Source organism: Physella acuta, unplaced genomic scaffold (assembly GCF_028476545.2).
Source record: "Physella acuta isolate Inbredline_101_S28 unplaced genomic scaffold, ASM2847654v3 ptg000303l, whole genome shotgun sequence".
Taxonomy (NCBI): Eukaryota; Metazoa; Mollusca; class Gastropoda; family Physidae; genus Physella; species Physella acuta.
The window spans coordinates 115,280-187,368 of NW_026731822.1; the positions used below are offsets into that span (position 1 = coordinate 115,280).

The 72,089-nt window shown below is 34.3% G+C and overlaps 1 protein-coding gene across 1 annotated transcript; it reads right to left on the reverse strand.

Moving 5' to 3' along the window:
* Positions 1-34,399: 34,399 nt before the first annotated feature.
* Positions 34,400-50,648, reverse strand: LOC131939938 (uncharacterized). Its single transcript, XM_059298468.1, has 8 exons — positions 50,404-50,648; positions 45,823-45,884; positions 37,468-37,569; positions 37,052-37,372; positions 35,780-35,898; positions 35,187-35,409; positions 34,905-35,093; positions 34,400-34,440 (listed from the first exon to the last, which is right to left on the reverse strand). The coding sequence occupies exons 3-8, from the start codon at positions 37,517-37,519 to the stop codon at positions 34,400-34,402; spliced, it is 945 nt and encodes a 314-aa protein (XP_059154451.1). The 5' UTR covers positions 37,520-37,569; positions 45,823-45,884; positions 50,404-50,648.
* Positions 50,649-72,089: the final 21,441 nt, after the last annotated feature.

A 72,089-nucleotide genomic window follows, 5' to 3' on the forward strand; every position in this document is an offset into this window, starting at 1 on the left:
CTCCCCCTCATCACACACCGTCACAATATTACGGACCCCCATCCCCCCTACGAGTGTGACGTCATTTATGGACGAACCCTATTCAAATCAACGGTGAAACCATGCGTGTTTTCGTCACATCGACAGTTGTGCTTTGCAGAAATGGCGTTTCCTCTTTTAAAAAACTTAAAATCTGCTTAACTTAGTAACTTAGGGTTTAACGCGTACGTACTGCGCTTTGTTCGTCACCATGTTAAGATTAGTCCCGACGTTCTAAATAGAACACATGGCTAAATATTGATCGTTAATATAAGTAAAATAAACAGCTGTAGACGCCGTAGGATAAAACTATTTAGTGGAAATTAGGTACTCATTAAATAAAACCCTAGTTGATTTAAAAACAGAAGAATTCCTTCTCTAGTTCGTATTGGAGGAGGGAGTTGCAGTTCCTGTTTCCCGCTCCACATATTGCACTAACACTGACCGTGTCGTTAGCCAAAATCTAAAAGATAAAACAAAGGAAAAATATTACTACCCATTTTCCCCGCAGAGTTACTCCCCATCAATAATACTGTGGTAAAATACTGAATCAATAATTAAGAAAGTAGCCTGGAATATACTAATAACACAGCAAATACGACAATAAAATTTTGACATAGTGACACAGTCCTAAAGGGGTCGGCGTGGTCAAGTCGGTAAAGCGCTTATCGTTGCTAAACCGAAAAGTCTCGAGTTCGAACCCTCGGACAGATGAGGATCGTTAGCTGGGGACAGCAACTCTAAGTTATCTAAGAGGGATAACTCCAAAAGCAAACCACTGCTTTACCATTTCGTAAAATAATCGAATATTGTCTGTTAAGAAGCGATATCTGCAGGATGTGTGAACTAATGACTATATTTTATGGGAAACTCTAACCCCAGATGAAACTCGTAACGCTAATGAAAGAAAAACTTTTGGTTTAAGGTTTTAATTCATAATCTCGAGCATCAAAAAAGAACTTCGTGGTTTTAAACAATTTTAAGTGGTAGTTGTTTGTTTTTCTCCGTGTGAAGTAAGAAGCAATGTATTTCATGTATTAGTTTAATCTTTTACTAATAATACTCATAAGATCACTCCAGGCAGAAAGTGAGTAGCGAGAATATCGTGCACAACAATTAAAAACAGACCTGTAGTCAGAAAAAGTGTTTAGGTGTGTGTGTGTGTGTGTGAGTCTCTCTCTCTCTCTCTCTCTCTCTCTCTCTCTCTCTCTCTCTCTCTATATATATATATATATATATATATATATATATATATATATATATATATATATATATATATATATATATATATATATATATGTATAAACATTAAATTTAACATTCTTTAGCAGCAATTCTGGGAGGTGTATTACCCAGGTGAAAATGAGTGTAATTGCTCAAGATGGAATTATAAAGTTGTAAATGTCCGTTTATAATTGAGGGGGCTACTCTCGTAGAGCCGTATTCTCAATGTGTATGTCGAGTCTAAGTAGCAAACCGTATTTATAGAAAACTTTTGTACGAGCAAGCCCAAAATACACTGATGTATGTAAAACATGCAATATTTAAGAAATCTCAACTGACATAGTAAAAAGAGATAAGGATAATTTTAAACACAAACAAAACTACAAGTCATATCACTACTTGTCTATATATATATATATAATTCTCTTCTGGGAGACGCTAGAAAACAAGCTGTAAGCGCGCTCCCTACCATCCCCACCCCCACATGGTCTTGTGAGCTCTGGTTCACGCTATGTTTACCTTCGTGGAGTCGGATTTAGTGACGGCTATTCGGGGCAGATAATTTAGTTTGAAACGATTTTAAACTTAGGGGAGGTAACTAAGAGGAGTTTACTTTCACGGGGGGTAGGGGAAAGGAGGGGGGTTATCGTCCTTAACGAGCTACTGATAGTGTTTTAAAGCTAATATTTTCAGTGGCAGCGTTGGTACTGTCGAATTCACAAATTATGAATTACTGAAAAGTAGAAAATAAAACAACTAAATAGCGGCGTATGATTCGCCGCGGGTCGGCTCGTATGTTATATTAATAGTAAAAACTGCGAATTCAGTGACTGCTTTGGTTTAATTTAGTCCATATGTGACTTATATATCTTTATAATAGAAAGAATAAAAATTTTTATGAAAACAGTAGAGTAACTGCCCACATTAATGCGAAAATAACCAAAAGACATAAGTGATGGTTTTAGTTGAAAGTAATTTGTCTGTCTACCAAGTTGTTTAAAATTCACGATGGAATTCTATAGCTTTACCGGCTAATACTAAGTCTTTAGGTATAGGGTAGACAACATAGAATGACTTATTTTAACCAGTGTGCATTAGGAGTTATTCACTTGCCTGATTCGAACAAGAATGGCACCACAATTCCAGTTTCGAAGAGTTTAAATTTTTTTTACGACTTTTAACGAAAAAGATGTAACAGGACAACTATGATTTGGTGTTAGCTTTTTATATTTCTACTAGGTTTTATTGAACTTGCTTCCTCTTTATTTTCACTTTGTGCTTTGTTCGTTGTAGTTTGAAGCTGTAGAGAAAAATCTTTGACCATTTGAACGGGAACGATATGTTTTAAGACAATATGGCAATAACATATGACATATGACTTAAGTGGATATTTAGTTAATTAATTATTTATTTAATGTAAAGTAGCATTTTACACGCTCTTATAAGCACATTGTGTTCATTTGTTGTGTAATTGTTTTAATTTTTTTTCTTTTTTTTCTGCATAGTTATTTACAAGCTTTAAATTATTATTTTCAAAATACATTTTAAACGGTATGTTTTTTTCAGTTGTTTCTGCTAGATCTGTAAGGGTCTTTAGCTCTATGATAGTATCGGCTCTGTTTTTTTTTGCCCATATGCCATAAAGTCTGGAACAGGTTTAAGAATTGAGCATTTCTCCCACCTTAACTACCGTTAGACAATAGCTTCCTTGTTGGGACACGACGTGGTCTCGTGACTTTCTTGTTCGCTAGTTCGCGGTCTCATGCTACACCCGCTAAACCTTGCCATCCGCGACAAACGGGCCTCGACTGCTAGATGAACGAACTCTGGACTTTTCCAGTTATTAGTTCTGTGATCTAACTCACTAGTGTCACGATTTGTACAACGTTATTGTTAATGGACATGGAAGTAAATTGTACACTTAAAATATAATAAAAATGAATAGAACTAAGGCTACAACTGTTATTCTCAGAAAATATCCAGCAACTACATTGAACTTGTTTAAAAAACCACACTGGTTGAGGCAGTGCTCGGTTGTCACCCGATGAGGCACTTAATTGTGTCATCCCCCCCCCCCCCCAGAGGCGTAATGACCCTTCCCGGGGACAAACTTTCATTTCTCGATTTGCAATCCCCCCCCCCCCCCCCCCCACGAACTTTCGATTTGCATCATCCCCCCCCTCCCCCTAAAATTTGTTACTATATATTTTGCTTTTTTTAACCTTGGTGTCACCCCCCCTCCTAAATTGTGTCACCAGGTGCGGTCCGCACCCCACCCCCCTCGCTACGCCTCTGAGTTGAGGTGGTAGTTTAGTGTTTGTTGAATTGAGATAAGTGGTGATCAAGCAATAGTTTATTTAGAATCTTGTTGCATTTCAAACTACTTGTACCTTGCTCCTATTTTGCTTTACTATAGTATTTAAGAAAATATATTTGACTCTTTTTTAAAACCAAACACAAGCCTTTATAAACTGTGACATTCAACTTGTTTCTGAATAGAGTCCAAAGAAAAATGTAAGTAAATTGGTGCCCTGCCAATCATGAATTAACGATTTAGTGAAGGGTGATTGATTGTAGTACTTAACGTTAATTTTAAGTTGTGGTATATATATATATATATATATATATATATATATATATATATATATATATATATATATGTGTATATATACATATATATATATATATATATATATATGTTATATAAATGTATGTATGTATGTATGTTTGTATGAGGTGGGGTGGTTAAAAAAATAGGCATTGGTATGATAAACAATTAGTTATTAATTATCTTTACTTAAGATAGTAAGATCATTAGACAATGTGTAATAGCTTTTGTTTCCTCTCCTTAGTACTTTTTGCATTGATTTATTCGCTTCTAATTAAATAATCATTGACAGTCTAAAGTGTTGTGTATGTAAAGAAAGCATAAAACGTATATTCAGATTATGTTCCTGTTCATGCCCAGGACCTATTGAACTGATAAAGTAGAGTTCGCCTGTTTCAATGACTCGGTATACGAGGGGATAGTGTGGTTACCAACACACTCAGCCACGTGTATTTCCGTTACGTGAGTCAGGTACCAGTCAGATATTTGGTAGAATCAGGGATTCCCTACAGACTAGAGTCTAGGATCCGAACTCCAGACCTATGAGTCTGCATTACATCACCCTATCATTCGACCCCCACCGTCCCATACCACGTATAACTTTATACTATGTTACGTTAATGCTAAGCAACTCCGACTTCATGTGACTTTGTTAAACAACACGTTCTGTTTGTACTGTCATGGTTTAAAGGTGATCAGCTTTAAGTGTGGAGTGTTCCACGTACTTGACTTGCTTAACCTTTGCACAGACAAGGTTATATGTGTATTAAATAGGCCATAGTATGTCAGCTTTTGTTTCTCCGAAATGAAGATTATTGTCCTTTTATAGTTCGTTTGAGAAATATGTTACAACATGTTAAATAACTCAATCTGCACTGTGTTTAATGTTATACAAAACTGGTGTGGCCAATTGTACACGATCAGTCTTTCTTCCAGACTTTTTTCTCCGAGAGGGGGGGGGGTGCACTGGAATTTTCGGGTAGGGGGGGGGGCGGACACTAGTAAAAGTGTATGTTTACTATATAAAATCCATCTCGTTCGGGGGGGGGGGGGGGGTAGACTAAATCGGGACCTGCTATAAATAGATATCTGTAATAAGTAAGAAAAAAGTAAAGCCATCCTTTCGTTATTATTTTGGTAAATAGGTTAGGTGAAGTAGATATTGTCGAAAAAAGAAAGGTAAACGCTATTTTTTTCATTTAGCCATGTGTAATAAATTATTGAATTATTCTTTGCTAGATTGATAACTTAGCATCAATTGATAGGATTTAAAACTACATATTTAGTATTATAAATAATCTGATACCATATAATTATAGGTTGTTAATTGATTCATATTACAGTAGCTCATTTAGACTTTATGTTAGACATTTGTGTTTGTTTACTTTGCCATGGTTCCAAAGACTAGTTACCGACGGTTAGAATAAATTCTGACTAGCTATAAATATATACCTGAAATAAGTAAGAAAATGTACCATTTAGGATTTGATGTAGATTTCATCGGGAAAATATATTCAGTTCTATACACGACCGGCTTCATTTTCAGGTACCCGTAAGAGCTGAGTGGACTCATCTCACAATGCTAACTCGTGCCTTTCAGGCTAATAGTTTATCCCCCAGCCTTGATGTTCAATCATGCCCGAAAAACGTTTTATTAAATATCTAAAATATTTCTTTCAGATTAGTCACAATAGTGATGGGGGGGGGGGTATCGATATTGTGACTAATCTTAATGAAGAGATTGAATGTGTTATGAATCATAATCTTGTGACAATATGTGTCCCTCTTTAACACTTATGTTAAAAAAGCCATCTTAACTAAATCAAGAGGGAGACACTTGTCATCTCCATTTTCATTAATTGGTGTCAGATAGCAAAGTATATTATTACACATTTAATTAAAAAAAAACAATGCATTTTGTTAAACTGAGTAGGGCCTAATCATGCTATTAACGTAGTAAATCGTAGACAATGTTTATTTCAAGTTAACACTGGCCCTACATAAAATATAAAGAATTATTGCGTTTTCTCGGAAAATTATTGGAATGAAGAAACATGCAAAAATTGTGTTTACATTGGCAACCACTTGGTATAATGAATCAGCACATTAAACAGCTCAATACATGAAACAAAAAACATTTAAAAACTACTCATTGGGGCACTAAACATTTCGAGATTCCTAAACATATGTGTGTGTTGTATTAGTGACAAAGCTGTAACCTAATACAAGCCTTTTATAATCTAGGACATTTAACTTGTTTCTGAATACAGTCCAAAGAATAATTTTAGTGAGGTTCTGCCCTGCCAAACACGAATTGTCGATTTTTGCGGTCGGCTCAGTGTGAATTGAATTACACTACCTGCATTTATATAATGTCAATATTATGACAGTCGTAATTTAAATTATAAATTCTGTCAAAGGGACTATTTAAAGAATATTCCACCTCATGTTTTAAATGAAAGGTTTGTGATTATAAAATTGTAATGTATGTCTGTATTAAACAAAATAACAGTTATATGGTGCTGTTTTTATTTTTACAAACCTTGTAACTGTTCTATCAACAAACACAACTGTTGTTTCAGCCATCTTGTTTGGATAAGTGGAGTCAACACAAAATATTAAATATGAATTAAAATGTTTAAACTCTACTTTTTATGCCATTTTTTACTGGACTAGTAGCCAAGTAACTCTTTCAATAGCAGATTTAGATTTATTTTTGTTTTATATACTTTAAAATGTAAAGGTTTGGCACAATATTTTCTCTTAGTTCATTTTTTATTTTTTCTGTTATAATGTCCATTACCTTCATTTTAAACTCTATTTTATAGTATTTTGCCAAATGAGTAATTCCTTTCGTTTGGGACTCAACATCATGTTAGAGACGGGGTAAACACTCTGCTTACTTTAAAGTTCTTATTAACAAAACTAACGTAGTGACATTTGAATTTTAAAGCGTTGATTTGGAACAGTGCCAAAAAACATATCTTTTTATATTAAGTGTCATTTTAAAATCGATATGTCTGACATATCTAAGACTTGAATGTCTGCAAGTTTTTTATTCAATGCCGTAAGTAATCCGTAACGTGTGGGGACTTTTGACGGTGTCAATAAAAATCGATATTACAGCCATTTCTGTCAATGTGGGTATAGATTTTATACTGCGCATTAAATAGCAATTAAAACATCAATATCATAAGCTAAATAAAGTATTTCTCCTTTAAGATTCAAACACACGTTTAGCACAACATAAAAATCAATCGCTTTATAAGTTAATAATATAATAAACGTTTGAAAAATGACGTAATATTTAAAACTTATGTTCAAACTAACCACACAAGAAAACGAAAATAGAAAGTTTTTACTGGCCTACTTTACTGGCAATTATAGAGTGAACCCTAACACATAATTTACATTGAATGGAATGTATGTTCTGAAACAAAATCAATTGTTTAGGCCCCTACTAGACAATACAATTAGGAACATTTCACAGAAATAGCAACATCAAACGACATACAGCATATTTTTTTTTTAAAATTATCTGCTTTAAAGTAACGGTTGTGTATATAGGCCTATTTTAAATTAAATTATTTTTTTCAATCTGATTTCTTAGTCTTTCTTTCAATGAATATAAATTTAATAAGCTTTTGTAAACCTTTTGGTTGGTCGCCAATTATATGTCTGGTATGTGAAAGGGGGGGGGCATCTGTATTACAGTTTGCTTGTAGTCCAATTATAAGAATTTGACAGCCCGCCAGTACTAATATAAAATCTTAAGGCTAAAATTATTGCTTACCAAACTGCGACTATTCATTTGATACATAAAAACGTACCCACCCGAAGTAACTGTGCACACAGAGCCTATAGAGGACCCTGTCAATTGATGTGTAGGCCAATATATTGCTCTATTGAACCGATTGGTGTAGAATTCTTACAACTTTTGAATTCTAAACCTTGGTTTAATTACGCTCTATATTTTATGAAACAAGGCCAGGACCTATGGTGGAGATCACCTGTCTGTCAACGAATTAAAATATGCCTGCACTATTTTAGCGAAGTTACTTTAGCTTCAGCTTTGCTACTCTAAGTACATTATTGCACCTAGTTCAAAAAGAATTTAATATTTTTTTAGCTCATTTTATTTTAAGAATCATATAGTTTATGTGTTTTATTCGCTGAATAATGCTAGTTTCGTGCTTTCTATTACTAAGATGTATACGATTCAACGTAAATTGTTGGTAAAAACTATTTTTATTTAGTTTTACAATATTTTATGTATTACATACCTAAAAATTGTACTAAAAAAATGTTTAGAGCTGACATCATAAACATCTTCTTCCTCAAACTACGTATGTGTGATACAGAGACCCAACACACAAGTAAAACGGTTGCTATTCACCACAGTTACATCCCTTACTAAAACACAGAGAATAAACCTCTTGCTTCAACCCTAATGTAAAAAAACACCGTAATGTGTTATATTCTCTCGATATTATACACTGTCTTTAATATGTGACAAATAGCATGACAAGAGGTAATGCTGTATTTTATATGTTGGAACTACATAATATCGTAACGTCATTTACACTACAGTTATTGGCTGTGTTAAGAAAGCGGGTTAATATTTCAGGTTATCTTGTAGCTATTCTGGCTTCTTCCTAATAAATGGCAAAGAACCTTTTTAAACTGTATAGAGTAAGTAAGGTAGAGTTTATCTTTTTATCTATGCCCAACCATCTTTACTTTTCCTAATATGAGTCAAGTACAGGCTGAGTGGATTCGGGTCAGTTCTACTGACTCGTGCCTGCGATTCGATCTGGAGACATTCGCGTTAGCAGTCATATGCTTTACCATCCGACCACAACAAAAATTGCAATACATAAGTCGTTCTAAAATGTTACAGACACCATAACAAATTAAAACATGTCTAATTGTTACAATAAACTCAATCTACATATTTATATGAATGTCTTTCTATGTGTAATTTCTTAAAAGGCAAAGCAAGTTTTGCCTTCAATTTTATTTTCTTATCCTTTCAAAATATAGAAGATATTCAAGCAGTCATCATATTGAATACATTTTCTTTCTAAATGAAAGGGCTATCATTTATAATAGCCATATCTTAACGTTATTACATTTTACGTTACTACATTTTATAATAACTTTATTTCCATTCTTAAAGGTTTAAGAATTGTTATTACAAACAAATATTCAAATATAATCTTTCAATTAGTTGACTAAAGATGTTATCTTTTTCCAGAATTTAAAATAAATAAGATAGCAGAACTCTAACTCAACAAAATATCTCTCGGTCGTAGGCCCTACAATTAATATCATTTTTACACAAACGGATTGGATACAAAAAATATTAGTTTTTCATCTAAATATTCCAGTCATGATCTAAAACAATATAATTATGTTTTTATTTTCGATAAATAGTAACCATATATATGAAAATGTTTTATACCAATAAAAGAGCAGAAAATAAGCATTTTTTGAAACAACGTTTTTACATAAATGTCCAGAGTACAAAATTTGATTAGATCATTGTGTGAAAACAGACGTGCAGGCTTATCTAACGTGAAACAGATGACTTTGATTAAAAGATTTCACAGCTTCATGTCCCCATAGTTCTGTAACTTGTCTTCTTTATTACAGATTGCACATTTCTCTTAGAGAGCAGGACTCAATTTTTTAGTGTACATGTTAGTCTACTTACGTTTTGTGTGTGGTTGTGTGTATGTGTATGTGTCTGTATCTGTATGTGTTTGTGTGCTAATTAAATATCAGTGTATTTCTTTACCCTAAATGTGTAGTAATTTTTTATGCTTTACCTGACAATCCTAAAAGATACAATATATATAATAAAAGTAAACAAGCCCTAAAGTGATCTTCTGCTCTATTGTGTTATATATATATATATATATATATATATATATATATATATATATATATATATATATATATATATATATATATAAATATATATATATATATATATATATATATATATATATATATATATATATATATATATATATATATATATATATATATATATATATATATATATATATATCTTAACGTAACCTAAACTATTCTAAAAGTTAAAAATAAAATTATAACAAGACTAATATGTTTAATTACAGTACAATACTAAACTATTGCAAAAATGTAGCCAATTTAAAAATTGTAAATTTCTTTATATTTTAGATGTTGGCCGACATAAGACAATTCATATCAGCAAGTACATTGTGTCTAGTAAATAATACGAATAAAAAAATTGATAGCAGAAGCAAATGCATTAACTATGAATAACATTGTAATATTCGGTATTGTGAGCAAGTATAATTTGACATTGTTTTAAATACGAGCTTTATGCTTCATGTATAAATATTATAATGTGTAATTACATAAACTATTACTGAATAATTAAAAAATTACGTGACACCAAATATACATGAAATCTTCAAAAGTTACCTTACAATGGTTTTCCAAAAAATCAAATAAGATCTGAAAAGGTACATTTTAGCAGTCTTTTAAACATTTGGATAAAACATGTTTTCGTCTAGTTTTAACTGGCATTATTAGGGTCAAATTAACAGCTAATAGCAGTTTCCTCTTTTGTTTCAATTATGTTTCTAATAGAAAAATAAAAATAGCTACAAAACACAATCTAGCTTGAATAATTAAATAAATACAATAAAAATATACACATATTTCTAAAGATGATTAACTGATATTAAACTCAATTATAATATAGATAAGTCAAGTAAAAGATCGTATAAACATGGCGAATAATTGAGTTGAAAAACTGCGTACGGTTAACCAGCTATGATGGGTGTGTCAATCACGATACATTCGGTACATTAGGCTTGGCTCGCCTATAACTACACTTATCTTTCATGCGCGAGAAAATGAAAATAGTTGAGCTCTACTTATTCTTCCAAGTGCCTGGCATGCTAGAGAGGTTAACTTTACTTAATTTTGTATGGAAATATTACAACTGTTGAAACTTTTGAAAATTGACGTTCTGAGATCTAAATTAAAAAAAAAAAAAGTTTTAATTAATCTCTAAATTGCATTTTCAAGTAAAATAATATTGCGACCGCTAGCAATTTAATATATTGATCAACATCAACTAATATTAGGCTACAACTGCTACTACTGCATACAAAAAATGCATGAGCATAAAATATTAAATATAATATTATTATCTAAATGTTTTTGATGCAATTCCAAAATTTCTAATGTACGACTTTAAAGGATTAATTCGGTGTAATATATTACATCCTATCAATCAACGCCGATGAATAAAGATCATCCCAATTTTTTTCCAATAATAATAATAACCATTTAGATAATAGCTATTACATGTAGCAAGTCATTGGTAAAACTTTATATTTGAATGAATCCCTAGAGATTTTATAGAAGTCCGAAAAAAGAGCTCGACATAGTTTAAATAAATAGTGTCTAGTGTTTTGACTCCATATTCTATACACGGCAAAAATATGAATAGCCAAAGCATAGACTGCACTTATTAACCAGAGAAACAATAATTCTGACTCTAGCAATATCTCCATCATCAATAATAACTATAAAAAATTTAATATATGTGAAACCAGAATGATAACATTATCTATCGAGTAAACAAAAGTATCATGTCAGGAAAATTTTAGAAACCGGTAAATTGATAAACAAAGCGTTGTATTTTACCTCCACTTCTTAGTTTTTAACTGCAATATTTGATGGATTTTTTTCGTATTTAATCGTGCATCATTTTCTCAAAATGTTATGCGCCATCTATTAGTCCGTTAACTCATATTTCAGCCTGCTTATCTTTTAGTATTTTCTTCCACTTCCACAGCCTTCGACCACACAAGCACAATCAGAAACGCAGCACATGTTTGACTTTGTAACTGTCTCTCATAAATAGGTTGCTGCTTGCAGTTTGAACAAGCCATAATTTTGTTAGACATCAGAAAAACTCACACCCGTCAACGACAGTCTTGTTTGATTATTTTATTGTTTGCAATATAATCAAACTTTTTTTGTTTTGTTTTTTTCGGCATTTAAATGTTAGATGAAATTTAATATATTATAACAACATGCGGCACACATTTTTTTTATGTAACTGAAAATTAGATTGTTAGTAAAATCAAGACACGGAAAGTATATTGAATTTTTTATTTATAAACTAAATCTACTTTTGCTATATAAATCAAACGACTATTAATTTTTAAAATAATTTTCAATTAGTAAAGCAAACTAATCCAGAATAAAACGGTAAACTCTTGCATGTGTTCTGAGTCAAAGAATGGTCTTCACAAATGGACTTTCTTTAAGGGTCGTAACAAAGGGACTTTCTCTGGCGGACCAGTAGGTCTAAAACCATTACCTTTTCCATGTACCTCAACATGAACTGACCTACTTTCACTGTGCACCATTAGTACAGAAGCACCATAATATCCAGGGCAGGTCACGTCGCTACCATCTTTAACTTGTGAGCGCCGACCAAAACAAATGTGTTTAGATTTTCCATGGGTGTGGGAAACGAATGAGTTTTTACTTAGTTCTCTCTGTTCTGTTAACGCTGATGCTAGCTTCTCGCATAAATCCTCATCACATGTTTCACACTGAACAACACATTCACCATGTTGATCCGTTTCATTGAACCTTTCATCTTGTAGTGACTTATTTTTTGCGCCACTCTTATCTTCATCATCAAATAATTCAGCCGTGGTACACTTTGCTTCTTCTTCATAAAAAACAACATGAGTAGTGGTTGCTATGTCAACTGTCCCCTTAGAACACCCACCTTGACTCATATGTTTAGGGAAGTTACATTGTTTGTCCGACTTGTTAACTTTGACTGAGCTTTGCTCGTAAGAAACAGTTTCTTCTGGTTGTTTATTACAAGTTACAGCAACATCTTAAACAAGAGAAATGTTTGCGATTTAACATTTAGACGCATATGCGTTTAATGAATTGCAAATTTCTTTTTATACTAAAACTTTGTTTATTTACTAGTCTCCTATTTTGTTTATTCTTTCTACATAACTGTTGACGCATTATATTATGAATTGGTGGCCAACCGTAAAGTCTGAAAAAAAGTAATATGTTTTAACACTGCTACAAGTTTAATCATGTTAAATATAGTGCATTCTGGGAAAGGAATTATGTTTTGTATCGCTATACTCCTTAATACCTAATTTTAATACAATAAATTTTGGAAGCAATGAACTCTTAACCTATAAAACCATCCCTGTCGAGGAAATGTATTTGAAGAGTACAGCTCATCAGTAAGGGAAGTTATAATTTTTTTTAACGTTTTCAGAATTGTGTTAAAAATATGTATCGATCTAAAAAAAAGATTTTGATAGATATATTTACATTTAAGAAAATCCCAAGGACAATAATTTATAGAACTTAAATCGAATTTAATATACCTAGAATAAACTAACAGCGATTTATTGCACATTATCAACAGACAAAAGAGGGGTCGGCGTATTCGAGTCGGTAAAGCTCATGGTTGCTAAACCGAAAGTCTCGAGTTCGAACCCTTTGGGTAGATGAGGCTCGATAGCATGGGAAAGGTTATGAAAGCAAATCCAAAAAGAAAAGTAGGCTAAAATCGGAGTCAATGGCCGAAATGGCGCAAAACCAGTTGATATATATATTTAATTGTGCTGGAAGGGATATCTTGCACCACTAAATTTAAGAACAAAGAAGAAGAGCAGAAAAGACTTAAAAATATACATAATTGTGCTTAAAATCAAAGGACATTTGAAAATACTGATTTAATTAAATAGTAGCAGACGAGCTTACCCGCGCCGTAGGCATACACCGCTATTTGGTTGTTTTATTTTTAACTTTTCAGTAATTTATTAATTGTGAATTCGACATTAAGCTCCCTCCCCCCCCCCCCCCCTCACACCCCACGTCCCCGTGAAAGCAGCTGTCCGCGACGACAGTTTGCAAACGACAATGACAAGATCAAGCAGAGCTTCTTACCCTCCCCCCTCCCTTTAGTTTCAAATCGTTTAAAAGCTATATCGTCTGCCCCTAATAACCGTCAATAATTGGACCCGGTTCTACGATTGTAAACATTCGTGGTAAACCACAGCTCACCAGGGTGGTGAGGTCGGGGTGGTAACGAAATGGTCTTTTGTGCATGCCTGGATATCGAGAGAGGGGGCGGGAGGAGGGTTAGATAGTCGGCTTGCATCGTCTTGCCCATGAAGAGAATTATATATATATATATATATATATATATATATATATATATATATATATATATATATATATATATATTGACCTTCCTACCATGCGGTTCCGAAATAAAACGTTTGTTTTATTTTAGTTTTGAGTACTATTTACCTTTTAAATTCTTTTGCACGTGGTTGTGATTATATTTAGTATCATTTTTTAGATGGCTAATCGACGTCACTCTAAAATGAATGTAGAAAAAAAATATTAGTAATACAGAAAAGTATTTTTAGAAGTAATTATTGGTTTAAATGCAAAAAGCGTTGATGTTAAGATACATACAATAAACCAATTAAAATACTTTAGGGCATTTTACGTTCTCCTTACATAAAAACGTAAATTCGTTTTGGTATATCATAAATTTAATAAATACCAAATTTGTCAGCCATAACCTAATACTAGATGTATTAATATTTTTACTTTATATTTTATTCAAATTTTTACAGCAAGACATAAAAAAATGCGTTGTCCGTTTTGATTTTAATGTAGTTATTACTTCTGTCTTTAGCTAGTAGGTATTTAAATTGACTTAAAGTATAATTTTGCTAGTGTATTAACATAGTTCCAGAAAATGAAAGAGTTGAAACCTTGACAAATGTAACGCTAAAGCATGACTGCAAGAAAATGAACTCACTCTGACAGTTTCACTTCTTTCTTTCTTTTTCGGAGGTTCCACAAACAGAAAAGAACAATTGTCACTTTGGAAGAAAACATTAAAAAACCAAACAATCTTTATTGTGTTGCATCCTGCCTATCTTTGCAGAGTAATATATTTCCTAACACGTTACGCCTAAACTATTTATTAAGAAATCTAAATTGAACAATTTAACATAAGCTTGTTCAGTATAAAAGTACAATTGTAATAATTAAAAAAGTGTTAGAGTTCCTTTTTTCTAGTTATCTAACATCTATCTATCTATCTATATATATAAAAAGCAATGTATGTCTGTGTGTTTGTGTGTGTTTTTGTCCTTTATGCATTACTACACCTCTCATCTCATCGCCGTGAAACTTTGGGAAGTTGTTGAGAATATTCCTGGGGAGGTTTACAAAAAATTTCAAATTCGAAGGGGTGGCGCCCCGGCAGGGCGCGATTTGTTTTTCTCAATATACGGTATATAAAAATAAAAGGTCGATTTTTGGTTTGACGTCGTTCATCTGATAGCCATGAGACTTTGGGGAATTCATAATAACACTCTAAGGAAGGGTTCTGTAAAAAATAATTTTTAATTTCGCAAGGGCGGCGCCACGGGAGGGTGCGATTTTTCTCTATATACGGTATATAAAAATAAAAGTCGATTTTGGTGTGACACCTTTATCCGATAGCCATGAGACTTTGGGGGAGTTGATTAGAACAATTCAGGGAAGGGTTCTGTAAGAAATCCTTTTTTAATTTCGCAAGGGCGGCGCCACGGGAGGCTGCGATTTTTCTCTATATACGTTTTATAAAATTTCGGTTTCACACCGTTCATCCGTGTACCATGAAACTTTGGGGAGATGATAAGATCACTCAATGGTAGTGTTCTGCAAAAAATAGTGTTTAATATTGCAAGGGCGGCGTCCCCGGGGGAGCAATTTTTTTTCTCTATACACGGTATAGGGCCTATAAAAAATAAAACTCGGGTGCGGTTCATCGGAGTGCATGAAACTTTAGGGAGTACATGAGAATACTCCCGAGAATAGTTCTGCGAAAAAGAAAACTAAAGTTTCTTATGGGCGGCGCCATATAGGGTACAACTTTCGTCAATACACTTTTTGGCGCCCAGAGTTTTAGAGCGACTATGTTGGCACTTGGCATCCGTTAATCGAGCGTCCTGCATAGCGAGTAAGGGGTACTACTATATTCAGCGGTAAAACTACAACAGGCTTCTAAAAATAACTTTGTAACGCGAGGAAATCCTTCTGTACAGTGTCGTCACCTTGCGAAAGATGAAAAAAATAACTTTTTGAATATGAGGAGCCTACTGTAGAGTTTTGTCACTTTGCGAATGATGCAATAAGCATCTATTATTAGACAATCCAGACAGAAATTGAGATCGAGCATCTAATAATAGACCATTAGTAACGCTAGCATATTGCATCAGTCACACTGATATTTAAAACACGTCAAATATTTTTTTTACGTGTTAAAGAAAAAATCCTGTTCATTTGTGTCACTTTAGCAAATGACGAAATCTGCATCATTATTAACAGGATGCTATTTGGATTGATGGCGCCTGTTAGTTTTAAGGAGCCAGGGGTCGTACGCCGCGCCTATGCCGTAGTGTAATCGGGGGGTGGGGGCCCTGAGATCGCCCCTCTACGTCTCTGACACAAGGGCGGTCACCGAAGTCTGTTCTACCATATTATTTCGTTGAGTGATTAATGTACACTCAATGTTTTCATGCGGTAGTGTAGGTAAACCCGGGTCCCGATATTTATGATCCAAGCGCAGGCTTTGTTTACATTTAAATAACTCACTTTTAGAAAAGACGGTCACGCGTCTAAGAACATATGATTGGTAACGCGTTGGTGAAATCCTTCTAATACATTTCGTAAAACTTTCTTCTATCCCCGCGGCAACGCGCGGGGGGCGGGTACGCTAGTATTTAATACTACTAACGGAAGGTGTGGTTGGATGAGGTGTATTTTCTGACTACTATCTTTACAATCTAGACTTTCGATATGTCATAACTGCGGAAAATGTATCCCGCAGTTCTCCAGTGAGAAGGTTTACACTACCATGTTTTACTCTAAGCATTCATTTCTTTATTACCGAGTTCTAAACTATGATAGAACGAGATTAACACACAAATGATCACATTAGTTCATTACTGACGGCGACTTTAACAATGAATATTAAAACGTAAGTATATGTGCTGTGGAACGCTTTATATTAATAAAAGATTGTGAATGTGAGACGAGGCACGATAGGATGTGACGTGGGAGAGTATGATTTGCTTGTTAGGGGAAATAGTCAGCGTCAGTCTTTATCATGCCGTGTTAGGGTGTAGAAGTATTCGTCTCTCATCGTAGCCGTCTTTGTTTAAAATGTTAAAGTAATCGTCCGTGATCGTTATGTATTTAAACAGTACAATGAACCATGAAATTAACCAATGCCGTCCTGTCCTTGCCTTATATTGGAACGTCGTCGTCTGTGAACGTTGACCCTCAGGCGTCGACCCTGTCCCAATCTCGCTTCCTAACACTCACTTTAACACAGCAAAACCAAAAACAGTACTAACCTTCTTCCATATCAACAACGATCCTATACTAAAACGTCACATTCTTGCGTACCGCGTCACACAGCCACGATCTTGTATGCATACAAAATCCTTTCACAACACGTATACTTTCGTACCCTATCACACATATCAGACAAAATCTTAAGAAAATCAATCAGCCAACACAGACGCTGCAGGTTTGTCTTACGTTACGGAAAGTCAAGAAGATTTGGCATCCAATTTTTACACTGTATGCTGATATAATATAAACAGGTAAACTCAACTGTGTCGATTAAACAAATCCTAAGGTCCAAATTTTAATTAAAATGTAAACGAAATAAAATTGTTATATATGTCTATTTGGCAAAAGCTAGATATTTTATTTTTTCTACATGTAATTAAATCACCCTAAACTCATCGATTCTGAAAGTTTCTTTTAATACACTTTAGGCCAGTTAAAATATCAAACGCAGTGCAAATCAGTTTGTATCAGCAAGTAAAATGTTGGTGCATACTTTGTAAACAGCGTGTCATGTTGTTGGGTGGAACTTAAATATAACGGCATACCAAATGTCTGAACTGTAACTAAATAAGTATATAGATTTAATTATTTTAAATAATTTTTATTACTTAAAAATTGATATTAAATGTAAAATATTGTCGCATTGTTACTCCACGAAAAAAAGAGAATAGTTTCTTCTCGCCTGAAATTAGTATAAATTCCTCTGAAAAAAAAACAGTTTTCACGTTTTCAAATCAAATACTATTATAATAAAATTAATATTACATAAATTATGAAAAATAATAAAGTTTCTCAAATAATCCAAATCATCCGTAACATTACATCTAGAATATCATTTATTTAACCTTAACAAGCTTGTATAAATGAACTGAACAAACGCGACCTATAGCACCCTAACAACGCGAAACTTAACAATGAGCTATCTGTTGCAACACTGGGATATTTTGGGTGACAACAAAGATGCGCAACTGAAAAAGCGCAAATAGAAAACAGCGCAAACAGAAAAAAGCGCACAAAGATAAAAGTGCAAACAGAAAAAACGCAACCAGAAAAAAGCACACACTGAAAAAAGTGCAAACAGCAATTTGCGCACACAGCAAATGCGCAAAGAGAAATTTTAGCACAAAGATCTATATAGACTAGATGACACATTTATACATGGTTGATAGGTCTGCTGTGAGAGGGTATAGTTTGAACTGACGCGATCTACTGCCATTTAAAGAGTACAAATACCACATCACAACGACACAGGCGCATTCGCTCGACATAATGTCTATTCTTTTCTTGTTCAATATATATTCAACTAATATTCTCGTTTAAATAAACATAAAACTATCCTTGATATCGACATTTTACGGGGTATCTTTTACATTCTCCCTAGACCCAACATTTTAGCTTGCATGCCTATCGCAAAACTTCACTCTATTTCATTCGCTTCATCAAACATGCATTCGTTACATCACTCGCACAAACATTCATTCACACTAAAATACCCTGATAAAACACTCATCATAATAATGTATCTACTCTTATCCTATCTACCTATATATATATATATATATATATATATATATATATATATATATATATATATATATATATATATATATATATATATATATATATATATATATATATATATATATATATATATATATATATATATATAGGCCTATATTGGTTGGTAAGTGGGTCTGTTGGTGGGTCATTAGGTTGTTAGGTGGGTGTGGGTAGATGTGGGGGTAGGTAATTAGGTAGGTGGTTAGTTGTTTGTTTAGATGATATAAATTATGCACATTTCTATTTGCTAGCTTAGTAACAGTGTTACAAAACTCGAAATGTTTGGCGTAAGGTTAGTTCATTGAGCCGTACATTAAACAGTTAAACAGTTTAATAATGGAGTAGGTCTGAGTCAAAGCCTGATGTTATAATAAAACTTCATCTCTCTTTTTTTTTCTTATAAAAAAATATAGACAGAACATTTTGCTGTTCAGTACATGCTTTGTTTGCCGCTAACCTAGTCATCTTAAAATAAATAACATGTAATTGAGTTAAGCACACTAATTAAGGCTGTCGTAAGGGATGTTAATGAATTTTCATTTTTCTGTTTGCGCTTTTATCTGGTTGGGCTTTTTTCCGTTGCGAAATTTTTTTTTGCGTTTTTTCCGTTGCGCTTTTTTTGTTGCGCATCTTTCTGGGAACCGGTATTTTGTCTCCATACATATATTATGTATACGAATATATATATATATATATATATATATATATATATATATATATATATATATATATATATATATATATATATATATATATATGTGAAGAGTTTATTTTCAAGGGCGATAAGCGCCATATTTTTAAAAAATGAGCTAACGCGCCCATATTGTAATGCTACTTATTTATTACTAGGAAAACTTAATGATCATCTTTACAGCGCAGTTTTTTTTTTTCATTTTATTTCGATTTTGGAAAAAAACGTTTGGTTTCACAACGCGGAATTGTCGATTTTATTTATCGTCAAAATACGGTATCGATTTAGACCAATCCGTGTAAATAAAATTGTTTATCTGCGAATGCGCATTAATAATCTCTAAGGCAAACTTTTTTTTAAATAGCGGACTTCGATGGTCTTGGCGAAAGTGTTGTACTGACACTTTAGTCTAGAAAAATGAAGAAGTCATGCACAGAAAGAGAAAAAGAAAATTTCGTCATTCAAGTGGAGGAAAGATCCCGTTCATTGTGTGTAAACATATTAAAGATTTCTGCAAGGTAAGTTGTAGATCTATCAATCAATATATATTATTATTATTAAATAATAAATATTAATATTAACTATCTTAGTATTCTTAGACTAGACATAATCTTAGTATGAAGTTAACTAGATCTACATCTACTAGTACTAGTCCTAGTAGTCTAACTCAACTTTAGAGTGTAGATCTACTGTATAGTCTACACGAGCCTAGGGCTAGCGGCTAGGCCTTAGCCTTGGCATATTGCTAGACTACTGTAGACAAACGACGACACGCAATCTTCTGAAATGAAGCCTAAAATAGTAACAATTCAATAGCCTAAAATCTAAGTAGTATAGTATAAGTAAGATAGACCTAGATTCTAGATTATAAATGGAAGTTTAGATCTTATATAATATAATATAGATATAGAATAGACAGCTTAATTATCTAATAAATAATTTCGTCTAGCTAGGAAAATAAGCCTAGATCCAGAATCTCGAATAATAGTAGAATCTCTAACTACTTTAGGAATGTTAAGCTAGAGCTGATAGGAGCCTCAAGACCTACTAGTAGTGATAAGTTTATATTCAATTCTCGACTCAACACAGCAAAACAAGCTAGATGTTAGCAATACTAGTAATGCAACTTTTAATATAAAATTAAATCTTCTCTTGTCGCAAAACATTATACAGTACAGATGTATTTTTTATTTCAGGCTCGAGATATAACACCTGATGACCTGGTGAAATGCCATGCAGAGTTTTACAGCAAACTGGACAAAGTGTCACAAGATGCTGCTATAGTAGCTTTGCTTGAAGTGGACACCACGCACAAATTAAGAGTGAATGATCAGAGGAAAAAATAAGAAACATGCCGATCAAATACTTTCTTTGTAGTGATGGAAACAAGCTGCAAGTTTGCCAGTCTTTTTTTTGTTCCACATTTGGTAAGTAAAGAATAGTTTTACCTTCAGTGAGTTAGCTAGTTTGCTATATGGTATGTGCACAAACTGCCGTTACTGTCAATAGAAAAGTGACTATGATGCAGAGGTTAACCTGATTATTGAAATTCTCTTCTTTCAATGTAAAGGGTTCGAGTCCTTAAGGAGGCAGTGGGATTTTTGCCCAGATATTGTTAAAATAATTGTAACTCCAGATTTTAACCAACTGCACATGGATACCTGACATACACTCGGGAAAATAAACGTCACCACAAGAAAATAATGCCTGTAGGCCACCAACAAGCGTTTACTCTAAGTTACCATCATTGTTTACATGAAATGTTTAGCATGTCCCATATGGCAGCGTTATTAGTGATAAGGAATCTATAATAAAAAATATATTATCATGTATAAAGAAAATACAGTGGAATTATTATACCCTCTTTTTAAGTGCTGATTTTAATTTTAAATCTTGCATAAAAATATACTCTTCTTTACCAAATCTAAAATAATTTATATTTTTTAAAGATATTTTTCAGCCATCAAGCGTGACAGAATAGCCAAACATTAGAAAAAAATAACTGTGTAAAGAAAGAACTGTGTAAAGGTGGCTACAAAGAAAGATGTTCTTCGTCTCCTTGAAGACGTAGGAGTGGAGGAGAGAATATAGATGCACTCTTCAAATTAAAGTCTCTCGTTAGAGACTTGCTTCATTTTGAAAATTGTTCAAATAACTGAAATGACTCACTAAAAACGCCTTAAAGTTACAGAAAAACATGGTACAATTGTAGTAAGATAGTAAAACTAGGAATATAAGTGGGTCTTTATAGAATTATAAACTAACATATTGGACATCGGATTTATTATCAGAAAAAAATGGATATACAGCGTTTTGTAGCTTAACAAAAGCAAGCTGGGTATAGGCCTACATCATTTTGCAACTAAAAGCAAAATTAGGGACAAAATAAAAGCATCTTTTTATACAGGTACATTCAAAAAACTATTCTAGTCCTATTTATATGAGGGTTATGTGCCTAAATAGATAAACAGTTTTAGCATATTGTACAATGGCTTTGTGTAGGAGAAAAGTGCGATTTTCTCAAAACCCAAATTTTGGATATATTGCATTTTGAAAATCAACTCTTCATATATATATATATATATATATATATATATATATATATATATATATATATATATATATATATATATATATATATATATATCATATAGCAAGAGAGAGGGGGATCGAGAGCAAGAGAGAAAAATAAAAGAGAAATGTAGAGGGCTATTAATTTTTTGTTTTTTGTTTTTATTTCCATGAAGCTATAATTACGAAAAGTAAGTGTAATAGCGATTTGCTAAAAGCAATTAAAAGCAGAAGAATACAATACATAGCTTGGTTTTATGTATACTTTGTCTTATTACCTGAGATGGGAAAAATACTGCATACAGATAGCACGAAGATCACATAATTATTTTCATTTTTAACTGTAACGAAACAGAATTAATTACTAGAAGCATATGTGTAGATACTCTAGAGTACTTTTTCTCAAAAAATATATGCCTTACATGTTATAACTAAAAATATAACGTTATCGAGAAATTAACATTCATAAAATGAATCATTTTAAACATAGTTATGTATTTATTGTGTGAAATAACAACGAGCTGTAATAATTAAAACAGCAATCTTGTATTTAATTTTATCTTCCCTGCCTGCCGTTTTAAGTTGAAGCCCTGGAAAGACTGGACTGACTGTTTATTTAAGACAAAGTGACCAATTCAGTTAAAAATCCATCGAAAATGGTCCACTCCATAACTGTATAGCAGGACTGACGCCTTAAAAATCGCTCTTTACTAGAGGTGTCTTCTACTACGTGGCAGTTAGCGGCAGTCGAAGGATTTTTGTGTATGCTTGGCTATTGTTTACTGGGGTGATATGGTTATACTGCAGTACGTTGCCTTTTATTATCATTCGTTATTCATAAGTATTTATATTTACATTACTTAAAACAGAAATTGTGTTTCTTTCACAATTATTTTGTTATTTTATTTCAAATAGTAGGTCGTAAATGCCTGTATTACTTTGATATATGGTTCTGCTTTTTATCTTACTCATTTTATTCCATTTACTCCATTTACTCTGACTGTGCATACACGTACCACTGTTATTTATTTTATTAATATCACCCTTTAAACAAAAACAAAGGAAGACACTAGACACGGTAATATTTTACTTCATCAATTTCGTTGTACAGCAAAAAACGATTTTATATTTTTACTATCCACTCTTGACAATAATGCGACGCCTTGCCAAAATATAGTTCATTGGATAACATATATTTATTAAACTTAGCAGAAGCATAAAACAAAAAAATGGTGTACTATTCTCACTACCCCCAAAAAAAAATTAAAATGGCCTTTATCGGACGATGTAAAAGAAAGTCTTGAGGTAATGTCAATGTATATAGTTCTATAGTTTATGTTTGGTCATGCTTTTTTGAATTACAGACTTTACTTGTTTTTAATGCATATACCATTTTAATAAGGCTTTTTAAAGGCTATTTAATTAATTGGCAGTTTGGTTTTTAAATATTAAATTTTTAATCAACTTTAATCCATTTTTAATCCATTTTTTATATCGAATGGATTGCAATAATTTAGAACATTCCTATTAAACTTTAATTTTATTAGTTCAGCAATATTAACTTACCTGCGTTCAGCCCATGATTACCACACATTGTTTTACATGTAATTCGCTCACTGTGTTCTACTGATTGGCACCATTGTTGTAGGGTTACAACATTTGCAGACACACATCCATACACCTTTCCATGTAGACAAAACTCATTGTCGCTGTAACAATCAGCGATACAGTTGTACGGTTTTTCCTTGGGGCAGCTTAGTTGTTTCCAACTGCTATCTGTTAATACAATGACTTAGCATGTACATGAAACTGTCTATGTTATTACACAATAATTTAAAATGTTACAAGAAATGAGAAGCTAATCAGGTTATACAGCATAATTTAGGTGAATGCTTAACGCGAGCCTTTACATATCTTATTTTAGTTTCTTGAAAGGTACCCGTACAAGCCTATCATAAAATAACTTTTAAAAAAGTACTAGCCATTTCTTTACCAGAAACCCGTGAACAGAGGAGAAGGAACATTCGTCTTTTTCTTTAAGCAGCACTAACAATAACAGAAATCGATATGCTGTAAAATAATATTTTAACTAGAAAAGAAAACTAGGATTCCCATAAAAGTATACAAACGAAGAGAGGGTATTGTTTTGTTTATCTAGTAACGACATTGGCCGATAACCTATATTTTGTATTTATTATCCATAATACACGAAACAGCCAAGTCGAAGGTTACATTGCTGACCCAAAGGTCTCTAATTCGGTTTCCGGGCTGGAGTCCTTGTTTTTACTCAGTTTGCTGGGAATCTGGTTTTCGTTATAAAACCAAAGCAGGAGACCCTAATGCTGACCATGATTCCTTTAAAAACGCGGCTGTTCAATGGTATTTCCGTTTTTTTAAGTGCTTTGTTTTACTTTTGGCCAAAAAAATTGCATACTATACATTTCATAGCGTACGTCCCGATAAGTAGATATATAGATCTAAATCAAATTTGAATGAAATTTCCTTATATTCTAAAATTGGAAGATAACGCCATTATTTTTGTGTTCTTTCCGTAGTTTAAGCATGAGACATCTGACGTCATTGCTTAATGCGTTCTTTTCACAACAATAAACGCTTTTACGGTTGCATAATTAAAATTGTGTTTCTGCATTCGAATATGCCTTTACTTTTATTTTCCTTCTTTAAATAAAATTTAGTTTATACATTTATAACATCCTCCATTTTATTTTCAACAAAAGTCCGTTTCTGTAAGGGGACAAAATACACATGTTTTCGATAAAATGTTAATTTAGCTTCTAAAAATGTTTTATTTCTTAATTCGGTAGTAGTACCTTTTATCTATCTAACCCGAACATTTCGGACTTCTACATATTACAGTTATCCGTTTATTGCTACACCCCCCCCCAGCAAGTTTTCACACTACTACGCAGACAGCGGCTAGCTTCGAGCGGGTATTACATCATTTATTGCCCGCGGGGCACCATAAACTTTACAGCAATCTATCGGCCAAGCACTCGTGTACCCGCTGGTGTAGTGACCTTTTCTTTTGTTCTAAAAATAAGTGGGATAGAAGTTGTTTTCTACTAAGTAAAATTTTTATATCAAACTCCATATAAGGACATGCGCGTATAAATTATGAGTGGGAAGAGATTCATACACTTACACATACACATTATAGAACATCAATGCGAATAATAATCACTTCCTTTGTTGTTGTTTTTTCTAGACGCTTTCCAGTTGCACTATTAGACAACAAAGGCCTACCCACGTAGCCCACCCCTCCCCATTCGACACTCCTTAACTGATCTAACCTTGGCCAACTTTCCCTTGGCCTACTGCGTTCCAGATTATTATACATTACTTTAGCACGATAATAAAAATCGTAACTAAATTCTACAGACAATTATCATCACAATGATATACATTGTTGTTCTAAAGGCTGCCAGGCTTAAGTGTTTAGTGTTTAAGCCCTAAATAATATCGACACAAGTCAATAGCTGTAGCTTAACGTAAAAAGGTAGTCATATTGGGGGTACATGTGGGGGGGTTATCCCCCCCCTAACCACCCCCTGCCTACGCCACTGATACGGTCTATATTACCACGTTTGTACATTAAGTTTGCTGCAATACTTTAGGAAATTTTTATATTTATGTAGCACCACCCCCCAATTTTCGTTCATAGTTTTATGTAAAAAATTGTATTTAAAATTGAATATGAGCTATCGCAATGAATACACGTAGACATATATAGTTTGGTTTGACATATCTAAATCAGAGTTTTAACACTTCTTTTGGGAATAAAGTTATAGAGGCTTGAAAAGGTGTAAATTTTCACACCTTTTCGTGGTTTCCATTGCAACCAGTATTGCTATTGGCATTTATATATTAATTTTGTCTATAGGTTTAGCAACTATTATCATATGAATCTATTAAACACATTGAAACATGTAAAATAAAATAAAAAATTCTATTCGTGGTGTCTATCCTTAAAACAAATTAAATACATTATTAGTCAAAACAACACTATATTAAATGCCAACACTTACTAAGTGACTTAAAATGATTCCGTTAAAAACCCGGCTATTCAATAGTATATCTTTTCTTTTTTAAACTACTTTTTTTTGGCTTAGTCCTTAGAAAATTGTATACATTTCATAGCGTACTTCTTTATCTAAATTAAATCTGAATGAAATCGTTCATTTCTTCATATTCTAAAATTGGAAGATGTGGGAAGCAAATCTAATCGAAGATGACGTCATTAATATTGTGTATCATTTTTGACATTCTATTTTTCATCCTACAATAAATGACGCAATTAGATCCTGTATTCTCCGTAGTTTAAACTTTTTATTAACATTGTTTCATAGGAATTTATTTCCTATATGTATCATGTGACGTCATTGTGTTTCCCACTAAAAGTTTTTATGATAGTTATATGATCTGTAAATACTATCAATTTAGCGCCCCATCTTCAAGTTAGACCTTTATATATGTTTTCGCGTTGGTGTAAATGCGCACCCACCTCCCTTAATTGAAAAGGTCTGGACGCTTTTTAACCAGTGCTTTTTCCATACTTTTTTCTCAGGGAGGGGGGGCACTTGAAAATTTCGGGGGAACGGGGACGGACGGACTAAAATTTCAGGGGGGGGGGGGACTGTTAAAATTATATACCATTTCGTTCGAGGGGCGGTAGACTTTCTTTGGGTGGCGGGGGGGGGAGAAGAAACTCTGTTTTTACTTTCTCGTGTACCGAGTATAGAGGAAGTATTGTATTAGTGCACAAATATCACATGAAAATTTAACAGTTTTTACCCGTTTTACACCTCAGTACTTTATCATATACGGAGAATATGGGATTTATTTGAATCGGGCAAAAATTATACATCCAGATTTATCTAAATGCCATAGTGTTATATAAGAATATTCGAGAAAGTTTAGAGGAGATCACTCCCGCTTTATTATTTTGGTGTCACACAATTGATGTAGAAAACAATTAAATAAGTCTGTTATGCCAAGTAGCAGTCCAGATTCTTTATTTCGACTGTGTATAGTTCAATAATGAGCTCTTTATATTACTACCTATCACGTTTGCGCCCTTTTTGTGTCAGCGCATAACGCAAGCCGATTAAGGAGGGGGGGGGACAAAATCCGACAAAAAATTAATAATTTTTTGCACCTTGATAGACTAGTGGTTGTGTAGAAAAAAAAACGTATCGATTGCAGCAGTGATTGTTCTATATTAACTAAAACACACACTTGCGTAAAGAAATACAACTACGTAAGTTGAGGTATGAAAAATAGGCAAATTTTTAAACCACTTCCATGGCTTATTCTCTCCTTTAAATAGTCGAATCAGGGTGCCAATAAAACTAATCAAAATAGCTTTTTACGAAGCGAATTAAAACTAAAAATGACTAAGCTATAAAAACGAATTAAATACAAATGAATAGAATAAATGGAAAAAAAAACACGGGAAACCATTACACATATAAAGTTTCCTTGATTCATAGTCTTTGACCGACTTGCCAAATAAGAAGGAACACTATTCATAATTTTCGTTGGGCGTAAATAAGAAAATTTAAATCTTGATTATTCCAAGCCAGAAATTAGTTCAAGCCTATTTGTGTGTAATTCGTTGTCTCATGATGGCGATACTTTGCAATGAAATGATTTAATTTAGAATTTAGTGAGTACGTTGTGTGGAGGCCGGCCTGGCTAATGGGAGCGTACTCCTAAGCCGGTGATCCGTGTCATTTGAGTGTACTTTATTATCCCTCCGTAAGTACAGTAAAGTAGTGCAATCCCTGGTTTGGGAAATTCATCAGTGTAGAGGTCCACCGTGCCTCCAGAATATGGTGCTCTATATTTGTGTGTCTTCCGTACGCCTGGAGCATTAGAGACCACAGCTGATGCATTTTGAGAGTTGAATCAAGATGTAGGCCTATCTTTTACTTAGCACGACGAACAATTTAACGAATCTCATGCACATAGGTAGCCAAAATGTAACTCAATCGCACAATCGTTACTACTACCCAGGCATTGGAGTTCACACATTGTTGATTTATTAATCGGTTTTAGTAGCCCTCTGTATTCCAAGTGTATGGCGCTCTTTAAAACGAATATAGGCGCCGTGGTGCTCGTGAGGTGGGACGGGGGGGGGGGGAGTCACACGACCGCCTGGGCGCCGGGTGGTGCAGTTCGACCGTTGAATCAAGTAGTAACGCTTATCCGCTTTGCAAGTCGCCCAATCAACGGACCACAGGTACAAAGATTGCGGCTAAGAAGCACTTGTTAGCAAACCGCTTCGCCTTTCTGCCTGAGCGCCGCCCTCCGAAATAAAATAAAATTGTAATGGCAGAAACTTATCTGGATTTAGAGTTTCTTTAAGAAAAATGTCAGGAAAAATAAGACTGCTATGAATATTCTCAACAACTTCCCTAAGCTTCTTAGCGATCGGATGAATTGTGTCTTAATGCATAAAGGACAGACAGACAAAAACAAATCTTACAGTGTTACTAGTCCGCCCCATATTAATTAAAGTTAAATTAGATCAGCAAACAAATGTCTCGATCGTAGGCATGGATGTTTAGTAGGGTGGAATTTCAAAGAGGGCAGACAGAAGAGAAATGCGGCAGTGCTTCTGGTGTTATTGATACGGGAGGGTTCTGTTCGACTACCCCTTCCCAATTAATGCAGCTGCCTGTACACTATAAAAAGACCGGAGCCTTTTGAAATTTCAATCATTTGTACAGCAGAAAAAACACTGAATTTCCATTTTCTTTTTAAAATTATTTATTTAAAATAAATATTAAAATGCCAATGTAAAAGTTTTATTTTTTTAAAGGGGTAGGGGGGGGGGGGGGGGTTGGGAACGGCCTTGCTTGCTATAGCTTTACGGTAACTACGCCACTGCCTGGTATCCAAAAATAAACCTTTCCGGGTAAAAGTTGTTTATTCTATCACCAGCCTACACCGTCCAACTAGAGCGACACTTATTTGAAAACCATTTGATCTTACCCCATTTACCTTTATACTGAAATCACAGCAACTTTTCGGGTAAACTTTTGCACTGGTACATTCTATGTGTAGACCTTTTATCGATGTTTGATGGTGACACATTGCTTGTTCGATTTTTTTCTAGGATTCGCATGGTTTTGAACTAAAAGGTTTTACTGATTCTAATATTTTATTTGACAGGTAAATATATAGTGTTTTAATCTTTTCACAACACTTATTTACAAACTATTAAAGTTACGTTGATAAACAAATTGTAATATACATTAACTAAATGTAACGTTTTAATAAACATGTATAGACAAGCCGTAATGTGAAACGCTTTACCGTTTCGTTAACTTTGCAGTTGTGGGTAGCAAACTGACGATCAAATCTACTAGAAAAATATATGCTTAGCAATGCTAAAGACTACCAAGTTATTCTTTATTTTGTACTTATTGATACACAATGATATAGTACATCATATATATACGATTGTATTATAAAAACACGTAATACTTTGATCGTATACATTTGTTTTAAACGGAAAATCTGAAACTCGCATGGCTTGAAATAGGACTATACTTCGGAAATTAATAGGCACTTTCCCCCTGTACTTGATACAATCATTTAAAATTAAAATAATATAATATTTCATTATCACATGTTTGTTGTTTTTCTTATAATGCTAATTTGAAATAAGAAAGGACAAACTTTATTTCTTTTCTTTGCGTTAGCTTTGATACAAGTTTAGTATTTGTATTGAGAATATCTATGTCACCGGCAATGTGTAACAACCAGCATTCTGTAACATACTTAGGCAATGTATACAATGCCTGAAAAGTGTCGTAAAAATTATAAAATATAATTTTTCTACCATATTTTATACACTTTTTTAGTCATTCTGCAGAATAACAACTAGCAAAGTAAATAACGCTGACATTTCGCACCTGCTTGTAAACGTCGGCAATTTAATACTTTTCCTAGAAATGAATAACTTCTATAGAAATCCGGGGTATTCATACATTACCGTTACTGAAAATGGAATAGTTACATTTTGAAACCAACAACATTAATTACAAGATTTAAAGAGCAAACCTATTACAGCCTTTTTGTTTGAAACGATATTACCATTAAATTAGGCTTAAACGTATTTGAATTTACATAGAAAACAGTAAGCGGAGGAAATACTTACCGAAAATTGCAATGTTATAATTGAAAATAGTCTTCCATCTAATTACATTTTCAGCGATACATGTAAATCCTAACAATAGAAGAAATTTGACTTCAAAACACTTGATAAGTAAAGTAATATTGTTCAGAATATGGCGTGTTGGGAGATTGGGAATGTCTCTAACTATCTTTTCTTATTACTTTTTTCATATTTATATTTATACACGTTAAATATAGGCCTATATATTTTAATGTTATACATATTTGGAAATAATAATTTATAAAATAGTTATTGATCAAAATGCAACACTACACGTTGAGATATTAGAGACAAAACAAAGAAATAACTAAATATCTAAAAATATCTTTTTTTTTTAAAAGGAATGTGTATGAGTTTGACCGATAAAATTGTGTAATATTATAGCGTATGTCTTGATAACTAGTTCTATAGATCTAGATCAAAACTGAATGAAATAGTTCCTTTATTTATATTCTAAAATCGGAAGATTTACATATTAAAAAAATTGAAAAAAAAATCAATTTGAGTTTTTGTGTCTGGAACCCGTGCCACGCGCGTGGTATCAATTACATTATCATCTCAACTATATGGGCAACTTATATTTGATGAAGAATAAAAAACGTAGTTAAGTAATTTAACTTGCGCGAATAAGCCTATTCTTTCAAAAAGTGTATCCCAAATTATCCAATTCCATAGCTAAACAAAACAAGATTTCTATAAAATAATTAAGGCCTAAATAGTTTAATATAGAAATTTATTATTGGAATAGATTCTAGAGTAGATAGAGTAAATCTAGAAACTCATCTAGATCTTAGTTCCATCGTCTGGGCTTTGCGTAGATCTAGATCTAGATCTAGTCTAGATCTAGAGTCTCTAGATCAGTGTTTCTTCCAGGCATCTTTTCGGAAAAAAATCTACCGCCCCACCCCCCCCCCCGAACGAAATGAAATTTATATAGAAAATATATACTTTTAACAGTGGCCCCCCTCCTCGCGAAAAAAGTCTACCGCCACCCCCCCCCCCCCCAAAAAAAAATGTCAAGTGACCCCCCCTCCCCCGCCCGGAGAAAAAAGTCTGGAAGAAACACTGCTCTAGGTCTAGATCTATAATCCAAATTTTATAAGTTTAGGCCGAGAAAATTGTATTGTATAGAACTAGAATTCATACCGTACGTAGAACTAAATCAAAGTTGAATGTAATAGTTCCTCTCTTTATATTCTAAAATCGGAAGATGACGTCATTGGTTTTGAGCTCTTTTCTTAGTGTAAACATTACTGACGTTATTAAAAATCGCGTTCTTGTCACAACTATAAACATTTTTCCGGTTGCATAATTAAAACATTTAAAACATCTGCCATATTATTTACAACAACAGTCCGTATTGAGTTTTCCAAATATCCCTGAAGATATTGATCTGATACCCTGTGAAAATATTTTGTGGAAAGAGAGAGAGAGAGACGGAGAGAAGTGCGCATATGGATTACTATTTAAAAAAATAACTCATTAACTTGCTTTTCAAGGCAAAAAAAAACGGAAATTTTTTCCATTGTCTGGTCTTAAGCCCAAAGCGATAAGCAAAGTGATTTTTTTAGTTTGGGCTAGCAATCAGCAGAGTAAAACAACACACAGGTATAGGGCTTAGACTTAAATGTCTGTTTGGATTCTTCAAGAAGAAGTCCACAAGGAAACCCCCACTCCTACACAATCCATAGTGTTTACTAAATATAAGACAAGTATTGGAGCTTGATGCACAATGCATTAAGCTGTGCAAAATCTAAGCTGACAAAATAAATATCAAGACATACGATCAACATTCTATGCATCAGTGGAATGAGATAGACAGACTCAGGCCTGGCAGTATTTATATCGGGATCAAACGATTAACTCCATTCACGATAAGTATTATTATTGATAGGGGATCGAAAAGAGTCTTCTTTTAGTGGGACCTGTGAATTCTCGAATCATCATTGCAAAGTCTTTCCCTAAAAACATCAAGACTACCATAACACTGTGCTATACACTGCTACGGCAACAGATGAGAATAAAGTCAGGTTTATCATAAACTACAGAACCAGATCAACAAGACACTTCGACACAACCTATTATTTGTTATGAAGGGCATCAGTGCCAAACTTGGATCTAATAACCAAAGATAATAATTATTTATGAGTAGAGTAGTGCTGGAAGAGTCAAACAGCAATTGTCAACGATTCAAAGACCTCTGCTCAGAAAATGACCTGGTAATATGAAGTAGGACTTTCAATCATAGATTCGTTAAGCTGCTTGGACGTCTCATAACAAAAGAAACAACAACAAGTTTATCCTCTAGCCATTTTCAGAAAGTGGAGATCTACAAGAGATGCAAAAGCAAGAAGATGTGCTAAAATAATAGGAAATGAATTGGCACTACCAGCTGTTCGATTCAGATAAATTGTAAGGGCCACATTAACACTAGCTAATGAGATTCTGTATATTGGAAAACGGTATCAAAAGAGATTAAAAACACAATTTGAGATCCTAGATGTTTTCACAAAAATAAACAATCCTGTACTGAAAGAAACAATGAGAAGAATGGGTATCGAATGGAATCTCAATTTTAGGTAAAATGAAAAAAAAAGCGAAGCTGACAGCAGTAATATAGTCGTAGGAAATAGAGCAAAAGACGACGAAGAGTTAAATCTTAACAATGAGGTTAAAAGAAGAGCGGAGCAAAAAAAAAAAGACAAGTCATTGTAGATCAAATGGCCACAGAAGCACACTTGGCAGCAGATAAAGAAGATATTAGAACAGTACAACTAGATGAATACCACACCAATCTACAGATGTCTAAGAGTAAAAGTGGAAAACGTAAACACCAGAACAAAAATCAAATAAAGACATGTGGAGAAAAACACCCTTAAGAGATATTGAACAGGCAGACCAAGAAAAAAATGCTTTCTTTAAAAAGACAAAAGTACACATTCCTAAGAAAGAAATTATATAATCTATTACAAAGACTAAAAACAAACAAAGTTCATGGAGTAGATAGAATCACGGATGAAAGTAAAAACGCTGATAATGTCGTGTGCACAAAAACACTTTAAAAAACTTTTCAACAAAATGCGGTAGCAGGGGAAAAATACCTATACGATGAAAATGGTATCATTGTTAAACTATCTCAGAAAATCACTTTACTGTGTCGACAGCTAATGTATTAATAATCTCCTGTAAAAAGTATGGAAATGAATAAATCGAACAAACTGCCTTCAGGGCCAATAGAACATTCATCGACAAAATATTTATTTTTCGAAGCATAGAAAACAGTCCTTGTAATGGAAATCATCTCTGTATATTAATTATAAAGATTTTGAGTAAACAACCACCATCTATCACTATTTAACACCCTTGAGCAATATAGCTTTCCAAGAACATTGACCAACATAATTAAGGATACATTATGAAATGAGATAACCAATGTTTTGTCCGCCATAAAAATCATCTAAAGAAATTGTCCAAGGTTTTAACTGGACCCGGCAAGACTAAGCGATCGTTAAAGATTAAGTTATGAGAGGAACAATTAAACAAAAATCAAGAGAAATGCATGGGAAATAACCAGTAACCTGGAAGACTGCGATTTTGCTGATAACTTGGCTATGTTGTTTCCTCCAAAAACACTTGAAAGAAAAAACTACAGGATTTGAGAGAATAATTAAAAGTGTTTTTTTTTCTAAAGATAAACTGGTAAAACAAAGCCAAGTACAACAAAGAAATGCACAATACCTTTTAGGCTTCGAAAAATAAAGTAACACGGCTTTCAACAAACTCACAAAATATGGAAATCCTCATTACTGCTACAAAGATCATAGAAGAAGATTTACAAACAAAATATATGTCCTGTCTTCTCTTTGCTGCAGAAACGTGGAAATTTGATCAGGAAGACAGGAAGGCGCTTAAAGGTTGTAAGAGACGATACCTTAAACGCAAACTGAAAATTAAGTCTGAGGATCGAATACCAGATATAGAAATATGAAAAAGATCCAATTATGAGCGATAGTTTGGTAATGTTTTTTACTTAGAAATGGATTCCAAACATGGAACTGAGTTCAAATTCACCTGGAAAGTGAAAGAGAAGACGGCAATTGGGAAACTTAAATAGTAAGATGGAAGACAAAGTGCTCACGATAGGCGAACATCTGTTTAAAATCAGTTGGCTTACTCACTACAGGGTAGGGGGCATGGTGAAATGCTACTGCCTTATGCTCCAGAAAGAGCCAAATTGTTTCGTGATTATCGATCAATAAACCGATATTATTTCAAGCATTAATACATTGTTTGTCGTAGTAATGAATTAAAATGTTCTCAGCTATAAAACTAAATTCTATAATTAATTGTAATTTTAAACTTATGATTAGATGTAGTTAGTAAAGTACTTTAGTATCATAATATTTTTTATTAAATGTCAAGAATTATTTTTACATATTTTGCATCTAACCGAATAAATTGGTTTATTGAAAATTAATAGCTCAAGAATAATTTGATAAGGATTGTATCAGCATACATAAAAAATGATAATACACCTGTTTCTTCTTTTTTCGCTGTTGCTATCAGAACAGCAGATATGTTATTATTGCTTCGATTAGCCCCTTGTTTTTTCCAATAGACAACTGTGTGAACATCACTTTTATCGTCACGTTGGCAAATGCAATTAAACTCCTTACCGTCTTCAACAGCATTTGGACAGTTGTACAAACTAATAAACGGATGTTCTATGGGAGAAAAAAAATCTTCATCATTCTCAAAATAATATAATACTTTTTTAAACATTTTAATCGGACGGTTTCATTATATCTATTATTTACCGATGGTTATGTTGAAAAGAAACGTTTTTCCGCCGTTTGTAGGTTTGCAGTTTTTACCGTCATCGTTAAAAATATCAGGATACATTGTCACATTAACTTCCCAAACCCCAGATTCCAAGTCGGCTGGGGCAATGTCTAGAGCACACACCGTGTCGAAATAAACTGGATCCGTTTTAACAACAGTGCGATTATACTCTGGTGTCAACTGAATATCCCAGGACGCCTGTGGAGTTTTAAAAATTTTGTCAAACTATAATTAGATAACACATTTTTTAAATTTAATTACTTTTTTACAATATTATGCATGGTCATTTATAAATAAATTATCTTTTCTAGAACATTTATTTCAAGGGAGCTAAAACACATAAGCCAAAAGATTTCATGTTTTTTTCAGGCCCTTGACAAATAAAGTTATGCGATATCTTTAAACATTCACCAGGACGAGTCAGGTACCCATCAGAGCTGGGTGGACTTCAAATAAAATCCTGAGCCTGGTATCCAAACATAAAACTTTCAGGGTAACAGCTGTTCATTCTACCAACAGCCATAACCTTCCAATATGAGCGAAATAAAATAAAAACATTTGAACTCACCCGATTCACCTTTACACTAAAGTTACAGCAACTTTTCGGATAAACGTTCGCACTGGTACATTCTATGTGTAGACCTTTTTTCGATATCTTATGGTGACACATTGCTTGATCAATTTTTTCTATGAAATGTATGTTTTTTTTAAATTAGGTGAATTCTCGGATGGTTTATGTAACTGGTAAAGACGAAAAGTATTCTTGCTAATTTGATGAACAAGGTGTATAATATACGTACTAACAATACCGTTTTATTACGAATTATAGGACTAAGTCTTTTGGCTGCTAAACAATTATACTATTACTCTCATCCTACCCCGATTGCGCCATTTAACTCCAATTGAGACCAGCTTCTAGTTTCAAACTCTTGCCATGGCAACAACTTAATTAAATGTTTTTAAACATATTTTTAATTAATTGCTATTTTTTTATTATTTGCCAGCTAAGTGGCTCTCCTAGTCTTCCTCTAGTAAATGAAAATGAATTAATAATATTTCCTAATATTCTCAAATGAGAAATATCATTTTAACCTTAGCTAATATTTTTAAAATTTAAAACTGGTTTATTTTCATATTATTAGCCAGCAAAAATGTGCAAAGCGAATTTGGACACTTACGCTGATTATGAAATGAAACTTCATCGAAAGAAGAAACAATTGATATAATTAATGAGTTTTTATTCTTGATTTAAAAATCTGGCAAGACTATCATTTTAAAAAATATATTTTGTTAGACAGTATATAAACAAAAAAAAACAACTAATGTGTCATTAAAGTTATAGCCGAAAAAGAAAACGCATTTTGCATTTTAATAGACAACTGTTATGTTTACACATTAAAAGGGGCGATTATATTTCTAATTGGAAGCACTTCCTGCATACAGCAAAATTTTAGCCATAGTTGTTTGTTTTCATAATTAAATGTGTGTTTTCAAGTTGGAATGTGTCATTCAGTTTTATTTTGGATTATAAATAAAATTAGCTATGTAGAGTAAATCCAAACAAAATATTATTTTTTTCTTCATAAGTACGCATTTTAAAATTCTAAACATAATTCAGATTTTCTGATTTTATTTTAGAAAACTATACAAGCCTGTAAACATTGATCAATGCTAAGAGGTTGAATTTATATTGAGGCACTCATTCTTTACCTATATTTATTTTTCATTTTTAATATTTTAAATTTAAAGTTCATTTGTTTATTTAGAATTTGGAAATATTCTTTTTCAAATTGATTTAATAATTTAATATATACTTTAATTTTAAATTTTAAAAACTTACTATAGTAATGTACATCGCACGTATACACAACTGTTGAAGAATAAACCAGTTCCCATTTTTTGGCTGTTAGCAATTGGTTGTTTCTATCTGCTGTAAACTGAATATTTGTTGTCATAAAATCTGATTGTTTTTCAATTTTCGAAAATACGACACCTTTGAAATCTGGATAAAGTTCACACTCATTGCCATTGCGTGTGTGACATACAACAGCATCTATTCCACCAATACTCCAAATTAGCTGATATAATCCGATGCCTGTATATTGGAATGCATATGCTATTTCACAACGTGTATTTTCTTCACACGGCACACACACCTGGCCTGCAAAGTAATAACTAAAAGATATAAGAATACATTTTTAAATTTTAAACTAGTAAAATAACATTATTTAATATTAAGCATGCATGCCTGCTTACCTGCTCCAAACATAAATAAAGTACATGCAACAGTAAGCAAAGAATTCGTCATACTTCCACATTATCCAGAAAGTGTTTATATTTTTGAAAGTGTTATCTGATCTGATCAAAATAAATAGAATGACAGTTACTAAATTTAACAATTAAAAAATGAATTGAATAAACTGCAATTATATTGCATAAATAATCATCCAGTGGAGTAGCTAGGTCGGGTGACACCGGGTGCGCCACTTAATGGTGTCACATCCCAGAGGCGCCCGGGTAGAAACTTACAATTTTCGATTTGCACCCACCTCCTGAAACTTTCGATTTGCACCCCCCCCCCCCTCCACCCTTGTCTGGATTTAGCAAATTTGCTCTCAACAGACTTTTTTCACAATCGAATTAATCACTTCATTAAGTGGAATTATCATATTTCTCTATATATTTTGCTATTTTTTCCATTGGTATCACCCCCCTAAATTGTGTCACCCGGTGCGGTCCGCACCCCCCCCCCCTAGCTACGCCACTGTAATCGTCATTGGCTTTAATTGTACAAAATTAGAAACAAAGAACTGAAGTAAAAGTATTCGAAAGTTTTGTTTATTTTACTACTTAATAGTTATTGTTTCGTGTAAAAAAAATGATAAACATTATATTACTACATAACCTGAACATTGTAACTAGCATAATGTAGCTTCATTTTAAAACAACTCAATAAACAAATACTTATTTTGTCTATATTTATTTTGAAAGAATGCTAAAAATTACATTTATGTAACCTATAATGTTTATGTACTTTACCTAATTAAGTGACATTGACTAAGTGAATATTACCGAACAGATGTATGTAGTTTGATCTATAATAACAATGAGTATTGCTGAGTTTCAAACGGTATACAATATTACTTCATTATCAATAAACTTTACTACAATATTATTTAAATTAAGGGACCTAGGTCTTGAGAGGACAAGTAGGTTTACCAAAGCTGAGTAAACCAATCTAAAAAGGCGAAAATATACAAAGAAATACAACCAATGAACAATACGCACGCCGACCACAATCGACTGTGTTTTAATGTGAGTGCTTGGGACAGGGTCAATGCTGCAAGTTGACGAACAATTTAGAACGACCGTACAATAGAGAGTACAGAACGACGTTGCCGTGTTTCCATATTTTATTATGTAAAATACGTACTGCTAAATTGACGACAGACATGACGACGACTTCTTCAACCTCACGAGACGAAAACAAGACTCAGACTCACTTTAACTATTTTTATTAACAACCAGCACACACTCTCGTACATCACTTTTTTATTTACTTTGTCGGGCATTCAGAATCATGTATCAATCCCACTACACCAGGGGTCGGCAACCTGCGGCTTGCAAGCCGCATGCGGCTCTTTTGCTGTCAAGATGCGGCTCTTTGGCTCAATGCACAAATATTAATAATTATTTTATTTTATTTTCAAAACTCATAAAAATATTGTTCTGCAACACTCGTTATTGAATTATATAATCATAAACATAAACACTCGCTTTTGTATTAGAATATTTAGGTACTCCCTATTTTCAATGTACTTCCTATCAAACTGTTCATCCCGAATTGAAACATTCAACTTCATGATGTATATTAAAAAGAAAATAAACCAGCTAAATGTACAACTGCAAGGAAAGGAAAACTCAGCCTATGCCGTGCTTAAGAAGTGGATGTCTCGAAAGGAAATTACTTTTTTTTTGTTCAAGACACGGAGAGCGGTAAATTACTTGATTTCGAAAAATCTGGAAAAAAATATCTAGAAACTAATGCAACTATTAGCATGAATCGCTTCAGCATTACAACAAACAAAACGAAGGATCAATTCACTGAGAGATTTGAGCAATTCAAAACAAATGCAAGTACTCTGACGTTCATAGTAGACCCTCTCAACACAAAAACAAATTAGATTAACATTGAGCTATTTGGAAATGAAGCTGGTGCTCTTTAAATGCAATTACTGGATTTGAAAACTGCTCTTTTGTGGAGCGGACAATTCGCAGAACTCAAGAGCAAGTGAAAATAGTTGAAGGTCCAGTAAAACATGCACGTTATGCTGCATAACTGGACAGCTGTAGAAGAAATATCGCGAGTTCAGGCACTCATACGTGACGCATGGAATAGATGTGCAGGATGGTACAGTAACGTGGAGAAGTTGACATCTGGAGTGCAGACGATTTTTAGGTCAACATATTCGTGCTAGCAAGAGTTCTCTTACATGAATATAATAAAAAGTTAAGTAAGAAGCCAACTAACAACTAAAAATCTAGAGGCGTGCTTGAAACCTCCTAAAACAAAAAGTTATGAGCCAGATTTAAAAAAACTTTCAAACGGCATGCAACGTCAATGCTCCCATTGATGAAACTAATGTAAATATTCAATGGTTATAGTTATATTTTATGATTACTAATTTTATTATTCTAGCAGAGCTAGCTAAAATACTATAATATGTTTTGTGCGAAACATGTGTATTTTTTAAAAATATGAATAAATATTATTTCATATTTAAAGCTATTTATCCTAAATATTGAGAAAAAAAATGTTAGTGGCTCTTTAAAAACTGGTAAATTATGTTAATTGCATCTTTTGGCTCTTCCGTCACATAAGGTTGCCGACCCCTGCACTACACACCTACTCTCAAACCATCAACATCTTTATTAAACACATTCAACTATACACATACTCTCAAACTCATTCAATACACTAAAGTCCATTCACAACAGTTTTATTGAATTTCTCCAACAAAAAATGTCACAAGAGTTGTAGCTATATACAGTCGTTAAAAAAAAATCCCGTTAAAAACATTTAACACCAACCCTCGTTTGAAATATGCCCTATATCCTCATTTTCATGCCCTTTATACACATCTGACGAAAGAAAAAAGAATGTGTGGCGGGAAAAAATTCCCAACAGCTTGTAATAATGTCACATGTATACCGAAAAAAAACAACATTCAGCACCTCTCACCCACACAAAAATGAAGGGTGAACTGTAAATGCTCAAACTAAATTTTAAAAAAAAAACACGCTCTTATAAACAAACAACTCACTTTAATTAAAATGTGATAAAAGGAAACATATATATCATTATTAGTTGTTTATGTCTTTTAGGCAAATAGATAAGGTGTGTTAACTGGCCCTTAAATTTCTAATTACAATTTTTTTTTTCATTCAATCACTAATTTTCTTTTACACGTACTAAGTAGGCCTATTTATTACATATTTACAATATATAGCACATTGATTTAAAAAGTTACAAATGCTCTTATGAATCAACATTGTATTGTAGCCTGATTATTTCACTCAGTCAAAGAATATGCCAATTATAAAACAAAGTTAAAAGTTTCTTTCATCTTATAGTTGACATGATTTAAATATATGTAATATATTGTATGTAAATACATTTTAAAACTGAAGTGTTTACTTCCTTTCAGAAAGTCTTTCAAACTTTATTTTTAAAGACAAATCGTTTCAATGTTTCATTTCTGGTGACGGAAATAAAATATGTATAGACAGTGTTTTTATGAAATTGATTTTATATTCAATATCTTTTTAATTTTGAGGCATACTTTTGGTAAGTTAAATATCATTTACTACTATAAGCAGTGACTGCTATCATATTGGATTTTTTTCGACTAAAGATTATTATCTAAATAAAATAATTTGTGATTTGTATGAGTATTTATATGTGTTTAAATTTCAAAACTCGTAACACTTGTGATACGACAGTAGAAGTCATCTAGTTTACTTTAAAACTTTATTATACTATACCCTTTGATAACTATGGGTTTCCGAGGGTCATCCATAAATGACGTCAACTTTGTTAGACGATTTTTATCTTCTCCCACATTTAGAAAGACCTCCCACGACAGACAAGCTGTCGTTTAAGCACAGATTTCGACTGAGCATGGGTCTGACCACAATATCCCTTCATATGCTAAGGTCGCAATGCAACTTTATCATTCACATCTAAAAAGAAAGCACACCTCAGCTTACATATTTCTGTCTTTTAAAAACATCAATTTCGTTTATAATATTTTTACTGGGCTCGAACTTAATATATAAATTAATTAATAAAGATAACGTCAGTAGTATATCAGGTCCCTTCTGGGTATCATGGCGCTGGCGCAGACCGGCGGGACAACGAGATATAGTAAAATACTCACCCACCCACCTGGGTGAGGGTGGGTGAAGAGGGTGGCGCAGGGTGGCGCAGGCCGGCGGGACAATGAGATATAGTTAAATACTCACCCACCCACCTGGGTGAGGGTGGGTGAGGCGGGTGGGTGGGGGTGGGTGAGGCGGAGGTACAATGAGTGGTGGTGGGGGAGAGGGGGAGTGGTGGTGGAGGAGAGGCGGAGTAATGGTGGGGGTGGAGGAGAGGGGGAATGGTGGTGGAGAGGGCTGGTGGTGGTGGAGAGGGGAAGTAATGGTGGGGGTGGAGGAGAGGGGGAGTAATGGTGGGGGGGGGGGGTGGAGGAGAGGGGTTCGCTAATGTAGACAAAAATAGAAAATTCTTTCTGTATAACACCCATTAGCGACAGCTGTTACTTATCGACCCGCCCGTGAAGCTTCCCGGCGCTGCCCGTTTTTGACAGGTACCGCCCGGTGATGAATGGGTTTTCTCGGTCGCTTTGACAGCTCAGTTTGATTAATGGCTGGTTCACTGAAGCGACCACACCAGGGGGTCTGGCGTTTAATGGGAATGCATTAACCAACATGCGACAGCTGGTCCCCCAATTAGGGTGGCTCCAGGGTTTTTTTTTCATTACCATGTTTTTAAGTTTTCTGGTACGCGTATGCTACACGTATACACACACACACACACACACACACTAAAATTAGAACAAAACTCTTCTTATATTTTATTTGTTTATTAACGTTTTTCCAAGGCATCAAAGGCTTTTAAAATATCATCCTATAAACTTAACCGGTGACCTTGTGACGAAATTTTAATGAGATTTTAATTAGTTGAATTTAATTTTTAAATTTTTATTAATTTTTATTAACTAGTTACGTAATTTGCTTATTTGTTTGATTTTTAATTTTTTTTTAAATTTTTTTTTAATTTTAATTTTTAATTTTAATTAATTATTATTATCTAGTTACGTAATTTGATTTTAATTTTTTAAATTTTTAAATTTTTTAAGTTATTTTTAAATTTATTTTTTTAATTTCTTTTTAATTTTAAATTTTAAATTTTAATTTGTTTATTTGTTTGGTTTAATTGTTGTTTGTATGTTGTTTATTTATTTGATATATTTCTTTTCTTTGTTGTATGGTGTTTAAAATAATCTTAAATTTTTAAATTTTTATAAATTTTTAAATTTTTAAAATTTTAAATTTTTTTAAATTATTATTTTTTAATTTTAAATTGTTTAATTGTTGTTTACTTGTTGTTTAATTTATTGGTCTGTTTATATTGTGTAATTTGTATTGACTAGTTACGTAATTTTAATTTTTTAAATTTTAATTTTGTAATTTTAAATTTTAAATTTATTTACTTTGTTTATATATTGTTTGTTAATTTTTTAATTATTATTATTATTATTTTTTAATTTTTAAAATTTTAATTTTTAATTTTAATGAGTTTGAATTTTAGTATTTATTTTGTTTTTAATTAATTTTTATTAACTAATTACGTAATTTGATTATTTTTTTTGTTGTTTAATTGTTGTTTGTATGTTGTTTATTTATTTGATATATTTCTTTTGTTTGTTGTATGGTGTTTAAAATAAAAAGACTAACACTAACGTGTACTTTGTGTATAACTTATATTAGCAACACCTGTTACTCATTAGCGACTATATATATAGTCTGATATACTACAAACGTCTACTACTAACGTCTAACACATAATAATAAATTATAACCAAATGCCTCAAAACAGCTTCTCACACAAATGATGTGAAGATTACAAATACCATCCCTTGCAACAATGATTCAACAAACTACAATTTAAATATTCATACCAATGTCAAAGAAATGAACCCAAATTTAACAATTGCCTTTCAAATAAGACAAAACAACATTTCTACAAATCAAGTAAGTATAGTTAATTATCAATGTTAGTACCACAACGTTAATTTGTTTTAATTTTAACTTCAAATTTTTAGATTGTTGAAAAATGTAGCGCTTTAATTAAACGCTACATGAAATGTTTTTTTCACAAATAATTAACATGTATTTTTTCTTTTATTCATCTCTCAATAAGAAAAAATAATTTTGGAATCATACTATAAATACTTATAGACCTCATGGGTAGATGGCACATTTACATTTATATAAATAAATAATTAGATATATACACCCTTTATATATATATATATATAAATATACACTAGCGTACCTGTCCCCGCGCGTTGCCGCGGGAATAGAAAAAAGTCCAACGAAATATATAAGAAGAGTTTAATCTATGCGTTACCAAATCCTATATTTTTAGACGAATGACCTTGTTTTCTAAAAGTGAATTATTTAAATGTAAACAATGCCTGCGCTTGGATCATAAATATCGGGACACGGGTTTACCTAGAATACCGTATGAAAACATTGTGTGTACATTAATCACTTCGTAGGGGACGTAGAGCGGTGCTCTCAGGAGCCACCCCCTTCCTGATTACGCTACCGCATATACGCCGCGTACGACCTATGGCTCCTTTAAACTAACAGGCAACATCATGCCATTTATCATCACCTTAACAATGATGCAGATTGCGTCATTCGCTTAAAGTGACACAAATGAACAGGATTTTTTTCCCTTAACAGGTAAAAAAATTATTTGACGTCTTTTAAACATCAGTGTGACTGAAGCAACCTGTTAGCGTTACTAATGGTCTATTATTAGATGCTCGATCTCAATTTCTGACTGGATCGTCTAATAATAGATGCTTATTGCATCATTCGCAAAGTGACGAAACTCTACAGTAGGCTTCTCATATTCAAACAAATATTTTTTCATCTTTCGCAAGGTGACGAAACTGTACAGAAGGATTTCCTCGCGTTACAAAGTTATTTTTAGAAAACCTGTTGTAGTTTTACCGCTGAATATAATAGTACCTCTTACTCGCTATGCAAGACGCTCGACTAACGGATGCCAAGTGCCAACATAGTCGCTCAAAAACTCTGGGCGCCAAACCGTGTATTGACGAAAATATACCCTACATGGCGCCGCCCATAAGAAACTTTAGTTTTCTTTTTCGAAGAAATATTCTCGGCAGTATTCTCATCAACTCCCTAAAGTTTCATGACACTCGGATGAACCGCATCCGAGTTTTTTTTTTATATACCGTGTATAGAGAAAAAAAAATACCTACCCCCAGGGGCGCCGCCCTTGCAATATTAAAAAATATTTTTTTTTGCAGAGCTCTACCATTGAGTGATCTAATCATCTCCCCAAAGTTTCATGGCACACGGATGAACGGTGTGAAACCGAAATGGACTTTTATTATTGTAAACCGTATATAGAGAAAAATCGCACCCTCCCGTGGCACCGCCTTTTAGAAATTAAAAAAAGGAATTTTTTACAGAACCCTTAACTGAATTTTTCTAATCAACTCCCCAAAGTTTGATGGCGATCAGATAAATAGTGTCAAACCAAAATCGACTTTTATTTTTAAATACCGTATATTGAGAAAAATTCCACCATTCCGTGGCGCCCCCCTTGCGTAATTAAAATATTTTTTTTACATAAACCTTCTCTGGAGTGTTCTAATCAACGCCCCGAAGTTTGATGGCGATCGGATGAACGCCGTGAAACTGCAATCGACGTTTATTCTAACATACCGTATATAGAGAAAATCGCACATTCCTGTGGCGCCGCCCGTGCAAAATTAAAAATGATTTTTTACGTAACCCTTCCCTGGAGTGTTCTAATCAAGTCCCTGAAGTTTGATGGCTATGGGATGAACGATGTCAAACCAAAATCGACTTTAATTTTTATATACCGTATATAGAGAAAAAACAAATCGCGCCCTGCCGGGCGCCACACCTGCGAATTTGAATTTTTGTTTCTGCAGAAACCTTCCCAGGAATATTCACAACAACTTCCCAAACAACACACACACAGACATATATATATATATATATATATATATATATATATATATATATATATATATATATATATATATATATATATATATATATATATATGTATGTATATATAATTGATAAATAAATCCTAAATTATAAAAGCCCATGAGCGTTTCTCTCTCTCCCTCTCTCTCTCTCTCTCTCTCTCTCTCTCTCTCTCTCTCTCTCTCTCTCTCTCTCTCTCTCTCTCTCTCAAACACACACTTTCTTTCTCAATCTGTCCGTTACATACATTATTGTTTTTACCAGAGATGTTTGTTTAGAATCGGAAACAGTTCCTGTATACGTTTCTACAGGGATCGCTGTACCTGCAAAGGAATTGATAGATTTATTCTAAGCGTTACCTTCAATTCAGTCAGAGTAAATAGATTTACACATCTAATAACAACCATTGATAACAAAAGTTATCATTTACAAGTCTGTGGTAAGTGGAATTTCGACAAAATAGTGTGCCTGTTTTTGCCACTAGTTATTGAGTTTTAAAGAGAAAACGTTTAAAGTTATAAATTGTATAGATTTTAATAAAAAGCTACTATGTAAATAGATTGTTAAACATATTTTTAAACACGTAGAAGTCGATTTTAAATCGAATGAATGGACTTTTTATTTTTTAAATTGTTTTAAGAAATCTTTCTCGACTTCACTTTAAGCTGTATTACTTTTAGTGAAAATAATTTATATAATTAGTTAACTTTCTTATTACTTACAGATCAATTTATAATTACACATTCAGGTATGAAAATGTTTATATTTATTTAAGTATTTTAAGTCTGATAGGGAAGAAAATTTAATGGCTTCTAACCTGTTAAATTAAGAGTTTTTAACACCGCGAACATGAGGCTGCGTGATTGTGGACAGCTACTTATCTAATAAAGAGAACTTTAAAATCAAAGAGGAGTTGAGCCCGTTTGCTGTTTTGCATACCTACTCGCTAGTTCCTGCAACGGAAGCTGTTCATCTGTGTTGCCTAGCATTAAATTATACTAAAACAGTCTGTGATGACGCTAGCTAGGTTAGAAATCAAGTAGATGGTAGAAACAGACTATAGCTTAGTTAAATAGACCAATGGAAACGCAGGAGCTGACCGGTCAGGTGGGGCGGTCAGCTGACCACTGGAGCGTGAGACAGATGAAATAGGTAGCGATAGAGAACGGCAAGAGAAATGTAGAATTAGGTAGAGAGTTAGAGGTACATAGTGTTAGGATTGGTCATAGAACTGTGTAGTTGGTAGTATTAGTAGACAGCATATAGTAATTGTTCGGTAGAAGTAGGAAGTTGATTTGTGTAAATAACGGATATTACATCCTGAATTGGACTTGTGTGTGGTGAATTCACACAACTATACAATATCGGATCTGCATCTCATCACCCCCACCCTCACACGCCCCATAGCGAGAAATGGATCATGATGCATTGGAAACTAGTGTTCTTAGATGGTTTTATTTAACTTACTTACATTGCCGTCATAGATCGAAACTGCCAAGTAAGATTTCGAGCATTTATAACTGAATTTGAAAATAAATTCAAGAAAGATGATATTACGTCCAACCGTCAACTATTTCGACTCATTCCCCGACATAGCTCTATTAAATTGTCGTTGTAAATTTAAAATTGTAATGATTTAATTTTAATTTTATTAGCTGGACCATATAAACAATTTTAAATAGTTAGTATATTTAATACAAATTTTTAAAATGAAATTTTTCTCCTTTTTTTTGGTTGGATGGGCTATAGAGATGGATATTATTATTGGTGCTACCGTTGGTGGAAGTGTTGTTATTGTTGGAATCATTTTAACATCTTTTTTAATAAAACAAGCAGGTAATTCTTTTTTATTCTAACAAATGGGAAATGTGTACTTTAAATACGAATACTTAATGATTCAAATATAAAAGTGTAAAATATTTCTGTGATATTAAATTGTATTAATCAAGTAATCAAAATACATCATAACGCAAAATTATATGATATATTGTTCAAATATTCAACAGTTTATATATTACATATAAGACCATCTGGTTCATATTATGTTATTATATTTGACCTGAGAAGAATGGTTGTCATAAGTTTAATTAACGTTGCTAATCAGTTTTGATCAGTTTCACTTATTACCACAGGAAAAAAATACGATACCACGTATATTCAACCAACAAACAGTGATAAATCAAGCTCAGATATAAACGGAAGTGAGGAAAATTCGTATATTGATGTTGTAGAGGAATCTCACCTTGACGAAAACCCGTATGACGAAATAGCTAATACCTCGAGTGAAGCTACTACATTCGCTAGTGAAGACAACATAAACACATATTTAGAGATTATCGACAATTATGATAATCCCACCAATATTTATGAACAGCCGACTGATCATGTTACTGAAAAAAACATTTACGACAAAACTTTTTATTTAGCTAGTGATTTAACCTCAACCACAATTGCTGTAGGTGAAACAGTGTTATAACTCTATTAAACTTTGTGGAATGTCGCAAAATTTTAAATAATGCAATCGTCTTAACAATTTAATTAGACTCACACAGAAACAATATTTATAACAACTAACTAGTGCTATTTCAGTGAAATCGTGCACTGATGAGATATATTAAGGAAACGGCAATTGTGTATTAATAGTGCTATTAAAAGCAGTACTGTCAAATATTTAGGTGCTTGTAGTAAAGGTGGTTTTAATCAACTAGTTAGAATTTACAATTTATAATATGTATATTATTGTGTAGAATTGGTTGGAAATTTTTGTGTCTATAATTCCAAATTGTTGATTTGACTTTTGAATGTGTTGTTTTTTTTTAAATTATAGCTTAGCTTTAAAACGATATAGTATAGTACTGAAGAGACTAATGTAAAACATTGAAATTAAAATGTATTTTTTTTTTATTTTCTTGTAGTAATTCAAACCCTATTTTTTAGTCTGGAATTTCGATTAGTAAAGTTTTTTTTTCAACATAGACCATGAGAGTGTTCAACTATTTTTAAAATATGAGGCATTACTTAAATAAAAATTATAAACAGATTCCTGGGCTAGGTAGGCCGACATTTTTTTAAAATCACGGTTGTTTGGGCGCGGGTTTCTTTTCATTATTATTCATACGTGTCAAGTTGCGCTATCTGAAAACCATAGTGTAAGATCATCAATCTCTACAATTGTGAGATAGAACACCATTTGCCAGGGTTGTGGCGGTTACAAACCGCAGTGGCTTGGGTACCGCCTTTATTTTTTTTTAAATCATTAATTGTGGTAGCCCACAGTCTTGGGATCCGGAGCACCAGAAGTAGCCCGTTGCTTCAGTTTGTCTATTGATTCAAGTAGTACCGCTGATCTTCTGCGTGTAGGCCTCTCAACAAACGGGTCAGAGGTACTAAGTTAGCTTCGGAGGGAACTCGGATTGACAAAAAAAAAAAAAACTAGCCAGATTCATTGACGAGACTGTAGCCTACTCAACAACTTCGGAAAATTGCTTTCAGTGGGGGAACTACCATGCCGCCAGACCCCGCAATGCAAGGCCGGATGGGAAATGGGATTGGGACGAAATTAGTGGCTCAAAAATTGTCGCCAAATGTATTAAATTATAAACAAGTTTTTTTTATAATTGTATTTGTCAAGGCCGAGTTGTATTTCTCCTACAATCGAACACACGATGTCGCCGGCAAAATTGTTAATTAAACTTGTTCAAGTGAAATAATCAAAATATACTAGTATATTTCTTGTAAAAGCAAAAAAGTAAAAGTTTATAAAAACGAAGTAACTAGTACTTTATTCTTTTTAATTATATGTAGGATTCAGGATAGTACAGGATAAACATTTATTTTAGTCAATTTCTATTAATAAATGACATCATTTAGGGGGCTGAGGGTCTGGCTTTTTAAAGACGTTAAAAAAGCCTGACGTATTTGTGGATGACCCCTAAATCGGAAGGTTATCCGACGCGTGAGCTGGACACATACAGTTGTACATGTGTGTGTCTTTTGTGCATTACTACATTATTAATCAGATCGGCATAAAAAGTTGGGAAGCTGAGTAGTACAGCCCAGCAAGTTTTCTGCCACATGCCTAACATTTGTTGGCTTATTGGAGTGGCGGCCCACCAGGGAAATGTGTGATTTAGTCCCCCGAGATAATCAGTGGCTATTTTTACCTCTTTGATATGCTTATTGTGTGTCCTGCACAGGAGGATAGGGTTACTACTTGAATCCACCGGCGGCAGTGTCATCCCGAGCGCATCACATATTAGCAGTCTGGCTCCTACAGTCATAAGAAAGTTCACACTATACTAGGGATAAGTCTCGCTATTACACTCGATGACTAGATCTAACCAGGGGGTTGTACTAATCACCCGTGCAATAATGTAACTGGTAGCTCCCAGGAGTCCCGCGACTCCCCTTACTCATGGGTCATCGCCGAATGGCGATCAGCGTAAAATGAAGCTTACAGCATGCCCTGGGGCATCTCATTGGTAGTATGGAATGGCTCTAATAATAATTTAATGAATAATTTTTTTATTACTCAGATGAAGTTAGTGCTAGAAAGAAACCGCCGCATAATAATTATGAGTCTGAACCTGCGCAGTGCGCAGTGTGTAAAAGGAATATCTCCACCTGGGCCATCTGTAGTTCGCTTAGTCATCAATTATGGTAGCTTACAATGGTCACTCCTATATTATTAAAAAATTGCCAGAATCATTTGCAGACGGGTACTAAAAAAATTTACAAAATAGCATGGTGATCGGAAGAATAGTGTTGCAATGCATAAAAAGGAAACAAACAAACCTGATTTAATTTAAATATAAATGTAACGTCAAAAGAAAAAATATTTACCTTTTCAATAACAATTCCCAACCGGCGAATACATTTAGGTATCGAATTTGATATTTATGTAATTTATTCCATGTTCATATCTGTGTGTTGTTGGATATTTAAATTATTATCTTTATTAATACACCCAGTGAGAGCTCACAGAATGATTCTACGACCCACAATTTACACATTATTTTGACACTGCAAAAACACTTCAACCGTCCAACGGAATCAATATACGCTGTTGACTAATTCAAAACAGGTTTGGAAAGACATGACATGTTGTGTAAGAGCTATTTATATAACCATACCTCATTTATTGGAAATTTGCTATCGATTAAGTGCTGACGATAACCAAGAAATCATGTTTAAATTTAAACGCAGGATTGTACGAATGAGCTTGCCAAAAAAAAGTAAATTGTGTGCCCCTTCAGTACAAAACCAATAAACAAGTTTCCTGTTTAAACACGCAACGATAAACATGTACACCAAAATATCAATCAATAAAAGATCGCGTAAACAGCTTTTCCATTAACAAGAATGTAATGGCTACAATTAACGTGCTACCAAAGTTCAATTTTAGACTCATTACATGCCAAGTGTTTTCTCGTTTTTAGTTTTTGCTAGACTACCCGTTATCCTTGGATAACTGTGGGTTTTGGGGATCATCCGTAAATGACGTCATGTTTGTTGTCCACTGAATGATATTTAAAAAAATATAAATATTCGTATGAACACCAGACTATGGCGTAGGCAGTAGGCGATATGTGGGGGGGGGGGGGGAGGTTGTAACCCCCTTTCGCCATGTAGCCCTCTGTAAAAAAATATGTATTGTCATAATACCACTGTAACTTATTTAAATTTATTTCTAAATCAGTGTATATGTATAATTGTATTTATGTGTTTAGAACAGCCATCTAAAAAACAGGACGCTATGTTCAATCTGAGTTTGTACCGCCCCTCACTTCACCAACAAAAACAACAAAATAATTTTCTTTGCACCTTGATAAACTAGAGTTAAAAACACTACAACAAAAGCGATTATTCTGCAGTAAATAACATACACTATTGCATGGGCTAAAAAAAAAAAACATGAGCTATATTATGAAGATAGGCAAACCTTCGAATTTCATGACTTATCGCTCCAATTTAAATATTCCAGTACTTTAAATAGTTTGAGCTTGAAAAAATGCCTTATTTTCCAAAATGTGACATTATAGCGTTGAAAATGGACACTATTAACTGCATGATTATACCTATTAAAGAGGAAGTAACGGCGTCAAATATTTAAAGTTTTAATTTCTGTCGATCTTTTACTACATACAAGTAGTATATTAGGTCACTTTTGGTTAGTATTTTTGGCGGAGCAGGAGGGTGAGAGGTACAATGACATATAGCAAAATACTCCCAGCCTGGCGCATCGCAGGGTGAGGTGGAGGGGGAGCAGGATGCGCAGAGGGACAACGACATATAGTAAAATACTACGCCAACTGGGGTTGGCGGAGCAGTGAAGGGTGAGTCACCTTTTGGTGACCTTGTGACGTAATCAGTGACCTTGTGGCGTAATCACCGACCTTGTGACGTAATCAGTGACCTTGTGACGTAATCATTGACCTAGTTACGTAATTTTAATGCGTTTTTTAAATTAGTTTGAATTTATTTTTAAAATTTTAATTAATTTTTATTGACTAGTTACGTAATTTGATTTTTTGTTTACTTTTTTAAATTGTTTAATTTGTTTGTTTACTTGTTGTTTAATTTAATTACTTTGTTTATATTGTGTAATTTTTATTGACGAGTTACGTAATTTGATTATTTGTTTACTTTTTGTTTAATTTGTTGGTTTGTTTATTTGATTGTATGTATGTTTAATAGTAATCGGAGAGGGGTGGGGGTGGTTGAGAGGGGTGGTGGATGAGAGGGGGAGTAATGACGGGGATGGAGGAGAGGGGGGCGCTAGCGTGGACAAAAAGTAGAAGGTTCTTTTATTTTGTTTACTTGTTGTTTAATTTAATTACTTTGTTTATATTTTGTAATTTTTATTGACGAGTTACGTAATTGGATTATTTGTTTACTTTTTAATTATTTTTAAATTTTTTTAAATTTTAATTATTTTAATTTGATTATTAGTTTGAATTTAATTTAATTAATTTGGTTTTGATTACTTTGTTTCATTTATTTATTTGATATATTTCTTTTCTTTGATGTATGGTATTTAAAATAAAAGACACTGTTTATTTGATTGTATGTATGTTTAATAGTAAACGGATAGGGGTGTTGGTGGATGAGAGGGGGAGTAATGATGGGGTTTGAGGGTAGGGGTGCGCTAGCGTGTACTTTGTGAATAACATCCATTAACCAGACATGTAACAGATGTTACGTATCGATTCACCAGCAAAGTTTTTTAATATTGATCCCACCCACGGGCCATCACAGCATGATGTCCCGCCTAATTAAATTTTGTTACGCATCGTCGATTTTATGTGTTGTTCACGGAAGCGAACACCGTAGGGTCCGGTGTTTAATGAGGTCCATTAAGCGCGTCTCCGCGTTAAGTGTGGTAACAGCTGTACCACTTTAATTGATTTTTCCCCGCTCGGTTACTAGAGTGAGAAGCCATCACGTAACAGCTGGTGCTGTAATTACGCCGAGTAAGGACATTGGTTGTAACTATTCGCTTATAGCGAGGGTCACCGAAAACAAAATATATATTTAAGGGTTGGAATTTTCTTTCAACCACCGTTAAATCAGGTTTTGAGACGAAACGAAGTCTCCGTAGGTTCGTGTTTTTTAACGGGCGACAGGGCGACTTGGTGCGTTGGTACGTGAGGTATGCGGGGTAGACATGTTTTTTACAAGTCTGGAAAAGTAATTAAGTTTTTTATGACCGTTCCGATTTTCTTTTGATCTGACCACCATTTGACCACCCTGAGCCAGATAAATTTAACAAATGTTCAGTACATAGTCGCTTATAGTAACATGGGTGAGGGGTGTAAGCAGGCGGGTGACGGTGTGAACAGGTGGGTGAAGGGGGAAATATTAACAAATGTTCAATACATACTCGCTTATAGTAACATGGGTGAGGGGTGTAAGCAGACGGGTGACGGTGTGAACAGGTGGGTGAAGGGTGAAAGGTGGGTGAAGGTGGAGAAGGTGGGTGAAGGGGGAACACGAGTAGGAGTAAAGGATATATAGTAAAAGACTCTACCACCTGAGTGAGGTGGGTGAGGAGGTGGATTTTAATTTTAATTTTTTATTTTATTTTTTCATCATCTGTTAACTTTAAGGTTCTATAACTCTATATATTTAAATACATTTTTTGATTCAAACGAGTTTACTTTTCCTAATGTAAGTACAGGTAAAGAGGGATTTCCTATAGATCTGTAATGAAGTAGGCCTTCTTGACTATGACTGATTGTCCAGGTGTTGACATGATACACTTTTTTGAGATACACACACACACACACACACACACACGCGCGCGCGCGCGCGAAATTCATACTAGGTCGGTAAAGGCGGAGAGAACTTATAGGTATACATTATCATGGCGACAACAAAAGCGACCCTTATTTTATTTACATGAAAGCGTGTTTTCCAAAAAGTGTCACCAGGCCGTTGTCAGTTTCGCAGCGGGGTTTATATTTTAAGTGCACCCCGTGCACGCTTTTTTACATTTTAAAAGTTGTGTCACGTGTCGTCCCCACATGTCTTCCCTAATAGAGAAACGAGAAGAAAGACAACTGTTCTAAAATTAGAACAGACTTGTTTACAGCCACGAGTATCGTCCCTTGTGAAAAAAGTTGCGCGTCAGAATCCTTAACTAAACAGTCAATTTCTTTAACAAGTTAAAAATAATTTAGGAAGACAAAGGTTAACAACATTAGACGCCACCATTTTTGTTTCATGTGAGGACAAGGCACAATACACTTTTGTAGTTAATGTCTCAAGTAGAGGGGTGGGATATTTTTTTTCTTTGTAAGAGTCTTGTAAACAATGGGTAGAGGAGGCGATTACTAAGTAAGAGGGGAGAGAACATGACTTGCATCGCGATATTTGAAAACATGGCGATGTTTAACCTCAAGCAGATTACCTTCCCATGTTCGCTTTAGTATTACAGTTTTCATCAAACTTCTTTTTGACTTGAACTTCTTTAATTTTTAAGAAAGTTTACTTATACATAAGACATTACGTCTAATTACAATTTTTTTATTTTTACTACTCAATGTATTTTCTTTTTCTATATCTTACATTGTCATCTTAATTTTTGATCACCTTAGTAAAAATTTGCTTAAGATTATAAACTTCAAGTTTTAAAAAACAACAACGTTATAGTACGTCGTGTCAAATGACACACCGTTTAAAATGTCTACATTTAAAGTTCACCAATATAATGACGTAAAAACTAAATATGATATGACGTTAGCATACATATCATACAATCTAATCACTCTAAAGTACAAATCAATAATTTTTATTGATTAAGGGGCTGGGTGAGTTATTTTTATCACTATTCGCCTTTCCCCTTCCCTTTGTCCACAACCCCTTTCTCCTTCTCCCATCCCTAACCTCAATACCAACCGATAGATACACAGACCGTACCACTACCCATTCTATTCCATTTAAGAGACAAATGATGTATGACAATCTTACATTTATCTACACTCAACTAATATCACAACCCCTAGACACTACTCCAACAGACTGGTCTATGTAACTTGTAGACACTACTCCTCGTTGAATATCTCTTGCACCCTAGCCACCTATGTCTGCCGCCCTCGCCCCCGTCCCTAAACACACGCTAGATAAACAGACCGTACCTCTACCCACACTATTACTTGGACAGACAAAAGACAAAGTAACAGACAAACTTGTATCTGTATTCAACTAATGTTACAAGTGACAACGTTCCCATCCAACTCTGAAACATCCATGGCCCAATTTCGAAACCAGCCTCGTTGAAAACTCCCCTGACCCTAGTTTAACTTTGCCTCATCGATTCCAAAACAGTCCTGTACCAAACACCCATGCACCAACTTTGAAACCTGTCTTGTTGAAAACAAAGACCGTCCCACTCTAGTGTAAACTCTAACCCAACCAACTCCGAAACATGGATTTGAAACACGCCTCGGTGAAACCCAAACTCCCCCGACGCTAGTTTAAACTCTTCCCTCATCACTTCAAAAACATCCCTGTACCAACTTTGAAACACGCCTCGGTGAAACCCAAACTCCCCCGACGCTAGTTTAAACTCTACACCAATCGATTCCAAAACATGCCTGTAACAACTTTGAAACCGGCCTCGGTGAAAACAAAAACCATCCCACCGTAGTATAGACTCGGCCCCTAACACTTCCAAAACATGCATGTTCCGAGTTCAAAACCAACCTTCACCGACACTAGTATGAACTCGACTACCATCAATTCCTAAACATGCATGTACCGAGTTCAAAACCAACCTTCACCGACACTAGTATGAACTCGGCTACCAACAATTCCCAAACATGCATGTACCAACTTTGCAACCTGCCTCAGTGTTAACAAAACTCCCCGACCCTAGTATGAACTCAGCTACCAACAATTCCTAAACATGCATGTACCAACTTTGCAACCTGCCTCGGTGTTAACAAAACTCCCACGACCCTAGAATGAACTCGGCTGCCAACAATTCCAAAACACACATGTTCCGAGTTCAAAACCAACCTCGGTGAAAACTTCAACGACCCTAGTATGAAGACGGCCCCTAACAATTCCAAGGATGCATGTACGACCTTCGAAACCACCCTCGGTGTAACCAAAACACCTCCGTCCCTAGTGTAAACTCTGCCGCATCCAACTCCTAAACATCCATGGTCCGAGTTCAAAACCAACCTCGGTGAAAACTCCCACGACTCTCGTATAAACTCTCTACCTATCAATTCTAAAACATCGATGTACCAACTTCGAAACATCCCTCTGTATTAACAAAACTCCCCCGACCCTACTATAGGCTCGACCTCTAACAATTCCAAAACATGTATGGTCTAGCTTCGAACCCTGCCTCGGTGAAAACGTCACAGACTCTAGTATGAACGGTGCCCCTAGCCAACTCCAAACCTTCCCTGGGCACCCGAATACAAATAACTCACCCAGCCCCTTAATCAATAAAAATTATTGATTTGTACTTTAGAGTGATTAGATTGTATGATATGTATGCTAACGTCATATCATATTTAGTTTTTACGTCATTATATTGGTGAACTTTAAATGTAGACATTTTAAACGGTGTGTCATTTGACACGACGTACTATAACGTTGTTGTTTTTTAAAACTTGAAGTTTATAATCTTAAGCAAATTTTTACTAAGGTGATCAAAAATTAAGATGACAATGTAAGATATAGAAAAAGAAAATACATTGAGTAGTAAAAATAAAAAAATTGTAATTAGACGTAATGTCTTATGTATAAGTAAACTTTCTTAAAAATTAAAGAAGTTCAAGTCAAAAAGAAGTTTGATGAAAACTGTAATACTAAAGCGAACATGGGAAGGTAATCTGCTTGAGGTTAAACATCGCCATGTTTTCAAATATCGCGATGCAAGTCATGTTCTCTCCCCTCTTACTTAGTAATCGCCTCCTCTACCCATTGTTTACAAGACTCTTACAAAGAAAAAAAATATCCCACCCCTCTACTTGAGACATTAACTACAAAAGTGTATTGTGCCTTGTCCTCACATGAAACAAAAATGGTGGCGTCTAATGTTGTTAACCTTTGTCTTCCTAAATTATTTTTAACTTGTTAAAGAAATTGACTGTTTAGTTAAGGATTCTGACGCGCAACTTTTTTCACAAGGGACGATACTCGTGGCTGTAAACAAGTCTGTTCTAATTTTAGAACAGTTGTCTTTCTTCTCGTTTCTCTATTAGGGAAGACATGTGGGGACGACACGTGACACAACTTTTAAAATGTAAAAAAGCGTGCACGGGGTGCACTTAAAATATAAACCCCGCTGCGAAACTGACAACGGCCTGGTGACACTTTTTGGAAAACACGCTTTCATGTAAATAAAATAAGGGTCGCTTTTGTTGTCGCCATGATAATGTATACCTATAAGTTCTCTCCGCCTTTACCGACCTAGTATGAATTTCGCGCGCGCGCGCGCGCGTGTGTGTGTGTGTGTGTGTATCTCAAAAAAGTGTATCATGTCAACACCTGGACAATCAGTCATAGTCAAGAAGGCCTACTTCATTACAGATCTATAGGAAATCCCTCTTTACCTGTACTTACATTAGGAAAAGTAAACTCGTTTGAATCAAAAAATGTATTTAAATATATAGAGTTATAGAACCTTAAAGTTAACAGATGATGAAAAAATAAAATAAAAAATTAAAATTAAAATCCGCCTCCTCACCCACCTCACTCAGGTGGTAGAGTCTTTTACTATATATCCTTTACTCCTACTCGTGTTCCCCCTTCACCCACCTTCTCCACCTTCACCCACCTTTCACCCTTCACCCACCTGTTCACACCGTCACCCGTCTGCTTACACCCCTCACCCATGTTACTATAAGCGAGTATGTATTGAACATTTGTTAATATTTCCCCCTTCACCCACCTGTTCACACCGTCACCCGCCTGCTTACACCCCTCACCCATGTTACTATAAGCGACTATGTACTGAACATTTGTTAAATTTATCTGGCTCAGGGTGGTCAAATGGTGGTCAGATCAAAAGAAAATCGGAACGGTCATAAAAAACTTAATTACTTTTCCAGACTTGTAAAAAACATGTCTACCCCGCATACCTCACGTACCAACGCACCAAGTCGCCCTGTCGCCCGTTAAAAAACACGAACCTACGGAGACTTCGTTTCGTCTCAAAACCTGATTTAACGGTGGTTGAAAGAAAATTCCAACCCTTAAATATATATTTTGTTTTCGGTGACCCTCGCTATAAGCGAATAGTTACAACCAATGTCCTTACTCGGCGTAATTACAGCACCAGCTGTTACGTGATGGCTTCTCACTCTAGTAACCGAGCGGGGAAAAATCAATTAAAGTGGTACAGCTGTTACCACACTTAACGCGGAGACGCGCTTAATGGACCTCATTAAACACCGGACCCTACGGTGTTCGCTTCCGTGAACAACACATAAAATCGACGATGCGTAACAAAATTTAATTAGGCGGGACATCATGCTGTGATGGCCCGTGGGTGGGATCAATATTAAAAACTTTGCTGGTGAATCGATACGTAACATCTGTTACATGTCTGGTTAATGGATGTTATTCACAAAGTACACGCTAGCGCACCCCTACCCTCAAACCCCATCATTACTCCCCCTCTCATCCACCAACACCCCTATCCGTTTACTATTAAACATACATACAATCAAATAAACAGTGTCTTTTATTTTAAATACCATACATCAAAGAAAAGAAATATATCAAATAAATAAATGAAACAAAGTAATCAAAATCAAATTAATTAAATTAAATTCAAACTAATAATCAAATTAAAATAATTAAAATTTAAAAAAATTTAAAAATAATTAAAAAGTAAACAAATAATCCAATTACGTAACTCGTCAATAAAAATTACAAAATATAAACAAAGTAATTAAATTAAACAACAAGTAAACAAAATAAAAGAACCTTCTACTTTTTGTCCACGCTAGCGCCCCCCTCTCCTCCATCCCCGTCATTACTCCCCCTCTCATCCACCACCCCTCTCAACCACCCCCACCCCTCTCCGATTACTATTAAACATACATACAATCAAATAAACAAACCAACAAATTAAACAAAAAGTAAATAATCAAATTACGTAACTCGTCAATAAAAATTACACAATATAAACAAAGTAATTAAATTAAACAACAAGTAAACAAACAAATTAAACAATTTAAAAAAGTAAACAAAAAATCAAATTACGTAACTAGTCAATAAAAATTAATAAAAATTTTAAAAATAAATTCAAACTAATTTAAAAAACGCATTAAAATTACGTAACTAGGTCAATGATTACGTCACAAGGTCACTGATTACGTCACAAGGTCACTGATTACGTCACAAGGTCACCAAAAGGTGACTCACCCTTCACTGCTCCGCCAACCCCAGTTGGCGTAGTATTTTACTATATGTCGTTGTCCCTCTGCGCATCCTGCTCCCCCTCCACCTCACCCTGCGATGCGCCAGGCTGGGAGTATTTTGCTATATGTCATTGTCCCTTCACCCTTCCCTGCTCCCGAGTATTTTACTATATGTCATTGTACCTCTCACCCTCCTGCTCCGCCAAAAATACTAACCAAAAGTGACCTAATATACTACTCATACAACAATAAACAAAGAAAACAATATTATAAAATCTGAGTATAAAGTATTTTCTGAAAAAAAACCTAGTTCTTACAACTAAGATTCTAACAAGGTGTAGTTGGCGCAATGACAAACTGGTGAACTGCCAATGCTGACTGTAACGTACAACAGGTAGCCAAGTGTGTACGGGGTTGAAAAGAGGAGGGTGAAGGTCGTATAACGTGTTTTTGTCAGCTTTATGGGGCATTGAATAATCGCTATAAATATAAAGCTATGTGTCGCAATTTCGTACAGCCTCTAGCACTCAATGTAAATTTAATAAGCAGGCCTATTAATATAGTAGAAACTTTCCTGAAATTGTTTTTAGTGCTATCTTTATTTTTTTTATTTTATGCAAGTAATTATAGACGTAGCAGCTACATACTATTGGCACACTCATCAGAAAAGTTGTGGATTTTAGAAGCGAATGAGGTTAAAATAATACCTTAAATGTGAGGCCGATGTATTATAGTCTTGGTAAATACGGTCTATGGTTTGAAGATCATATAGTTATCTTATTGGAGTCAGGAGAACCCCTTAACATCAATACAGAGGAAATCACTAGACAGGTAATTATGAACGCCTTAAATAGTTTAAAGAGTGGCAAGGCATCAGGACCAGATAATATCCCAGCAGAGGCATTAAAGCAAGGTGTAGAAGAAGTAGTAATTCGACTTCATAAATTACTTAACTTAGTCTGGATCACAGGACAGATCCCAACCGACTGGAAGAGTGGCCTCCTTGTGAAGTTGCCTAAGAACGGTGACGTGTCTCAATGTGGAAAATGGAGGGGTATACCCTGTTGTGTTTTCCATCCCAAGTAAAGTCTTTACCAGGGTCATTTTGGACAGAATGAAAGAGGCAATTGACCTTAAGCTAAGAGAGGTAAGCAGGATTCAGGAAGGACAGATCTTGTACAGATCAGATAGCCACTCTTAGAATTATTGTAGAACAGACGATAGAATGGCAGGCCCCGCTTTACATCTGCTTTGTTGACTTTAATAGTGTGGATAGGCAAACAATATGGAATGTGTTGAGACACTATGGTGTACCTGCTAAGTTAGTCGAAATTATTCAGCAACTTTACAATGGATTTTCATGCCAAGTTAGCCATGCTGGGAAACTGTCTAAAGAGTTCCAGGTCAACACAGGTGTGAGACAAGGATGTCTGCTGTCGCCCCTCCTCTTCTTGGTGCTTCTCGAATGGGTGACACGCACATTCTATCCAGTTCTGGAAAAAGTATTAAGTGAACACACACAAGGAACTAGAGGATCTAGAGTTTGCAGATGATTTTGCCTTAATCTCGCACTGGCTACAAGACAAGCAAGAAAAAGTTATCAGAAGCCATCTCTCAGCGCGTAAGTCCCAAGATCAACAACAAAAAAGACAGAAGTGATGAGAATTAACAACAATCAGGAAGCCCCAGTGTCAATAGACGGAAGACCGGTAAATGATGTAGAAGAGTTTGTCTACCTTGGCAGCAACATCAGCAAATCGGGAGGCACAGAGGAGGACATACGTGCTAGAATTAACAGAGCCTACTGCGCTTTCACAGTTCAGTGACACATGGACAATTTTTGGAAATTTTTTTAGCATAAATACAAATGAGTTTGTATTTTTGAAAAGAAATAGCCCGGACAGCGTTCGTTAATGACAATAAAATGGGTTGATTTTAGAGTTATAAAAAACAAACAGCGGCCGAATTCTGACAAAAGAATTTGTGATTGACGCCTTTTTAGAGATTCACAGTGCTTGAACGTTATTTAGTCAGATAGCGACAGATTGTGTTGTGTGGTGGTAATCAAAAATAAAATTAAAATAATACAAATTGTGTTAAGCTTAGAGTCTAAATTTTGAATTATCTCTCACTCGCAAGCATTCAGACAAACAGCATTTTAGACTAACACTAGCAATCAATAAAAAAAAAGCCTGACCGTCTTTGCTTAACCGCTACACTGCCAAGAAAATTATGAAAGATGCTTTACATTTTAGTTTTTAGAAGTGAGGTTTGGGATACTCATTTTTTTCGATACATGATGTTTAGAACTAGTTATATTGGATATAAACTCAATAGATCAATTTCTTAGTTGCCCATTCGGTGATCATTTGTGAATATTAGGTAGAGTTCACTTATATAGTTCTCAGCAAATGAGGAGACATTCTCATTAGTTCTAGATCTATGTCGTTAGTTTAAAAATATGAGATTAGTACCCATCTGAGTTGAAAGTTCTCGGATTTGAACCTGGGATCAGAGCTCAGAAACTCTTAGTTAGCAGTCTACCACCTATTTTATACACGTAACATTTAATTAAAAAATGTCACAATAGGACACAAACCGTTAGGCTTAATTAAATCGCTTGTAGTTTTTTTGGCGACAAAGATGAATATATCTTGAGAATATAAGAAATCATCAATTTATGGAACTTGCAATTTTGAAGATTGTGGATACGTGTGAACGACGTATGGGGAGGATTGTGGGGGTTTTATCTGGACATCACAATCCTACTCTGAATTATTTATAACAACAAAAAAGCTGCATAAACAATGTAAAAACAAATACGACAGTGTCCGTGTTATTTTAAACGAAAAAATTGGCAATTATACCATGCGGACCTGTTTGAACTTGTAATACGATACATTAGACCTAAACAGAAATAAAAGAAATGAATCAGGTGTCGATAGTCTATGACTTAAACTTAAAAAAAAACATTATTAGGTCTTTATTTTTGGAGAATGTTTACATCGGGTGTAAAGGCCAGAGGTTGATTTTTTAAAGGGGACGCATTTCATTGTTTTCGAATTAGTATAATTATCTCTCGTTTGAGTAGCAATTATTATAATTGGCCTGTAATGAGTCATTTAGTCTGCTTAGTTTGATAAGTGCTATTCCTAGTTTATATCGATTGAAACGACACTCAATATATTTCCAATTTTCCTTACCTAGGTCAAATCGACGATTACAAATGTAAATGTAAGGTCTATACATTTATAAAAGGCGTCTTAAAATAGCGATAAATATTTACGGCTTAAAACGTGTTTTTAGAAATATCTTCGGGAAAATCACGCTAGATAAATTAAACTAATAGTACCGGTATTGTGTTTAGGACTAGTGTTATTAAAGGACCAATTGTTTATCGTTAGTTTCACAATAACACTAGCTATAGCACATTTTTTAAAGTGCGGTCCTACGCTTAGAGTTTAGACGAGAATAATTACCCGAATATAAGAACAAAACATAAAACTTAGATGTGCCGCTGCTATTACTAAGATTCGATCCTAATCTCAATAAATGTAAGACATCAGTTACTGTTTCTATGCTTTTTGTTTTGGTAACAAGAGGGAGGGTTAAAGGTTTTCAGTAAACAATGAAATTGTCGAATAGACAGCGGGAGTAATTTATTTTTTAAAGTTGTTACATTTAAGTTCAGCGCATTAAGCCACCGACTATTACTACATTAAAATTTCCATACAACGTTAATGCCTTTAAAACAGAGTTTCTTCCAGGCATCTCTACTACCCCCCCCCCCCCCCCGAGATGGAATTTATATAGTAAACATATACTTTTACTAGTGTCCGCCCCCCCCCCCGGGAAATGTAGACAGCCCCCCCTCCCCCCCCCCCCCGAAAATATTAAGTGATCCTACGGAGTAAAATGCCTGGAAGGAAAACTACTTTAAAATGCTTATTTTTAGCTACACCGATCTTACACGTAAAGATTATCGGTTAAAATTAAAATAAATGCACTCCTAACTGGTCGGTTATCCAATCAAAACAAAAGAATAGAAATAAAATTCGAGTCTCAAAAATACTTATAGGGGTCATCCATAAATGACGTCACGTTTTTTTGACAATTTTTACCTGCCCCCTCCCCTCCGTCACACGTCGTCACGGAGGGGAGGGGGCAGGTAAACAGTCCCAGCTATAGACCGTACACTGCATGTAAAAACAAATAGTATTGTCTGTCTTAGGATTAGATCCCATAACATAATCACAAGCGTAAGCAGGTTCTCCGTTTGTGGTAGTGGTAATTTTGCAACATGTAGTGCTCTTCTTACCTCTTTCATAATAATTAAACATTATGACAAAAAAAAAACTAAGAAGTAAGAATCTAAAATTAGTCACCATATAGGTAATTTATGCTAAATCTATGGAAAAAAAAGAAAAAATAGTGACTAGCCTAAATATTTGTACTAATCGTATCTTTTAATTTTATGCTCATTTTTTAAACTTCTAATGTAATGGTCCTTTGGTAAATGGTACCAAGGTCAGGGGGGGGGGGGGGGTAAAGTTAAAACAGTGTAGAGTGACATTCAAAGGAAAGACACGAAACAAGAAAAAGAAAACTAATTCTAATTTTAAAAATCTGCTTTTCCTAGTTGTTTTTTACCGCTTTAGAGTTATGTAATCTTAAAGCACAAAGCAGTTGCATTGGTGATGTAAGTGATACCCAATTTATTGTTGTTTTAGTGCCTCGAGGTTAGTGGAAAAGCTGACGCCCTTAGTTGCTGTTCTTGATGACACCCTTTTAAAGATATAGAAGAAAAAAGTACAAGGTATAGACAAAAGGTGACGCATCCAACTTAACTGTCAGATTTCAGTAATGCGCTAAATGTTTGTTTCTATAAGTGACCTCTGACCAGGGGCGGAACTACAGTGCCGCCAGACCCCGCAAGGTGGGGGGGGGGCACGCCATTTAGGGGCCCAAAGCCGACCATAATAATTTTTTTTAATAATTAAAAAAAATTAATTCTCTTACAGTTTTGAATTGAAGGTTGTTTTGTAAAAAGATTACAGTAGCTGCGGTTGGGTTATCTTTATTCTATAGACACCACCCCACGCTTTTGTATTTTTTTCCCTTTGTTTTTAAAACACTGTGAAAGTCGAGTCCTCTTTCTCCTACAATCAAACAAATCAAAGATAAGCAAACGTTCAAACCACTTCCACGACTTATTTCCCTTTTTTAAATAGTCAAATAGGGGTGCTCATGAACTCAATTTAATAGATTAAAAGCAATTACTTCTTTTAATTATTATTTTTTTATAAAGTATTTACTAAAGAATGACATTGTATAAAAAGGAAATGTATTTAAAATTAATAATACAAATACAAAAAACCATAAAAATAAACACCATTACTTATACAAAGCTTTCGTGTTTTATATTCTATTGACCGAATGAACATTGACAGGTTTTATAGCAGAGATAAAAGAAAAATGTTTTTCACAAAACACACTAATGCACTTACACACATGACATGTAATTTGTTTAATTGAAAAAAAAAACAACATTTTTCTTCAAAAGCCGAACAGGCCATCAATGAGTATCCTATGTTCGTATATATATATATGGGGGGGCCAAAACATTTTTTTGCGGGGTGGCCCTTTTTTTCTAGCTCCGCCACTGCCTTTGACCCCAGATGAAAGCACGAGGAAACTAATTACGTTGCTCCAATGAAAGGACAACTGAATTGGTTCACAGTTGAATACACTTTAACACTTTGAGCATCAAACACGTTTTTTAAGCGGTTGAGCTTTAGAAGAGTCTAAGTGGGAAAACCTAATGTTTTCGTTTCCTGTGTGAAATATTTGGATGGAAAACATAGAAAATAATAGACTATTTTTTTCATTAACACGTGTTAGTGTTTGCGTATTTATTATCAGGCAGCCAGCTATACATCTTTATTATTAAAAACATGCTATATTGTATTCGTTTCAGACAATTTATATTATTTATCCTCATTAGTCTTATTGATTCATTATAAAAACTGGGACTGTTTACCAATATATGCTACTCAGCAAAATAATTTTTGTACATAAAATAAGTTGTAAATACTAATTACAAAATCACTGTGTTACACAATTTGATACAGTTGGGTTCTTGGAGAGCATTAGGACATCAACTACACTTTTTCAAGGACTTAATTTTGGGCGACACTCTTCAATTAGCCCCTCAGCCCTCGCTTCGATTTTAATAGTCCTCTTCTAGAGTTTTCTAGGTGTATCAATTTTCCGTTTATTCATATATGATAAAAGTCGATTTCGGTTTGACACTGTTCATCCGATAGACATGAACTTTGGTGAGTTAATTAGAATACTCTAAGGAAGGTTTCTGTAAAAAAATCATTTTTAATTTCGCAAGGGCGGTGCCACGGGAGGGTGCGATTTTTCTCTATTAACTGTATATTTAAAAAAAAGTCAGTTGCGGTTCGACACCTTTCATCCGTGTGCCTTAAAACTTTGGAGAGTTGATGAGAATAGTCCCGAGAAGGTTTCTGTGAACAAAATAATGAAAATATGATATGAGTGGCGCCTGCAATGGTGTGATTTTCGTCAGTTCACAATTGGGCGCCTAGAGTTCCAGAGCGGCTAAGTTAGCACGTGGCATCCTCTAATCGTGCACCCTGAATAGCGGGTAAGGAGTAATACTATACTCAGCGTTAAAAATTCAAGAGGCGCAACTGTCGGCGCCCCGTAGATTGCACGACTCGAAGCGCCCCGGGCTCCACTGTGAAAACTGTGGCGACATCGTTCATTAAGAAAAAAGATATACACTAAAGACACAATAGGCAACAAAAATCATTGACTTTATCGAACCAGGCGCGTCCCCCGGCACCCCTGCAGGGTTAAATTTGGCGCCCTGGGCTTTCCCGTGAGCGCAATTGCACCTACGTTCGTTCTAAACAGTGCGGTAGGCAATGGAGATGATGGGCCGTAACAGTCACTCACTAAGTTGAATCAGACGTGTCTGCCGGCGCCTTGGTAGGGTGGGATTTGGCTGCAAACACAAATTTAAGTTTCAGCCCCAACGCTCACATGGGCCGCCGAGGGCTATGTAATACGTTTTATTTTAAACATCAGAAAGACTCTCTATGTTGCCCTTCACTTACAGGTATATGAGCTTCCACACAATAATCTTTGCATGGCGCTCTATATTTTAATCTTCGTTGACAGAAATGAATTTTCTCTGTAAAAAAAAGTTCATAAAAAAGTTCTTTTCATATACCAAGCATACTGTGTACAACAGAGGTTTAGAGTGTCATCTATTTATGACGTCCGAAAATTAGAATTTTAGAACCCCACACCCCCACTCCCACCCGCACCAAAACAGAGGTTTAGAGTGTCATCTTTTTTATAATGTCTACACAAATTTGAATTTTAGCCCCCACAAGCAACGACTTTCCACGAACTGAACCCACCACCACCCCCACCCCAAAAAAAAAATTAATAGACTTCAAAATTACTAATTCATATACATGTAATGAGTACTTCGCTATATTTTTAATTGATAATATTTCAAAATAGGTATTGGATATTTTTAATTGTTAGCGGGTCGGCTCGTATTATATAGTATAAATACATATCAATGGCATAATCTTAACACATAAAATATGATGCACAATCGATTTTTCTGGATTAAACTTTGGTACAACCAGAGCGTAAATACACGTAGTGTCACGGCAGACTAAGAGAAATCTCAATTATAGCTTTGGTAGCATTGTACCAATATGTATTTTGAAAATGGTAAATGCCTTTGAACGGGGAGTAGAAAGGATTAAGCTATTATTATTATTGATCTCTCTCTCTCTCTCTCTCTCTAAACCAACAGCCACCTTACCTGAATGAGATTAAGACGTGCTTACAGTAACCAAATAATAGGCCCAACACTTGATCTTTACGACTTTTATCGATTAAATGTATTGATCTAAGGGTAGTTTGCATACAATTTTTAATAATATAACTAGATTTGCCCTATGCATACGCCACAAAATCAATACACTTCAATGAGATCCCTAGTCTCTGACACAATAATACTGTGCTGGTCCTATTCAAGCAACATTGCTACGCTTCCGGATCAAGCTATCGGTAGCTTGGTTGGTGGAAGCTAATAGAGCTAAATACCGTTATGAAAGAAAAGTTGCAAACATATGGCAAACATGTGTCACATGGCCTATCAGAGTTTCTTCCAGGCATCTATTCGTGGCTTTGCCCCCCCCCCCCGAACGAAATGAAATGTATGTAATTTAAATAGAAAATATATGCTTTTAGCAGTGTCCGACCCCCCCCCCCCCCCACCCCGAAAAAAGTTTACCGCCCCCCCCCCCCCCCGAAAATTTCAAGTGCCCCCGCAGAAAAAAGTCTGTGGCCTATTAATAGCACTTTTATGCTTCAGATCACGCAACATACACATCAAGTCGTTGGCCAGATTTTGTGTTTGAAGGTATACTTGCGTAAAAAACTCCGTAAAATGATTGCTCTGACTATAGTATATTTATGTTTTTGTGACATATGACACTGGAAAATTTCACGTTGAGCACTTATTTCTACTTACAGCACTGTCACTAACAAACGTTTTGGAAATGTGACGTTTATAGATCAATAAACATAAGTAAGAAATATTTGGGGGACGGCGTGACCTAGAGGTAGAGCGCTTGACTGCTAACCCCCCTAATCTAGGCATAGTGCTTACCACAATATCTCTGCCTATTCCGATGTCACAGCATCAGATGAACCGTACTTCACTTGCCCTATGGATCGTTATGTCGTAATAGGAAACTTTATTTAGCTTTTAATGTGATTTGGGGAAAATATATTAATTGTATATGTTTTAGATTGTGTGAAAGAGGTATTATTTCAAATAACAAATGCAAACGAACTCAAACCTGTTGGCTTACATTTATGTTTTAATTGTTAGTCAAAACAAATGAAACAGCAATATTATGTACACCGTAAAAGACGGCTAAATTAACTGCATTAAAGTTTAAAAATACAAAGTTGTTTTTCTGTTTTACGAAATTGTTATGGACATTTGCCCAACTGCCACAAATGCCTGAATGAGACAATGTCCGAATGGAAACAAGCCCAAATGCGACAAATGCCCGAAAGTCACTTGCCCGAAAAATGTTCGCTCCCGTTTTATATATAACTTTTATGAATAAACTTTATTTATACGAGATTAAAATATGCAAAAAATGCCGCATAGTATATGCTTTTACGGTTATTATTATGTTAACAGAATTGCATGTTGGTACTTCTAATCGTCCTTGTTAACACGCTTGATTCCATTAAAACAATGCATCTATGTTTAAACCCTGACAGAGAGTGACTATTTTACGTCCCTAGGCTTATATAAATAAACTATCAGGTCAGTGCAAGCCTGGTGAAACCAAGACGGGTTATAATCCTAACATTAGTCTAAACTAAAATTTAAAAAAAAAACATAAATGTTTAAAATTCATTTTTCAAAAAAAAAGGAACCAAATGTCATTTAAAAAAAAGACTAAATGGTACAAACAAAACTGACAAAACATAACCAAACAAACAAATACCCAGCCAAGTTGCAAATGCATCATGAATGGGAAAGAAAAAAGAAAACACAAAAAAATGCATGTAAAAAATATATTTTAATATATACCTGTTAAATATTATTCACCATTAAGGATAACTAGCTAAATCCTAGAGTAAAATAGTAAAATACTGATCTCTACTACTAACACTAATTTTAAGATACTAAAATCAATTCTTAAAACACACCTAAACAGCGTCTTACCATGAACACCATGGTACCCAACAGGGTTAAATAAGCCATAAGAAGTAATAAAATAGTATAAATAAGCTTAGCAAACCAAACAAAACGTGTGACAATTACACTAAAGTCAACTTATCCTACGTAAAGGAAATTAGCCTGAAGCCATTGACCTACAACATCAACATACGCTAACAAATCTTGGCAACCATAAGCCAAACACTTCAAGGTGCCAATAAAGGAGACACAAAGCACTTGTCACCAAGCATAATGATTTTTGAAAGAACCTACACATTAATTTTAAAGCGACTAACTAAAACTTGAGGCAAACAAATAAACACTAAGCTAACAATAGAATAAACTAACTAGCCAACTGAAGCAAACTTAGTTATCGTGCAAAACCCACCATAACAATACGGCAATAAAATAATCAAGTAACATATTAAAACACACACAAGTTCACACCAGTTTAGGAAACCCACTTAAACACCCAACTAAACCACGTGGCCTAAAAGTTACAAAACCGCCACTGATTCAGAAAATACAAAACAAAATTTTAAATCCCAAAAAAAAAACCTGCCGATGTCTGCTATCTCGTTTTAGACGAAAAAGAAAAGAAACGAGAAACACATCGGCAGTCGCTTTGATATCCTAAACATAAAAATAAAATAATGTAAAAAATCAAATACCTAATACCAAGCCTACATTCTCGACTAGGGTAAAAAAAAGACCCGATCGGCCAGTTGGAATTATATACAAATGATAATAAAATAAAATAACACATAATAGAAAACAAATAAACCATTCACCCGCTCAAATATGTCATATGCGTTTTATCATTTACATTTTTCAATTGTTTTACATACACACATGCACAGTGCTCACTTGTCTTGAGATCATTTGTCCTGAGATCATTAGTCGTCTTGTAATAACGTACTGTTATCATCAGTATTTCTATCTATAGTGGACATTTAGTTAAATCTAAAGATATTTTGATAGTGACAACAGGACAACTCGTTCAACTTGTTTTTTCTAGAAGATCCTTTTTGTTACCATGATGTAAGGGTTATGCTTTCCATTGCAGCATTAAATACCAGCATCAGCACAAAATGTATGCTTGTTTATCTTTAGATATGCAATGTATATACATTGATTATATTTACTTCTGTACATGATTCGGTTTGGAGACTCTGAAACGCATTGTCGTGCTGTATGAAGTCACTGAATCCAAAAGTACTAACGTTTTTATCACCCTTTGTTCCATAATGCACATGTGGAGCTAAGGAGAGTCTTGCCATTTTAAATGTTCCCAATCTATAAACAGCGGCTCCATTGAAACCAGGAAAATGACATGTTATATTCAGATATTGTTTTATTTCCTCCTCTTGTGTTAAATCAACTATTTGCTGATATATAGAGTGACCTATTGAAACAAGCTTTGTATCATCTTGTAAATGGGTTACAATAACAGTCAGCTGATCGGTGTATCTACCAGATCGGTAATTATCAGCTATAATTTTCTCAATACCATAAAAACTGATCACACATTTTGACAAATAATTGCACAGAAACTCATCATGGGAGACAAAAACAACAGTCTTTCTGTCAGAATTAATAGCATTGCTGCATTTAGCCATTCCTAAACCATATACACTGATAATTTGTGACTGGCCATTACAGCTGAATCTCATGAAGCTGTTACGAGCTTCAGAATTATCAAATACGACGTGTGCTGCTGTTATCACGAATACAAGATAGAAATTTGTTGACGGTGTATTATCATATAAATACATACATTCAGGACATGGACAATCTGAACCGATGTTGTCTAGTTTTAAAACTGACACAATAGTTCCATGCCCAGTTCTTGGGATGCATTTTCCTCTTGTGTTGTAATAAGGGTAAGTGTTTTTAGTTCCCGGGACAAACTCGGGTCTATCACAACTGGTGAAGTTTATCAACAGTCTTACAGTTAAATCAGATAACGCTCTTGTGCATTTAAGCAAGCCCACATCTTGGTATCCAGATGGTAGATGCTTTATTTCTAACTCTTTCATTAGAACAAATCCCGAATGGCAAGCCGTCATAACTCTAGGAGCTAAACATTCCAAAAAACATAGTAAGTTGAACAAGATTATGTAAATGGTCCTAGGACCTTAGACCATAGGTGCTTTGACCATAGGGGGTTTGTGATCACACCCGTTGATAGACCACCTGTGATCAAAGACACTCTGCTGAGAAAACACCTGTGGTCAAACCCCTATGATGAAACCACCTATGGTCAAAGCACCGCTATGGTCAAAGGCCCGCTGTGGTCAAACCCCCTATGGTCAAAGCCCCTATGGTCAAAGCTCCGCTGTGGTCAAACCCCCTATGGTCAAACCCCCTATGGTCAAAGCATCTGTGGTCAAAGGTCCGCGCACCATGTAAATGTAATCTCGTTTATATTTGCATTAAACTAATCAACATAAATTACCTCTTTTGTACTGAGTCATAACTTGAATTAAAGCAACTGATTTCAATCAAACATATGAACTCATCATTTATTTTAAACTCACTTAAATTAGACCAGTATTGATTTACATTATATGTTTGTGTAGAAACCTTTTAAAAAGCAAACACTTACTTGGTATTGTATGTTTAATACTGTTTCGTTTCATGTCTTCAACGTCCTAATAAATACAAATGGGAAAATAAAGGTTAAAATATTACACCTACATTTTTTTTCATGTTAACATGTTCGTGTACTTGTATGTATTAGAAATGTGTCAACGTATGTCCTTTTCAGCGGCGGAGTTACCGTAAAACTAGCATAAGCAAGTCATTGAGGCCCAGTGAATAGTTCCAGGGGGGCA

Bases quoted from the DNA above. Each gene is read 5' to 3' on its own strand.
- LOC131939938 (XM_059298468.1), bottom strand. From the start codon at position 37,519: ATGACGAATTCTTTGCTTACTGTTGCATGTACTTTATTTATGTTTGGA. The intron at 37,373-37,467 runs GTAAGCAGGCAT...ATTACTTTGCAG, and splicing joins TTTATTTATGTTTGGAGCAG to GCCAGGTGTGTGTGCCGTGT. The intron at 35,899-37,051 runs GTAAGTTTTTAA...TACATTTCATAG, and splicing joins GTGCGATGTACATTACTATA to AAAAAATTGATCAAGCAATG.